The sequence below is a fragment of the Dysidea avara genome, chromosome 8, assembly GCF_963678975.1.
Source record: "Dysidea avara chromosome 8, odDysAvar1.4, whole genome shotgun sequence".
Taxonomy (NCBI): Eukaryota; Metazoa; Porifera; class Demospongiae; order Dictyoceratida; family Dysideidae; genus Dysidea; species Dysidea avara.
Window position 1 is genome coordinate 10,894,563 of NC_089279.1, and position 71,936 is coordinate 10,966,498.

At 38.0% G+C, this 71,936-nt stretch overlaps 5 protein-coding genes and 4 long non-coding RNA genes across 30 annotated transcripts in view; 5 read left to right on the forward strand and 4 right to left on the reverse strand.

Moving 5' to 3' along the window:
* Nucleotides 1-14,774: 14,774 nt before the first annotated feature.
* Nucleotides 14,775-18,693, forward strand: LOC136263245 (sodium/calcium exchanger 2-like). Its single transcript, XM_066057753.1, has 5 exons — nt 14,775-15,082; nt 17,339-17,672; nt 17,718-17,936; nt 18,116-18,253; nt 18,308-18,693. Exons 1-5 carry the CDS (start codon nt 14,846-14,848, stop codon nt 18,514-18,516), a joined length of 1,137 nt encoding a protein of 378 aa, XP_065913825.1. The 5' UTR covers nt 14,775-14,845; the 3' UTR covers nt 18,517-18,693.
* Nucleotides 18,694-24,218: 5,525 nt separating this feature from the next.
* On the forward strand, nt 24,219-29,899 carry LOC136263472 (uncharacterized). The gene is made up of 4 exons (XR_010704660.1): nt 24,219-24,339; nt 29,548-29,622; nt 29,686-29,732; nt 29,783-29,899. It is a non-coding gene; the product is annotated as an uncharacterized lncRNA (long non-coding RNA).
* LOC136263471 (uncharacterized) lies at nt 25,008-26,646 on the reverse strand. The gene is made up of 4 exons (XR_010704658.1): nt 26,454-26,646; nt 25,947-26,404; nt 25,290-25,658; nt 25,008-25,234 (listed from the first exon to the last, which is right to left on the reverse strand). It is a non-coding gene; the product is annotated as an uncharacterized lncRNA (long non-coding RNA).
* On the reverse strand, nt 27,117-35,857 carry LOC136263470 (uncharacterized). The gene is made up of 8 exons (XM_066057997.1): nt 35,486-35,857; nt 34,547-34,615; nt 34,435-34,494; nt 34,305-34,379; nt 34,199-34,255; nt 33,933-34,143; nt 29,811-33,875; nt 27,117-27,255 (listed from the first exon to the last, which is right to left on the reverse strand). Exons 1-7 carry the CDS (start codon nt 35,553-35,555, stop codon nt 31,331-31,333), a joined length of 3,087 nt encoding a protein of 1,028 aa, XP_065914069.1. The 5' UTR covers nt 35,556-35,857; the 3' UTR covers nt 27,117-27,255; nt 29,811-31,330.
* On the forward strand, nt 30,572-31,168 carry LOC136264766 (uncharacterized). The gene has a single exon (XM_066059536.1). It carries the CDS (start codon nt 30,572-30,574, stop codon nt 31,166-31,168), a length of 597 nt encoding a protein of 198 aa, XP_065915608.1.
* Nucleotides 35,858-37,751: 1,894 nt separating the features above from the next.
* Nucleotides 37,752-40,549, reverse strand: LOC136263831 (uncharacterized). Of its 10 annotated transcripts, none has more exons than XR_010704808.1 (10): nt 39,256-40,549; nt 39,066-39,109; nt 38,835-38,956; nt 38,725-38,785; nt 38,521-38,673; nt 38,330-38,481; nt 38,197-38,289; nt 38,058-38,145; nt 37,945-38,004; nt 37,752-37,894 (listed from the first exon to the last, which is right to left on the reverse strand). XR_010704808.1 is itself a non-coding variant. In XM_066058455.1 (5 exons), the coding sequence occupies exons 2-5, from the start codon at nt 38,937-38,939 to the stop codon at nt 38,399-38,401; spliced, it is 402 nt and encodes a 133-aa protein (XP_065914527.1). In that variant the 5' UTR covers nt 38,940-39,014; nt 39,066-40,543; the 3' UTR covers nt 38,296-38,398. The 10 variants fall into 10 exon arrangements, 2 of the variants coding, with proteins under 2 accessions (XP_065914527.1, XP_065914528.1); XR_010704806.1 differs by having other exon boundaries at nt 37,753-37,894; nt 38,835-39,014; nt 39,256-40,541; XR_010704807.1 differs by having other exon boundaries at nt 37,753-37,894; nt 38,352-38,481; nt 38,835-39,014; nt 39,066-40,542.
* A 1,418-nt stretch (nt 40,550-41,967) lies between these two features.
* LOC136263830 (uncharacterized) lies at nt 41,968-54,242 on the reverse strand. The gene is made up of 2 exons (XM_066058453.1): nt 54,125-54,242; nt 41,968-46,022 (listed from the first exon to the last, which is right to left on the reverse strand). Exon 2 carries the CDS (start codon nt 46,018-46,020, stop codon nt 42,184-42,186), a length of 3,837 nt encoding a protein of 1,278 aa, XP_065914525.1. The 5' UTR covers nt 46,021-46,022; nt 54,125-54,242; the 3' UTR covers nt 41,968-42,183.
* Nucleotides 54,243-65,502: 11,260 nt separating this feature from the next.
* Nucleotides 65,503-67,033, forward strand: LOC136262742 (uncharacterized). Of its 7 annotated transcripts, XR_010704298.1 has the most exons (6): nt 65,503-65,641; nt 65,898-65,962; nt 66,023-66,051; nt 66,102-66,234; nt 66,657-66,721; nt 66,781-67,033. It is a non-coding gene; the product is annotated as an uncharacterized lncRNA (long non-coding RNA). The 7 variants fall into 7 exon arrangements; XR_010704297.1 differs by having other exon boundaries at nt 65,503-65,962; XR_010704299.1 differs by having other exon boundaries at nt 65,503-65,962; nt 66,142-66,234.
* A 4,643-nt stretch (nt 67,034-71,676) lies between these two features.
* LOC136263602 (uncharacterized) overlaps nt 71,677-71,936 on the forward strand; it is a 2,632-nt gene continuing 2,372 nt past the window's right edge. For all 7 annotated transcript variants that reach the window (XR_010704721.1, XR_010704716.1, XR_010704720.1 and 4 more), the window contains exon 1: nt 71,677-71,936. This exon is cut by the window's right edge and continues 5 nt beyond it. This is a non-coding gene — a long non-coding RNA (uncharacterized lncRNA).

Sequence of the window (71,936 nt, forward strand, 5' to 3'; positions counted from 1 at the left end):
TTAATTCTTGAGTAAGGGAGCTGATAGCAGAGTCGATGATGGCGAGTGAGGGAGGTGCAAGGGATAAGAGATTGGTTGCAAGGCATATTTATCAAGTTATTAGATATCTTATACATCATTGTAGCAATGCTACCACTGTAAACAAGCTAAATTTGTCCTTCACAATCAAATTTAAAATAAAAATTGCTACAAAATAGACATGCTGTGCAATATCAGATTGGCTACAATTATCGGCTTGAAAATATTATCCAATATCGGTTATCGGTGAAATCTCATATCAGTGCAACACTACTTCTGTTTCTACCAGTCAAGGGATGAGCTACGATGACATGTTAATGATTGTAACATGCAGGTACAATGTATCTGACCTGTCATGGCACCCATCAGACTCATACATTTCTGACAAGTACAGTGTAAGCTATTTTTCCCTTCCTCATCCTAAACTGTCTCAAAATACTTGTGTTGCAGCTCTAGTACCAGTACGAGCACATTATTAATATAGTGCTGTCTGACATGAGGTACACCTTAGACTTGAGGTCATGAAGTACACCTAGCTTTGTTTAGGACCTACTTGACATGGTCACTATAATGAGGTGGTTTTATTAATGAGGTCATGAAGTATACCATAGTTATGTTTGGGACCTACTTGACATGGCCACTATAATGAGGTGGTCTTATTAATGAGGTCATGAAGTACACCTTAGCTTTGTTTAGGACCTACTTGACATGGTCACTATAATGAGGTGGTCTTATTAATGAGGTCATGAAGTACACCATAGTTATGTTTAGGACCTACTTGACATGGCCACTATAATGAGGTGGTCTTATTAATGAGGTCATGAAGTACACCTTAGCTTTGTTTAGGACCTACTTGACATGGTCACTATAATGAGGTGGTCTTATTAATGAGATCATGAAGTACACCTTAGCTTTGTTTAGGACCTACTTGACATGGTCACTATAATGAGGTGGTCTTATTAATGAGATCATGAAGTACACCTTAGCTTTGTTTAGGACCTACTTGACATGGTCACTATAATGAGGTGGTCTTATTAATGAGATCATGAAGTACACCTTAGCTTTGTTTAGGACCTACTTGACATGGTCACTATAATGAGGTGGTCTTATTAATGAGGTCATGAAGTACACCATAGTTATGTTTAGGACCTACTTGACATGGTCACTATAATGAGGTGGTCTTATTAATGAGGTCATGAACTACACCTTAGCTTTGTTTAGGACCTACTTGACATGGTCACTATAATGAGGTGGTCTTATTAATGAGGTCATGAAATACACCTTAGCTTTGTTTAGGACCTACTTGACATGCATATGGCCACTATAATGAGGTGGTCTTATTAATAAGGTCATGAAGTACACCTTAGCTTTGTTTAGGACCTACTTGACATGGTCACTATAATGAGGTGGTCTTATTACTGAGGTCATGAAATACATCTACACTATGTGTGAGATGTGTTTAACATGGCTGGGCCACGTATAGCGATTCATCAGTGAAGGGTTCAACTTCCCTAGGTTTACCTTCTAATCATTTAATTCTTGCTCATTCTTTCCATTCAATGTATCATCCATGGAGCTGCACATCTTAGCACCCACCCTGGCAAACCTTTACTATAATCCTCACTGCAACAAAGACAACTGATCCTCACGCTTTGACTAACCAACATTAACAATAATCAGTTCTACTCTATGTAATGAATACCACATTGGATGTCTGTCCTAGACTTCATGCTCCATGTATTGATCAGTCTAATAATTAAGTACATGCCCGCACACTGTATATACAACCTACTTTAAGATCTGCAAGCATTAACCAAACTGGTGCCAGCAATTGAAATGCTCTGTTGACAGTTAGCTTGGATACTACAAGCAGCCCTTGATGAGCTGTGGTACAGTTATCTACCATTGGCATCACTGCGGCGATTGAGGCAAATGGCACAAGACTACGACACAGCACACAAGTGCTCCATCTTACAATCAACTGCTAGCATCTCCCACCAGGCCTACACATGCTAGTAATGATCTCACCAATGTCACCATTGGCCTTCACAAGGGCCCCTGATACACAACACCACTGTAATGTGACTGGTACACTTCACAAGGTCACTGATATACAATCAAAATAGACAGTCCTTCTTATGAAGAAATAAATTATTCCAAATTTAATCTAAATGAAAAGTGGCTTATAAGGCCACATAAACTTTCTCATCCTCCTGTACTCAAAATAGCAGTACAGGAGGGCAGATTTTTATTGCATTATTACTAACTAGATAGTTTACTTAGCTAGCTAAAATGACTCAAAATGTAATTTTCTTAGACTTCTTTAGCAAGGTACCAACTATAAAAGGTGCTAATTGGCATTCCTTAGCCACCTGTGGTACAAAAATCCTTGATGAGGTAAGTAAAACAGCGATGTAGGTGGGGATGAGAAACTAATATGTGGCCTAATGAATCAATGTTTGAACATTCACTACCCTGACCACACAATCCGTTTGTGTGAGTGTGGCAGATGGGTGAGTCCGTGACATATCAGTTTACGTCTATCACTGGTTACAAAACTATACTAGAAGCTTGAAATTATAATCCTATTGGTATACGTACAACCTGCAGCTGTCATTAGGAATAATTCCTACCATATGAGTTATCAATCTCTGCACTTAGAATATTTGTTTTAAATTTTAAATACTGAACACCCGGATAAGTGCATAAAAGATTAGCTGGTTAAACTGTTCCAGTGATCATGCCTAAGTGTAATGATAAAGGTGTGCATATACAATGTTAATGTTATTATCTGCTTTACCAGTTAGGCACTGAATACATTGATAGAACACTAGTTGCCTACTTCCTTATTGTAGAATAGCTTACCGGTCATCAGCACCACGTGTGCCAACCTTCCACAGTACAACACATATGCTGGAACACAAGAAACGGTAAGCTTGAGCTTGAGGGTGAAGTGAACTCCTTTATGACTCAGTCCTGAATCCATTAGAATTGCCTTATCGATAAAAGTCCGCTCTCGCATTACCGGTGTTACAATCGTCACGTGATACTATTTTGTTTCCGGTATTACGTAATTTTGTGGTTGAGCAAGTCTGTACATAACTAGTCTCGTTTATAGCTCAGTGGCGTAGCTACCATTGAGGCAACCGAGGCAGCTGCCTCGGTAAAAAATGCTCAACTGAACAGGCTGAGCAGGCCTGAGTTTTGGCACCCTGAATTTTCTACTCAAACGTTACTAGACAGTATCACTGTACCACACACATGGCTGTAGCACTAAGGAGGGCCAGAATCCATGATGACACAGTCCGGAATTGGATGGAACACTTTTCAGCTACTTTAATTTGTAAAAAGATCGAGATACTCTAATAGAGCAGTCATCGTAATATACTCTAATAGAACATTCAGTACAGATTATAGTCACTGTTCTCATTGCACTGCTTGGTCTAAATTATTTACATTTATGTTAATCGGTTGATCACACAAATCATGTATTAGCAGTTACAATAAAAATAGCCTCCACATGCCATTTCAAAGCATATATTTCTAAAAATTTCCTTAAGAGAGCATGCCCCTAGACTCACTAGCTTGACATGATTAGCACATGCAGTTGAGCATCACATCAAAGAGATAATCTCTGATTTAAAATATGACATCAGATCAATTCTGAAAAAGTAGTGTGCATGACTATGACCTCCATTGCAGTTCACAATGACCTGATTTCACAATGATCTGATCACTCAATATTTCCAGAGTAGTCTAATTCAGTTTTTGTGTTGAGTGCAGTTACACTAGTCTATAATTGAAGCATGGCATGCATATACTGTAGCATTAACTAAGCTGGAACATTACTTATGACATGAAGAAAATGCTCAGAGTCTTCTGAAACAATTTCTTCCATCCAAACAGAGAGTCAATCTGCAAATGCTGCACCACTCAATCTTAAAAGTGTGTGTGAATCAGTTGAGTCAGAAGCTGACCCTCTCAATTGTTTCAATGTATAAACTTTGCCTCGGTAAAATTTTTTTCCTGGCTATGCCACTGTAGCTGGTCGGTACGTAGTAGTTAACAGTAGCAGCTGAACAGAAGATATGCATAGCTACAAAACAGCAGCAGTCAATATTCATTTGTTTGTGGCTGAAGACAATTAAGGATGCATGCTGAGCGGCTGTACGCCACTGTAGGAATTTTGTTGACTGGTTACCTTTTGTGATGTCAGGGCCTATAAAACTACGTAGCTATAAATGTAGAAATCACCAGTACCGTTGTATAGTCAGGTTCACTATGTCAAAAAGTACACTTTCGTTCAAAGTTTATGGGGATTAGTAAACCTATACATTTTGGAAAGCTTAGAGCATAAGGAATCTGAAAATCAATGTTTACATTTGCAAACAGTCCTGCAAGGTCAGCATTTTTAAATTTCAAAGTGACAGCTAATAAAATAACAAAATTTTATGTTTACTTTGACATAAAATTTAACAAATGAACTCAACAAATTCTCTAGTTCTCTAGTGACATTTTTACACCTCTACTCATTAGAGGAGAGACAGTTAATCATGAATAATTGAAAGTTTTTTACAAAGGAAATAGAAGAACACCTATTGTACTGCAATAATTCAGGAATAGTAAATAGTGTACGATTATTTGGGTATAACTGGTGCAAAGTAGCTATAACTAGTGCAAAGTATAATTTGACGTCTTCTAAAAAGGTTCAAACCTAAACAAAAACTGAAAATTTAGATACTTTAATAAAGCAGTCACTTATAAGCAGTTAACTTTTTTGAATTCATTTTTTTTGCTAATGTGCTTACATATGTTTATAATTGGAATTATCTCTCCCCTAAAAGGGAAGTTTCCTTTTCACATAAGCAATTGGCAACAGTGAATTTACTCTTATCACTAAGAGCAATTTTATGCACCAGATAGACATGCACCGACAAGTTAAAACTGATACACAATTATTGAAAATTATAGGATCTACTGTTACCTAACTGTTAATCCTATGAAAATTTGCTTTTCAGTGACAGAATGATTGCAAATCACGCATCTTTAAATAATCCAAATATTGCCATTGTTGATGAAGTGATTCTTATCCAGAAGATGACAAAAATAAAAAAGGACATTTGGCACAGTAATAAAATATCTAGCCAACATATTTTTAATGACAGGCTTACAAGTAACTGCACCATGCTAAAATGCTAGTGCTATTGTAACAATTTACCTTGCATAGAACTGTGTGGTACAGATGAATATTTAAACATACAAGTAGAAGGAAAAATGAAAATTTTGAAGTTGGATTAGGGATCAAAAAGTAGGTAATTGCTATATAAGAAGTTGTGAAAAAAGAGAGGTTGCCTATATATCTGCATATAGTGATATATGCTAGTGGACATTTAATCCCTACACTTCATTCAGTCTATAACCATGACTGAAGTAGGGATTAAATGTCCACTGCAACAACCTCTCTTTTTTCACTACTGTTAGTAGAAGGGCACCTGACAAAATAATATATGTCTGGTTGCATGCTCTAACTATCAATTATGAAACAAAAATTGAGGTAGCCGTTACACTTCATGTTCAGCTATATTTTTCCATTACACAGCATTGCAAACGAAGAAAAACATGAGAACTGTCTCAACTATCAATCATATTAATGCTATGGAAAATACTGGCGATAAGTTTACACAGCCGCAGTTAAGCTGTATCGCACTATATAGTGTGAATTGACACCTTGCATTGTCAGCAAAGAGAACTAGAACACAAAGACAAAGGCAAGCCCATGATGCATGCATTGTATGTCTGCAGTTGGCAAAATCAAGTCCATGTGTCAAGTTAACTTGGATGTCAGTCAGTCAGTCAGCGTAAAATTCTGTTAAGTATAAAAAAAATTAAAATGCTATGGAAAGAATTTGGGGTTAGTCTGAAGACATTTTTGAGCTTGGCTGTGCGTAATCAATGCTGCTAAGCTGTCATGAAGGGAAATTGAGACTGGTTTTAGTGTGATACATTGAACTGGAAAGCTCCTGCATGATTCCTAATATATAGTACTATCGCACTGTATAATGCATCAAAAATGACAACAGTAACAGTGCTGATGATTGTTAGGCTCATATCTTTGAATTAACTGTATTAGATATTAATACATATACGTATATGTACGTAGATACATGGCTGTGATGTTTTTATATGTAGCTATACTCTACATCTCAATGTTAATAATTCACTTTGTTTCATGCAATAACTATCTGCCAAATTAAGTATCTAAGCACTTTAGAGGCTATCAATGGATTCTATATGGGTGTGAGAACATAGAAATAGTGTTTGCTTCAAATAAGAGGCTGAGAAATTTGCACCTAATTAACAATTAACTAACATGTAGGTATCTGTATAAATGTAAGCATTGATTTTCACTGATCTCCATGCTCTCAGCTTTCTAATAATAATTATGCAGGCCCATAAATTTTGAGCAAAGTTATCTTTGACACCATTAACTGTGTCAATACATGCCACCAACTGGTGCAAAAATACTCTTGGATCTAATCAGGGTGAAATCATAGTTGCCAATTGCTAATTTTCAAAGTTACTTTTAAAGGAGAATGTTTTTGCAAATTACAATTTTTCTTTCAAACCTAGTATTACCTAATCTCCTGAAATTTATGCCTAACATAAGCACACTAGCTAGGATTTTCACAAAAGTGACTGCTAAATTAGAAATATGGACTCAAAGTTGACTGTTTTATTGGAATATGTGACTGCTCTATTAGAGCAACTCACCTGTTGTGCTGTTTTTAGGCTTGAACTGTTTCAGTGGAATCCAAACTTATACTTTGCACCAGTTATACATAGAACTCATCCATTTAATCTGGAATATTCCTCAATTCCTTTTGCTAAAAATATTCCTGAGTTATTGCAGCATAATGGATGCTCTTCTATTCTGTTTGTAAAAGTTTCTAATTTAACTATCACCTCTAATGATTAGGGATGCGAAAAATGTCACCAGAGAATCCAATGAGTTCATTAATGAAATTTTATGTTAAATTAAAATTGATATACCAGGAATTTTTACTTTATTAGCTACTGTTTTAAAATTTAAAATGCTGACCTTGCATAAATCTGTGCAAATGTAAACATTGATTTTCAGATTCTTCATGCTCTAAGCTTTCCAAAAATGTATAGGTTTGCTTATCCCCATAAAATTTGAACAAAAGTACATAGTGAACCTGACTAGTAGTAGTGCCTAGAAGGCTCTGTGAGCCTGTGAAAACCTGGTCACATGCATACGGCACACAATTTTTATTGTTCTAATTTCCAATATTATTTATTCTCCCCCTATCTGCCTTTTTGTTATTTGCAAAATACTCAACTTTTGAGCTTGTATACCATAATACAATAATAAATACATTATGCAACATTAAATCATTTTTATTGACAGTCCAGCAGGTTCATTTTAGGGAATCAGCATTGATCACTTGAGATGGGAGAGAGCTCCATGAATCAATTACTCTGTGCAAAAAAAAAAACTGACCTGGGTTGACAATTAGAGCATGGTTTGTAGTTGTGGCCTCTAGTGTATAGAGAAGAAAAGAAGTAAGATAAGGTAAGTGTGTATATTGAAACTTCAAGAAAGTTGCAGTAGTTGCAAATGAATTGAGAACGCATTGGTGGAATCATACGTGTGGCATGTGGCACATTTCTGAACTTATTCAATCTTTCTTTGATGAAGTAAGTAGTGTGGTAGTGTGACCCCCCTACACTGTGTTAGAATATTGCCACATTATTATGGCCAGCTGGTTCAGTATACAAGAAGAATTGAGGATCTTCTAATAAACCAAGAAGCTGGTTTCCCTTAAGGCAAGTTAGTTAGGTGGCTTAGCAAAAAAATGTGGACACAACTGACAAAAGCACCAATTTTTTTCTGTGAGTTCCTTACCACATTAGATTAAAATTTTTGATAGAATCCACCTCAGACATGCATGCTGGGTAGCCATCCAAGGCTCGGAAATATGCCTTTTTGCAATTTTGGTGTTTTAAATAGTAATTTGAAACTTTAGAATAACCTAGAGTATTTCAAGTGACATTAAATTATAAAGGATGTCATTAAATTATAAATTATGTCATTAAATTTAAATATTTATCAACACATGTCTATGTTATTGTGTTTTATTCACAGTTACTCTATTAGAGCAGTCGGGCAGTCCTGTAATACAAAGATAAGCACATCTCCACTCTGCGTTTTACATCCACTTGAACTACAATCACTTAAAGCATGCAATAATCCACCAGACCACCACCACAAGTATCCCTAGGCTGTGTTGTGCTGTGCTGTGTTGTGCTGTGTTGTGCAGTGCAGTGCATATGCACTCTCCTCAAGCATATACATATTTTGACAGATGGAATCTTTAGATTAGCTCGCTCTGAAGTGTACAATTTCCGGCCTAGGGGCCCAGATCTAGGAGTGTTTACCCCCTCAGAAATTTAACCATGTACTTGCTTATAGGAAAAGCAAGTAGACATCAATTGTTTACTTATGATACAACAAGCGTATCATAACAAAAATAAAAACAGCAAGGAAAAGAACTAAACTCTTCTGAAAACTAATCAGTGCTGCATGGTTAAAATTATATTTGCAGGACTGATTTATTGAATGTGGGAATTTGAAAGAATAATACTGCTAGAACAGTCATCTATAAAGTTCTGCTTCACAGTAATAAAATTACCATGACCACTGTGCTAGTTGGACTCTTCTTTGCATGTTTCAGCACAGCTATCTTACCCAATATTGTATGCATACAATTGTGCCAAACATGTCATAGTTGAAATTCTACACTTTTGATTAACTGATCGATGACATATTGCAATTCTGTGTTCTTTACAGGGGCGGATCCAGAGTTTGGAAAGAGGGGGGGCACCTTTCTGAAAAACAGTTGAAGACCAAAAAAACTTGCTGAAAACCAGTTGAAGACCAAAAAAAAAAAAAAAAAGGTCACGACAATAATAGCTAGTTTATCCTTACCACGTCTGTTATGTAAAATAAAATCCTATTTATAGCTTCATAGGTAAGCTACACTGCCTCATGAACATTGTGACTGCTTTATTAGAGTAATTGACTGCTCTATTAGAGTATCTCGATCTTGTATGCAATTTCTTGAAGGGGGGGGGGGGGGGGGGGGGGGCATTTGCCCCAAATGCCCCATCCTGGATCCGCCACTGCTTTACATCCTAACCTAGCATGTCAAAGCTAACTATGTGTGATCTTTGGTTGCTAAGTTTCACGGTAATGGTGAATGTAAACATGTAATACTAAAAGTTATTTTTCACTGCAACAATTTGATCTTAAAATTGCAATACTTCAGATTGCATCATATGTCTGAAACATCTTTAAAACTATAGCATTTGATATATACATACCTGCATGTCCAGTCAAGCTCTGGTAGGAAGACAATTATATTTACATGTACGTAGTTAGTCATTTATACTCTACCATTGCATAATGAAAGCTGTTTGGAAATTCATGAAAAAAATCCATGGTGACTGCATCCTTCAGTTATATTGTACTTAAACCACACTTTGCTCTCACAAACCCTGGTGAAATCCTATACATTATATCCACCACTACAAATATGCATTTTTATCATTAATTCAGCTTGAGACTTGAGTAAAGGAATTTTATCTTACATGATATACTGCTGGGTTAATGGTATGAAGAACCTTATTGTTGTGGTCATGCATGTGATTTTAGCATAGACACAAAATCATGCACGTGTAGCAATAACAAATATTTTCATACTAAATAACAAGAGCTGGTGTAGGGTAAGTTATCAAGCTATAGCTACTTCGCAAACAAGCATAAATGAATTCTGTATAAGATGTGACGTCTGAATGACTACAGTATTTGTTTATTTATTTATTAAGGCTTTACAGCACAAGTGCTGAAGGTCTGTAGGACACCTGGTCCTACAGCCTGTTTAAAGTTGTTACATAAAGTGTGTTTGAAAAGGTGGAGAAAGGAGAAAAAATCCATGACTGGACCTGGGCAGCCTAGAACCTGCAGCCATCCAATTAATGTTTGAACAGGCTGTAGGACCAAGTGTCCTACAGACCTTCAGCACTTGTGCTGTAAAGCCTTAATAAATAAATAAATAAAATAAAACGTATTATGTAAGAGATATTACATTTATATACCACAAACTAATTACTGCAAATATTACAGTGTATATTCATTTCCATAGTTAACAAGTATAGAAAAATTTCTCTATACAGTTTGTGGATCATACAAGCTGTATACGCTGTAAACTATAGGTGACCATTTGTGAAAGGTACCTTTTCCACACAGTTTAACTACCAGCAAACAAAATGATGTAACACTTGACTCCTTATATTAATTAACTTGCTCTTAGTAGCAGAATGCAGCCAGATACTGTAGTTATACCCATGGAAACTTTCAGGCTATTATATGCCATGATCAAAAAGTTATGAAGCTTCAAAATTCAAAAATGGGTCACATTTTGTGTGTGGAAAAGGTGCCTTTTCGCAGATCCAGTAATAGTCAGTATGAATGAAAAAATTACTTGTCAGCATTGAATAAAGCTTGTGAGAGTAATATTGCTGTTTATCAGCTCTTGGTTTAATCTTCAACCCTTCTCTTGCACGAAACAGAGCAAAACTAGTACTTATATGGCTTGCCGATTTTGAAAATTCTTTAACTACATAACTATAAATGCTTTTATGGAAAGGCCCTTTTTAGAATAAGATGGATCCTATCAAAAAATTTAAGTTAAGGTTGTACTACATATGCAGAGAAAGTTTGGTGCTTTTGTCACTTGTGTCCACTTTAGTTTTAAATTTGGCTTTAAGCAACCAAACTATATATTTCTTTTAGCATAAAAGCAGTCAATGAGTGGAACAGCTTTTTCAGATTTAATCACAAAGTGATTTAGTTTGCCGTACATTAGGGACTGCAATTAATCCCAATTCACGTGGTTTGTTTCTGTAATTGTATTGTAAAGTAGCCAATAAAATAACAGAATCACAGAAACCTTAGGTGCAACAAGAAAATGTCATAATGACAATAAAAGTCTTTTTGTGAAGCTATAAAAGATACCATGTTGAGAGGCTTTGATTCCCACAGATTAAATCATGATCAAGGACTCAGAAATTCATTTAAGTGGTTGTAAAACAAACTGTGAATAGCTATAATGCTATTGATCATTCAAACTAACTAGCAGCCATTAAAATGAAACCAAAAACCAAGAAAGTGATGAACACAAGTTGTACATTTATATTAACCACAAGACCATCTGCATCACCGCAACAATATTATGTGTTGAAATTACCATATATGGTATTCATTGTGTGGAAGTATATAGTCATTAACAGCAGGTGGCAAGTATAATTATACTTTTAGCATTGAGACCCACACAGCATGCATGAACACTGTACTGACCACAAGGTTACATGCTTAAGTTGCATTGCTACATGAGTGTCATCTTTGAATTGTAAGATGCATGAAACTTCACTGTAATATAGCTTATCCACATTTGGTAGTTGCTCCATGCATTGCCTTGATGCATACATGAAAAGATTCTGATCATGCAGGCAAAGCAAAATTGCATGTAATAACTGTTGGTCCAATGGCTCAACACAGTGAGTAAATGATTGATCTATTGTGTATGGGTGTGTGGCCATAAAATCCCGAGGTGAGTCGTTATCTAACAAATAACATATTAGGATTTTGTATATACCACTATACACAAATGAGACTGAGAAAGTTTCTGCTGTACACTTACTATTTTCAGCAGGTTAAGTGATGGTATACTTTTACCAGTGACTCTGCATAACTTCAACTGCATGCAAATTAATAGTATGCCGGATGACCGGCACCATCGCTCTATGTACTAAAGCAGAAATTGCCACTATATCCCTTGCAACCATAGACTTGTCCACTTCAGTTAGTGACAAGATCATGCACACAAAGGCTGGGGGCTTGCCTCTGAGAAAATTTTCATATTTTAGAAGCCCAAGGTGACTATTCTATTTAGTGGTTGACTGCTCTATCTTGCAAGTATTGTCCAAAAAGATGAGTCGGGGGAGGAGCATGGTCCCCATCTCCACCACCTATGCAGTTACCATATCCATATATCGTATATATGGTATATCACCATAACTGGATATTAGAGTATACAGAAGGCTCTAATATCTATGATATCACTAATTCATACTCACTATTTTAGTCACATGCAGTCACAACTAAGAGTATGTTGATATAGACTTGTGAACTGCGATTCCAGCCATCAAGCAAAGTATATATGTACTACACTTTCTATCGTAATGGAGACAAGACAAAACCACAGGAGACAAATTAGTTAACTGAATTTCAGCAGATATATTGATCTTTTAAGGGTCACCAGCCATGGATAGATGTTTAAAGAAAGCTTATGTTCATGTTGATTCAGGCGTTCTTCAAGGAAAAAGTCCAACATAGAGCTGCCCGGTGGGTTATGTCCAATTATGACAGATTTAGTAGTGTATCAAACATGTTAGAAACTTTAAACTATCCCACCCTTGAATCAAGACGTAAGATTAACAGACTGCAAACCTTTTATAAGGGAATCCACAACTTATCTGGCCTATCAATACCATCTTAACCACACAATGTTTAACTAGACACCACCACCCTAACTACTTTATCCATCCAGGCACTCGAACCAGCTACTATCAGCACCCTTCTTTCCAAGAACATGTTCTATAGATCTACCTCACTACCAGAATTTCAATTTTACATCGACAACAAAATACTGAATTGTACAAATCAACATCTTTATTTTGGAATCTTATTTCATTCACCCATGTCATTTTCTCCACATATTATAGCTAACAACATTTCAATTAATGCAATAAAGTCACTAAACTTTGTGAGGCATATGATCTATACGAACATAATGAATCTGTATAATCTGCTACTTACCTTAGTCTGGGTCTAGTTAGGCCTATATTATAGAGTATGCATGCATCCTCAGTTGGGACCCTCATCTATCAAAAGACATGACTGTTGAAAGAGTACAGGTCCAAGTACTATTCATGTAGTAGTAGATGGGTTATTAAATTATAACTGGGAAAGTATGTATCACTGAGCTGCATGGGCAACATTATCTTCTGGCGCAGACAGATTCAACTGATCAAGACTTAAGTCTTACTGCACTGACAACTTGATTATAGTTACACTGGATATACCTTCGTCACATTCATATATACAGTAAACTCAAAGAGGTCAATTCGACCTTCACGGATAATTAACTACAGAACTTTTGGTGAATATGGCCATCTAACACTATTTTCATGCGGATACTCAAAAGTGAGTTCAACCCAGGTTGAGCCAACCCACTTTCAACCCAGTTTCTGTTCACAAGCAATCATCAGATGATGGCATTCAATGAGTGATAATTGACTTCTAAGCACTTTATGCATTCACCAAAAACTGCAACTCGCTTTTACCCTGGTTGAACCCTACTGCTTTGTAGGGTTGAACTCGCTTATGCTGTTTTATGACTTCGAGGTGCAACCCAGGTTAAGAAGCTCATACGAACCCGTTAACCTGGGTTGAATGTGTGCTGGTTTAAAGTGGCCATATGAAAATGGTGTAAAGGTGGTTGTAACTGGGGTAGGCATTTGAACTAAATCAGTCAAAATAACTAGGAAAGATCAATATAACTGTTCGATTAGAATGTTGAATTAATGTGTTTTGGTAATTTCAGTGTGTATATTGTCAAGTCTACTATGATAAAGAATAGATGACCAGCTACATGGATAAATTTACATTGATACACTGGTTATTATAACATTTGTGGTTAATACTGTTACATCCCGCAAACAAAAGTGAACATGGAGAACATAGGTTATAATTTGAAACTCCAAGTATTAAGGTTCAGTATGTATCAATTATCATGAATATGTGTCATAGATAGATTAATGTATGTTACATACTGAAATGACTCATTAATTAATGTAAGGTTATTTCAAACACTTAGCTAGAGCCGGGTTGAAGGGGCTACGGGACATCTGGGTAATATGACTTTATCCTTACAAAGTTAAAATAAACAAGTACATCCTTGGGTCATTACTACCAAAAAAATCGGTCGTTTGAATTGCAAATTTAGGTCATTTGTACCCATTTGAATTTACAGTAATAGTGTATTACCACCACCATGACTGAGTCATTCACCTCACTTCTAATATCCATAACACTATACCCACTGCATGCTACTATGACTATACACTGAGCTATTTCCCAAAAACTGTTCAAGACTGATACTTCAGTATCATGCACAATCAAGGCCACCATGCACACTAGACTGTGTAGCTAAGTAATTTGTAATTGTTCAGTATTGAAAACCCTATAAGGCAAATCAGCTACATGAGCTGTCTGTCATGGACAAGGTTATAAATATATCTATGATATATACACAAATTCTGTTTTCGCCTTAGGTTTACCGCTATAGCGGATTATAACTACCTTTGTTATTGCTTCACACTTCAGTTTTTGTACTGTGTATAATATAGCAATGAGAAATGTAGACGTAGCTAGCAATACAACAATTCAAATTAAAGAAAGTCTTAATTCTCGGTCGCTCAAACTGTGGGCAGAGAAAGCTCTTCTGGCTGTTTCTTAAAATAACTATGACGTAATAGTTGACATCAGTGACCAAAAAGTCCCATAAGTGTTAGATATGAGCTATAACCGGAGCTATAACCGGAGTTATATACGTCAGTTGCAGCTTGTGAATCGCTTTGCGGGCACATGTCAGCAAGAGTTGCGGTGCCTTGATCTGCAAGCATGACAGGAGTGGTGTTGCTTTTCTGGTTATCTTGTGGAAATATCGTTGCAGTGTTGGGATGTTTTTGCGTTGAAGGATCATATGATTTGAATAACTTACAGTCTGCATGCCGTGATTACCGGTTTGCCCGTGACGTTTTCACAGCAAGAGTAGTTAGCCGTGATCTCGGTTCTTCATTCAGATCTAGATTTAACTACACGATTGAAGTAGTGTACGTATTCAAAGGGAAACGTCTGGTATGTCATTGAGTAGCTAGATACCACTTTGAAACAAATGGCATTGATAGTAATGATGCATTGATAGTTCAGTTGTTATGATAGGTCCAGCTAACAATGAATACCTAGCTATTGCTATAGAGCTTGCTCGCTAGATACATGACAACTGTACTATAGCTATAGTGTTAACAATATAGTATTTTTTAGCTAGCTATTAGTGTGTCCATCATGAGTGAGTGTGTGCATGTGCGTGTGTAATTATCAAGAAAGCTAAGATGAAAAGTGACCCAGGTGGAGTACATACAATACATAGTTAATTACAGTTAGCTACTACAGTGTGTGTGTGTGTGTGTGTGTGTGTGTGTGTGTGTGTGTGTGTGTGTGTGTGTGTGTGTGTGTGTGTGTGTGTGTGTGTGTGTGTGTGTGTGTGTGTGTGTGTGTGTGTGTGTGTGTGTGTGTGTGTGTGTGTGTGTGTGTGTGTGTGTGTGTGTGTGTGTGTGTGTGTGTGTGTGTGTGTGTGTGTGTGTGTGTGTGTGTGTGTGTGTGTGTGTGTGTGTGTGTGTGTGTGTGTGTGTGTGTGTGTGTGTGTGTGTGTGTGTGTGTGTGTGTGTGTGTGTGTGTGTGTGTGTGTGTGTGTGTGTGTGTGTGTGTGTGTGTGTGTGTGTGTGTGTGTGTGTGTGTGTGTGTGTGTGTGTGTGTGTGTGTGCCAGGTTTGATTCCCGATTGTGCCACTTTGGTGTTGTTGTTGTTTCCTTGAGCAAGAAACTTTACTCACATTGTTCCAGTCTACCCAGTTGTTAATGGGGACCTGGTGGCCTGGTGTCAACTGGGGAAGCAGCCCACCAAGCTGTAACGTCAATGGGTACCTGGTATTAACTGGGGAAGCAAATGCCCAACTGTCCTTGTCTTGCTTAGCGGTGTTTAGGTCATTGTGGAACTTCAGGTTCCGCGATCTCTTTCTGTGACAGTCCTCCTGCAGGTTACTAGCCCTACCCCAGGAGGATTTGTCTGCACAAGGCTCAAGTGCCTGAGTGGTGCACAGGCATCCCAGTGCTAGTTCACTGGGTCACAATAGCTGTGCTTTATATGGCTGCCGCAGGCTTTTTGTTTGCTTTGTGTGTGTGTGCGTATGTGTGTGTGGTGTCATAGTGTGTATATATGTGTCATTGTGTGTGTGTGTGTCACTGTGTGTATGTGTCATTGTGTTGTGTGTGTCACTATGTGTGAGAGTGTGTGTCTAGTCCCGCACCAGGAGGATTTGCTTGCGCTGACCTCTAGCACCTGAGTAACACACAGGTGTCCTAGTGCTGGTCCGGCACTAGGTAGTGTGCATGGCCTTGCATGGCAGCTGAAGGCTTTGCTTGTGCTTTGTGCGCATGCGTGCATGTCTCAGTATTACATGTAAGCATATGGAAGTGGCACCTTTCATGTGTTGTTATATAATGCTCCTATATACATTCACTGCATCAGCTTTATGTGTAATACACTGAAACCTCTCTAATCTGACACATCTGTAATCCAGAATACGTACCTCTACTGATAATCTGACATTGTTTTGTATACAAAAAAGTTAGCTTCTATGTTATACTACCTTAGTAATCCGACCTCCTTGCTAATCTAACACAATTTTCTTATCCCAATGAGTGTCGGATTATAGAGGTTTCACTATAAGCATTAGGATAATTGATCATCCAACATAATTATATCACTTGATGGTAAGATCAAAGTCAGTGATGTGCATGCATACATGGGGACAGTTACAGCATTCCCTTGGGTTAATCAATTTGGTATTTATTTTAGATCTCTACATTTTCTTACTTTCCACTGGCTTTTTAACCATCTAGTTAGGATTTTTTCTCTCTGTTTCCTTACCTTGTAGGCTACAGCTAACAGCTCTATGTTTATGTAGTGTCAGAACACAGAATGCTTTATAGTTTATTCACAAGTCCACCAAAGGTAATTTCTTGTCTAGGAAACATGACTCAAGGCGGTGCCTACATTTTCAAAAGATATTTCCTTTCATACATGCATATGCATGGCTTCAAAAAAAAACACCGAGAAAAAATCATTTAAGTACAATCAAATACTAGTGAAAAAATCTATATACATAGTTCTAATTGTGTAAAGTGATCAGCACAACTCAAGTACTGCTAAAAAGAGCATTCAAATAACATTTTTGATTTTGTATCAGTATAATATGTTTAATTATTATGGGTTTCAAATATTGCTTACTTATAACTCTGTAGCCAATGATACGGCTCTATTTCATTTTCACAGGTTGGTGATAGGATTACAGATCCTGGTCCAGATACACGGACATCATGTGGCAATCCTTCTCGTGTTCTAAACATCAATACTACCTATCTTGTTGGCATTGGAGGGCCATGTTCTAGACATGCAGAGTGGAGCCAATACAGCAGTATCCCTGTTAAAGTCATTCACGCAATAGATGATGGCTGTAGCAGTTGTCCTTACGCCAATGTACGCTTCCGTAAGACAATATACAGAATTGGTGAAGGTAGTGGAGAAGTATCAATTGAATTAACACTTAGTAGCTCATTATCAACCGATATTACTGTACAAATCAAAAGCAATGACATCACTGCAACTGGTGAGTAAACATCTTCCAATATTAACAACATATGTACATACACAGGAGGAGGTGTGGATTATGATTCTGGAACATATAATGTCACATTTTCAGCTGGATCTACTGTGGCAACTTTCACTATTCCTATAACAAATGATAATACAACAGAACAAGATGAAACTTTCAAACTGACAATATTAGAGGATTCACTTCCAACCTGTGCTTTTATTTTTCGTTTTGCATCTTCATCTAAGGTGACCATAGTGGATGATGATGATGATGAAGGTAAATCCTTTATTTGATATGCATACAGTATAATGTAGATGCATACTTAATAACATTGGTGCATTTAAAATACTTTTACAGTTAATATTCATACATGCAAACTTTTAGGATTTCATGTCATTATTATGAAATTACAGTGGGAATGATCCATATTAAATTTTGTGATACGTACTGTTTAGCTGCCACCATAAGCTTTGCTCTGTCAAGATACACTGTACAGGAAAATGCTGGAACATTACAACTTGTATTAGTACTTAGCAAGCCATTATCAACTACCTTCAGGGTAAGAATTCAAAGCCGTGACATTACTGCAACTGGTGGGTATAGATTAATAACATTAGTAAGGTATAATGTAATGTTTTTTTTTGCAGGCAATAATGTAGATTACAAATCAGGACCATATAAAGTTGTGCTACATCATGGAAATACCACAGCAGTACTTGATATCCCAATAGTTGATGACAGAGTGCCAGAGCGAAAGGAACGCTTTCGACTGGTTATCAGAAAGAATTCCCTTCCTAGCAGTGTCATGCTTGGTAACAATGCTAAAGCTACAGTTGCCATTGTTGATGATGACTAAAGCCAATCATTTCAATGTCTAGCTGCTCCCCCAATAGTGATTACGTAGTCTTTTGTTTATTTGCATACATTAGTGACATGCATGCATAATTGCAGAACATTATACCTTTCCTTGAAGATGTACATGTATTATTCAGAATCATTGTATCTCGTTTGTTAGGCATAGATGCTTATTAGATATGATGCATATTATAGAAAGTGATTTTACTTAGGTGAGAATTGTGTATAAATAATAGGTTGTAACTTGGTGACCACATGTGCTACACAACGGCGGATCCGGGATGGGACATTTGGGGCAAATGCCCCCCCCCCTTCAAGAAATTGCATACAAGATCGAGATACTCTAATAGAGCAGTCAATTACTCTAATAAAGCAGTCACAATGTTCATGAGGTAGTGCAGCTTACTTAAATAGGATTTTATTTTACATAACTTACGTGATATAATATATTTTTGTTGTGACCTTTTTTTTTTTGCTCTTCAACTTTTTCAGCAAGGTGCCCCCCCTTTCCAGACTCTGGATCCGCCCCTGCTACATAGCAAGAGCATAATACGTATGTAGCCTAATGTCACCACAGTACACATGAGCACATCAACTGTGAAAACATTATTATTTACATACAGTTAAACTCCTTTGCACATACACACAAATCTAATTCCACCAAATGGTTGCAGTAATTATGTACACAAATAAGAAGGGGAATATACAAAAATATAAACATGCTGCAAAAAAAAGTTCTCAGTTTACAAATAGCTATGTACAGTAGTACATCATCCTATATGTGTGTATATACTGTATGTCTCTGTGCAAAGCAAGGAAGTTACATTATTAAACTTTTGAAGCAAGCAATTGCAGCTGACACATATAGTACCAAAAGGCTGGGTGACAATAGACCAGCTGAAGAACCAGTTGAAGAACGCCTGTTGTTCAAAGTTTCAAGATGATTGGCAGGGTAGTCACTGCATGGTGTCCACTCATTGTAGTAAGAACAAGCTCCTCCAATACCAACAACATAAGCTGTGCCTACACTTAATATATGTCTCGGGTTTCCACATGTAGTCAGTAAATCAGGACCAAATTGTTCAGTGATCTGACCCACCTATAATAATGAAAACTCCATCTAATTTAACAACGCAAAGAAGTACAGAAAAACAAATTTCTAAGTATATGAACTATAGACACTGGTTAACTTCCTTACAGACTTGAATACATTTTTACAATAGTTGATATGCATATCCAGCTACATTGGTTATTATAAAAACCTTTAAGTTTTTAAGTATTGTAATTCCAAAGTTCTACAAATAGTTATAGTAGCACTATTTTGAACTTCATCGTACAATGTGCAAGGAATTTTTAAAAATCAGTACAAATTTAACACAAAAACAGTTTGTTTAGTAGGCATGACAACTAAATGTATTTTATTAACAAAATTCAATCATACGATTGTTACACACTGTTGGTTTTGCACTATATATATATTCATGGTCTTAATCTCCAACCACCAAAAGGCACTCCTATGATGGTTAATCTAAATGCAGAACAATTTTCAATTAATTCCTCATAGCGGTTTACCCTCTAGGTGCGACAGAGAGTTTGATTTTAATAATTGGTAATAACTCTTGATCAGATTTCCACCAAAATTGATACTGAGATTTGCCCCTTTAAGTGTGCCAAATTTTAGCTTGATTGAAGTACATATATATTTGAGTTTGCAGTGGATTTTACAAAGTATGCAAAATACGTAAGAAGAAAAGAAAAAAACAAAACTTTGGCCACTTGTAACTCAGGGCAATGTCCCAAATTTCGTTGTGGACACCCCTTCCTCTACAGCAAATTTGGTTAAGGGATCAAGAAGCTACATATGTCTCAAAATTACATTTTCTTCCTGTCAATATACTCATGGTGTGGTGTGCCAGCTTGTTGAGCTGCATAACACACTGCCATGTGTCTTGATAACCACCTTAACTCAAGCCTTCAAATTACAAGGAGAAACCTGGAGTAAACTGCAGTCAAAACTCTCTATAAGAACAGTTACCAATACGTTTTTTAAAGTGCATGGAAAAATGTTGGTGTTCAGGGTTTGAACCAGGTACCTTTTTACCTACCTCCTGAATAAACCCATCACCACTGAACCACTATTGTCAGCCATTCAGTTCACTTAATTTCTACCTTATAAATGAATAAAGTTCTAGTGTAAATCTATACTAGATTACAATCGTATAGCTAATGAAAAATCTATGTGTGTCGTACTATAAATTCTCAATAAAGTGTGCACTCTATTAGAGTGTTACAAAGTACGAACAGTCAAAGAACAAAGAAAAAATTCCATAATCATCATTGCAACTGCAAATAAGAAGAAACGTGAGCTTGATATCATCACCTTTGATATCAAATCTTTTTCATACTAGCCTATTTTTAAAGACCACCCCCTTTTCATAGCTGTGGATTAGATTAAATCTACTCAACGGTAACTATATAGAAATCTACTACCAATGAAAAATCAAAATTCTATGTGTGCCATATTAGAAGTCCTCAATAAAATGCGCGCTTTATTAGAGTATAGTCTCGCGTGGCCAGACCGCTTTTTTCTCTTTGTCATTGGGTAGGGAGAAAAAAGGGTCTGGAACAGTTCGAATCCCACAATCGTCTTGACACGTCACGAGGCTACGTCACAAGTAGCAACCCATGCGCTTAAACTCCATTGTAACAAGAATGCCACAGCACAACAATAAACAAAGACTTAGCTTACCTAAACAACTAACAATCGATTCAATCTATTATCGCCTCAAAGGCAGCTTTAGATGCTGATAGGTTTATAAATACGCGCAAGCGGCTACTATTTGAAAACGCATCACGTTTCTTTGGTTAACACCCCCGAATTAACCGGGGAGTGCCAAGACGAGTGTGGGATTCGAACTGTTCCAGACCCTTTTTTCTCCCTACCCAATGACAAAGAGAAAAAAGCGGTCTGGCCACGCGAGACTAATTAGAGTATTACAAAATAAAACAAATATGGTGTGTCATGTGGCCAAGAAAGCCGGCACACCACACCGTGAGTATATTGACAGGAAGAAAGAAAACAGCTTTTTCACACGTGCATAGCTCCATGGCCCCTACTCCAAAGCACACCACCTTTGCATTATAGCTGTCTGCCAGGTATGGTACGCCACACAACAAATTTGATTAAATTTGCAACGGCCATTTGCGAGATATGGGCATTCAAAGTTTCGTTTTAATTCCTTCTTTTTTCTTTCCTTCTTATGCCGTACAGGAGGCTACGGGGGTTTCAATTTCTTTTTGAACACTTTGCAAAAGTTACTATAAAATGCAAACGTGTACCTCGATTGCCTCAATCTTTAGCACAAATGAAGAGCATGTCACAGTGGATTCACTTAACAAGTTTGCTGTGAATATGAGGAAAATCCAAGGAGTTATGAGTGATTATTCACATAAAAAGGATCAAACTTCTGTCACAACTACAGGGTAAACCAAGTATAGGAATAACTTGAAAATTGGTCTGTAGATAGGCTAATCATCATAGCAGTGCATTTTGATAGCTAGTTTGAACAGTAATAGAGTTACAGCGACAAAGTTATAATACAAAAATCAAACAAAGGTAAAATCGTGGGATCGAGGTACTCTAATAGAGCAGTCACCACTGGGTAAAAAAAGTGTACAAAAAATGTCGGGAAAAACACCCCTTACTAGAGTTCAAACAAGGGACCTCTATACCTAACACCTGCATCCTTAACCACTGCTACCTTGGCTGATCACCTCACTTAATTTCTGCTTTATAAATGAAATTTCTAGTTGAAATCTGCTTATAATCAAATGTTTGTAATTTCATAGATCTACCAATAGAAGTACTAAATTGATCTATAACATTCTATGTATGTTCTATTAGAAGCATGTTCTATTAGAAGTCAAAAAAATGTGCACTCTATTAGAGTATTACAATAATATTATCAAAATTGAATTAAATCATGCAATGAAATACATTTATAAGTCTGTCTTCAATAATCATCATTGTGTCTGCATAGAAAAGAAGAAATACAAACCTCAAAGTCAGTCATAGGTTGGTTTTGGGGCCTTATAAAGCACAAAAAGAAGTGAAATCCACACAAAAACAGCCAAGCTGTGAAAAAATGGTGTGGCCTTAAAAATCCTGAGTGAAAAAAGTTGTGAAATCAAAGGTAGTGGCCAAGAAATGGCTGCAATGATGTTAATGCTAAAATTACTAATGGCTGTGTATATTGTTAAAATTTATTAGCATTAACATCATTGCAGCCATTTCTTGGCCGCCACCTTTGATTTTACAACTTTTTCACCCAGGGTTTTTAAGGCTGCACCATTTTTTCACAACTTGGCTGTTTTTGTGTGGATTAGAAAATATGCAATACAATACAGTTCTTCCATAACCATCCTTGCATCTACAAATAAGAAGGAATAATTATGGGTAAAATCAAGCCCTAAAGCCAACTTATGGCAAACTTTGGGTATAATTAAATACAAAAAGAAGTAAAATTCATGCAAAGCAACCAACCTGTAAAAGGGATGTAGCTTTAAACTAGGGGTGAAACAAATATTAAATTTTAGGTATTCGAATATTCTTCAAATTAACGAACGAATTAATGAATTATTCTTTAAGAATTTTCTGTATAATTAGGTGCTTGAAAGGGACAAAATCACTTTGATTACTACTAAAACTTTAAATGTTAAAAAAGAAAAGTCCTTTACATGTATTATTAAGATGAAAATTTATATCTTAAAATGACAGTTTTCAGTTGTCAAAATGTTTTCAAGGTTAAATGTGTACATTATCCAATTAACGAATATTTAACGAATAACGAATATTTCTTAATATTTCTTAACGAACGAATAACGAATATTCGTACTATTCGTTTCAGACTTACTTTAAACGCCAAAGTGAAAAATCATGAAACCAAAGGTGGCAGCCAAGAAATGACATAGATTGTTGAATTTCACCTTTTTTTCATTTCTATTGCATGAGGAAAGAGCACCTCGAGATGTATATTATTATACTGCAAGTCTGCAGCTTTTAAGTTATGCATGGGGATAGCTAGACCTTCTGTATTTGTACCACTTGGTAAACAAGATGAAATAATAATACATATACAAACAGTATTTTGATTCATTCATTTTTGTCATGTCTGCATGAATAGCCCCACTAGCTAGCAGAGAGGATACTATAAATGTATCTGATTCACTATCGTATCTTACATGCAGGTGTGGCAGAGAAGGGGAGAGGCAAGGGGGGCTGTAGCCCTTGTCAAAAATATTATGGAGGGGCTTAGCCTCCCCCAAAAATTATCCAATTGTGCTGTCAGATTGTAGTACACCACATAGCTAACTATACAAATGTTTAGTTACCTGCAATTCCACTGAATCAATTGAATCAAGATCAATATACCCTAATAGAGCAGTCACCTAAATACAACAATAACCAAATATAATGGTGACCACTAAAATCACTCACAGATTCAATTTGAGAGTAAATCTTTCCTGGAGGGAGGCTGGAATTCCCCCATACCCATTTTAGGTCCACTGGATACTGATATAAATGCTTCAAAATCGAGATACCCTAATAGAGCAGTCACCTTAGTACAACAGTCATACTACCGTAAGTTCTCTAAAAATTCGGCCCCTCTATTTATTCGGCACCCATATTGGACCTTATCCGCAATGACGTCAAAAATAAAAATGGACGCTATAGTAGGGGGACTTTGTACAGCGACTGATTGGAATAGATCCGCGTAGAGCCAGAAGTGTTTAAAGAATTGCGCCCAATCAACCTGTGAGATTTGTAAGTTGTAATCCGATGCAGAAGCACGTGCCATTTTGGTTGTTATGGCTGTGATGGTTGTTTTCTCGGCTGTGTTAGGTGCAATCTGTGAATTTGCGCAGTTTATAAATTGCGCTGCGCATTTTGTGAATTCATAAAATGCGCAACAATTTATAAATTGTTGCGCAATTTGTGAACTACCGTAAGAGCTGCGCATTTTATGAACTCTTTGGATTCTGGTCCATTCAGTGTACCGCCGTTACGTTCTTGGCTGATCAAGTGCGTATTATGGCTGCTTTCAGAGAGGTGTAATAAGCCCCACAGATTGGGAAGTTTACTGCTCTGCCCACAGATTGGTAGATGGCATGGATTGCAAATGATGCTACCAATAATTATCGTGTTTACGCCTGGTTATTAATGATTCTAATGGTCTAATGTGATCCAATTTTTTCATTTTCTTTTCTATAACTTTAATAAGCCCCTTGATAGCTATATGTTTACTACAAGGAACATGGGTCAAGATGGTTCCGCTTTCTCTGTATTGACTATCTCTCCCTCCAAGGTTCCTTTGCGTACTCTGCAGTTGGATTGGATAAGGTGCATTCTGTCTGATCAAGTTCCTGCATGGAGCACACATCCAACATCACGCCCCTGATGTACTAGCTAGAACACAATATTTATATTCAGTATAGATCTAATTGATTTTTTAATATTCAAATTCAGCTTGTGACAAAGTTACAATTTTAACTTGGAATTAGCTCCAATACAGCAGTTAGCTATACACAAACACAGGCCCATTCTTTGAACAGCATGGCCCTACAAAGTTAAAACTGTTTTCGTCCTGTGAGATTGTCACTTCATGCCTTCTTAAGCACAGCTGTCTGTGGTACCCCCATGAGCAACTATTGCACCTGACCTATACAGAGTTCACACACATAAATACAAGATTCGTTAATGTAACTAGAGCTTACCAAGGGAGTTGCATCATCATCCACCAAACCAATCATTCCACAGGAATGCCAATAGTCATTCAATGGTTCTAAATAAACAAAAAAATATATTTTCTCCACAGGATTATAATTATCACAAGGCATTGACTTCTATTGATGCACTATACTACGTATAAATGCATGTGAACACCATACTATTGACCTGGATGTCAAACCAATGCATGCACAGAAGTTTTGTCTACAATGTTTAACTTAACAATGTTTAACTTTTGCATACTGCAATTTCATTCTTTCAGCATTCTTTCGGTACTCTAAGTCTGCTGCCTCCCGAATTGCCTTATGGCGATCACAAGTAGTGAGGTGATCATATGATTTTTCACTGTGTTTTTGCTAACAGAATAATAACATATTGCTATAAACATAAGGGCATTGCTGAAATCACATAGACAGAACACCAAACACTACAGTTATAACAAAACCTCCATGCTTAAACAACTTGATAAAAGAAATATAGGCCGGACAAAGATTTTCACTGAAACTAAACATTTTCACTTCTTGATATGAAAAAACCTTGATCCCACAGAATGTATTTATACATGGCTTGTGTAGTTATAACTAGGAGGTTTCACTGGTCAAAAAAGCTATAGCAGTCTACACAAAATTGGTAATGATTTGTACCTCTGAGACTCCGACTCCATGTGATCAGGTGGTGATGACGTATCATCTGTAGGAGATGCTATAGGAGATACAATTTGATTTGACAATGGTTTGTCAGGTAACAGTGGTGGCACACTTTGACATGCTTGCTGTGGTGACATCCTTGAGCTAGTTAGTGGTGATGCACTTCTACTTGGTCGCTGTGGTGACATCTTTGAGCTTGATGGTGATGTACTTCTACTTGGTCGCTGTGGTGACATCCTTGAGCTAGATGGTGGTGATGCACTACTACTTGGTCGCTGTGGTGACATCCTTGAACTAGATGGGGGGTGATTAACTTCTACTTAGTCGCCGTGGTGACATTTTTAAGCTAGATGGTGGTGATGTACTTCTACTCAGTTGTTGTGGTGACATCCTTGAACTAGATGTTGGTGGAAACACAGTTGGTGGTAATTCATCAAATAGCAGTGACACATCATCTAGTTGAAAGCGCCACATGATTTTTTACATCATTATTGAACCACTAACCATCTTTGATAAGATCAGTTAAATCCTCTTCCATTATACAATGGTCAACTCCTTCGGGAAGTTCAGCAAATGGGGCTAACCTTGGTGGCTGGCCAAACACCACTTCATATCAGCTTTGTTTTAAAGTGCGACATACTTGAACATTTAAATTATCTGCAAGGGCACATTACATATTAGTTGGGCTCATACTAGTACTTACATTGAATACATGGCAGCCAGTCAGTCCAAGATACACAGTTGGAATCCTTGTGCTCACATTTAAATGCTTGCAACTGCTTTTCTACAAGATGGTTGCCCTTTTCAATTAAACCTTGTGACTGTGAATGGCGAGGTCTACCATTGATTATTGTCACTTCTCCTGGCCACGACTTCAATATCTCTCTAATAACTTCATTAACAAATTCCCTTCCATTATCTGACTGCAATATTTTGGAGAGCCCAAAATATGGGAAAACCTTGTGCACAAGCCCACTAGCTACTTCAATGGCACTCTTGTTTAACAGTGGCCATAGCACGTGAAACTTTGACCAGTGGTCCATGTAATGTGCAATGTAGCAATAAGAATCATCTGGCATGTGCCTCATATCTATCAAATCAATCTAAAATAAGCAAGAGTGAATAATCCTCTATGTAAATTATACTCTCTCTCACAACAAACCTGACAACGTGTTAAAAATCCTGATGAAATGATTGGCTTCAAAGGAGCAGTACAATTCTGTGGCTGCTTCAGCTGGCAAATATGGCATGTGCTACAAAAATATTGAGCTGCCTCCCTTGGCAAACCTTCATACATTCTTTGGACCTACAATAGTAACACAATTAGAAATTGTGATAATTGTGGGCAAGTTTGTTAAATACACATACTTAAGAATGCCAGGAAATATAATTAGACATACAAACAAAAGTGGGCAAAGTGTGAAATAGGTACTGCTATCAAACACTAAAGAAAATAAATGGCGCCTCTCAGAATGTTTTAGTTGAAAACCATACAAATATGAGATGAAAATGAGTTTTGAATAGTCTTAGTGTATCAAACATCAATCCTGTATTTTTTAAAATCGTCAAAACCCATTTTTTGTCTGCCTGACTGTCTGTCTGACTTGTCACAACGTCAGAGGCTAAACCAAAGCAAGCAGTACTTGGCCACCACAATGACAAACTCACGGATAAACCTTTCTGGTTCTGACAAGTGTCTGTTTTCTGTTATATTACATGATCATCTCCTTCATGCAAGGAAACCATAATAATAAGGTGTTAAATTTCTGTATAGACACTTTCCTTAGAAGAACAAGTCAAACAACTATTTGACATTTAAACTACTGACAGATACAATACATGTAGCTTCAATGATACAATGACATGACTGGACCACACTCTTAAACAATCAGAACACATACATGCCACACTTCAGAGCCACACAATTATGTCCTTTAATTGCAGTCAGCTGCTGTTGAAAACAAAACAATGGGAACTGCACTCCTATACCTTTAAGTATTATCAAGACACTCTAATAAAGCAGTCATAGCCAAATGTGTATAACATAGCTATGCCATAACAAGAACAGTTAACACACTAGTGCAATCAGAAACAAGTTGATGTTGTGCTACTTCTAAAAACCAAGCAACATGCAGCTAGCTAACTCATCTGGAATTAACCATTACTATTTTAACCAATTCGTTAATTATATCCCTGATAGATATATGCCAATATATTATGGTCAACATCCAAACCAAATTTTCAAACTCTTCTAAAGTTATGGCTGTGAATATAAGCACTTGTAGTCAGTATATTCACTGTTCAAATTGATTTCTTTGCTCAATTTTCTACTGTGTAGCACTATATTCCCAAAACTACTTCCACAATAGGCTAAAACATTAGTTGATCATCTCAGCAAAAGCCTGCATTGCACACACGTAATGATTTCTTTTATTATCTCAATATTATTTCCAACTCAGTACTCCAAGGAATGGGCTCACATGTTTAGTTACAACATTAAATTAAGCGTGGCTTTAATATAAACATAGGACCACCCCATCTTCACTATATTATGCAGTCTCAGTGACCATAAAACTTGGTGACACTGTAATAATATGACAGCATACACGATTCCCATACCTCTGCAAGCGTTTTCTTGTAGCCTACATGCCCATTTTCCGTTGAGTGCACACGTTCTAATATATCATAAAACTTTTCAGCTGTTGCCACTATGCGATGATGACCAAAGACAGTTTTGTCATTATCATTCTGTAATATAGTTTTGTGAAGAGAGGCACAAAAAACCATCATTTCTTACTCTATGCTTGGCTGGCAGACATAGGACATTTTCTAACTTCAACTCTGGATAGTTTAATAAAGCACTTCTTCGTTTTAATAACCCAGAATTTGAAGGACTTTGAAACATCGCTCAGCCTTTCAATTCCATTCAAAACGTCTATGATTTTCTTAGCCTTCTCCTCTGATACTGTCTTGCTTGTAGTGGTGTGGTCAAAATACTTCGTTCTGCAGAACTTTTCGAACAGCTCTCTGTGACCTTCTTTCGACATACTGACTAGCTAGCTAACTCGTTGAAGCTCACACCTCGCAAGCACTATAAGAACCACAAGGAGCTAGGTCTCGTGAACCACCAGGTGTGAAACGAAATTAGGTCTAAATCGCGTGAACTACCAGGTGTGAAACGATAGTAGGTCGTAAATTGCACACTCGATCGCACCGCACCGTGTCCTCATTCGAGCTGCGCAATTTATAAATTGTTGCGCATTTTATGAATTCACAAAATGCGCAGCGTAATTTATAAACTGCGCAAATTCACAGATTGCGCCTAACAGCTGAATTGTTTCGCGCCGAATCGGGAAAGGGGGTAATGACAAGTAAAACTGTGTGATCCTTTCCCAAGGAATGTTCTGTGCTCCTTGAATTACCCGTTAGCGTGTCTAAGGCTATTTTCACTGCTGTGTGTGTGTGTGTGTGTGCGTGCGTGCGTGCGTGTCATTGTGTGTGTGTGTGTGTGTGCGGAAGGGGGGAGGGGGTAACTCCGGCGCACACCGCCATATCCCAATGATTGATGGTGCTATGAATGACACTGTACTTAATATAGGTTTGCCAGAAGTAATGAGCAGTAGCATACTTCAAGCTGATCTGAGAGCAGATACAGATGATGGTCTAGAACACGGTATGCTAGATTTAACTGGTAGACTGAATGCCATTTAAACCCCTGCATTGTAATGGACCACAGACATGTGATCAAAGAGTTTCATTCACAGCTACGGATGGAACCAGCAGGTATTTATTTGTTTGGTGAAATTTAAAATGATTCATTATAATATGAATAGATGATGATCATGCATTAGCTAAACTTACCCAAGAGTTTACTAGAAGCAAGGAGATGTGGCATGGTGACTACTGTTGTGTTCCAGACTGTAGAAACTCTTCTGGCAGTAATAAGAAGCGAATCCAATTAGGGTTACGAAGAATTTAATATCATTCTTTTCCCAACATTCAATCCGCCAAAGGAAAGTTATGGATTAAATTGATTCGTCGCGATCCTGGTACCAATTTTGTTGTAAACAAGCACACCAAAATATGCTCTGCACACTTCAAGCCTGGAGATTTTACTTTGCTGGATGAATTGCTGGAGGGTGGAAGACGACGCCTAAAGCAATGTGCAGTTCCATCAATTTTCCCTTGGCATGACACAAAAGAGCGTAGGTCATTGATATCTGTGGAGCTGGAAATGGAAATTATAGAGACACCGGATTTAGAGTTATCATGTGACATTGACCCTGAATGTGATTCAACGCCTTCCAACTCAGATTTGCTGAAAGAGAATTGTGATTTAAAATTGAAACTAGTAGAACTGCAAAACCAACTCGATAAATCATTTTTCAGATTAGACAGCATTAAAGACGATGATAGCTTGATAAGACTCCACACCGGATTTTTCGACTATGGGACGCTATTGGCATTTTATGAAGAAATTCTTGAGCCTGATGCAAGTGTGATACGACAATGGGGCGGAAAAAGAAGCGGACTTGACTATGACGAATCAAAAGTTGGACCCTCGTTCAAACTACCACTGATTGAACAGTTTTTTTATGACACTGGTTAGAATCAGGCTAGGAATGCCTGAAATGGATGCTGCCAACAGATTTGGTATTTCGCAAGCATCAGTTTCAAGAATTACAAATACGTGGATAAACTTTATGTATCGCAGCTTTAAGTCAATTGAAACATTTCCTCCATGGCACATAGTGAAGAAATATATGCCTGAAAGCTTCAAGAAAGACTACCCTAACACACGGATCATAATAGATGCCACAGAATTTCGAATTGAGCGACCTTCTTTCTTGCTAACTCAAGCGTGCACCTTTTCACCATACAAAAACACAAATACCATCAAGGTTTTGATAGGAGTGACTCCAAGTGGTGCAATCTCCTTTGTGTCTGAGGCATATGAAGGATCTATTTCAGATCGTAAGCTGGTAGAAGTCAGTGGTTTGTTGGAAAAATTGGAACCAGGAGATGAAATCATGGCGGATAAGGGATTTACGATTCAGGATCTTTTAATTCCTTATGGTGTTCGCCTGAATATGCCTCCGTTCCTTTCAGCCAATAGTCAGATGGCGGCAAGTGATGTATTTTTGACGAAAAAAATTGCTCGCTTGAGAGTACACGTGGAAAGAGCAATAGGACGCGTTAAGGAGTTTCGGATCCTATGAGATGAAATCCCTACATCGGTGTGGGACTGTGCTAATCATTTGATTTATGTCTGCTGCATGCTTTGTAATTTTGGACCACCTTTGGTTTGTTAAAACATTGTTTTTAATGATTATTGACTGATTATTAACAGAAAATTTCATGAAATGCATACCATTAAATAACTATTTATCAATAAAAACTGTGGAGTCATAATGATTAATGCCGTTGTATATAATCAGTAGAGGAAATGGATCAAAGGATTTCCACTGTTCCAGTAATTCAGCAACATTCATAGGAATAAAAATTCCACCTCTCATCTTGGGAATAGGAGGTGGATGAAAAGGAAATCGTCGTGCAAATGTAAATGTATTTCTTGAGCCAGTAACCACAATTATTTCCCTGCTCAAGCCAATGGCAAGCAACCGTACCTCTAAATCACCTCCCCACTCTCCTTGATGTAAAATCCGCAGCTTCTTTTGTTCCCATTGTTGAGGTGTCATACCATCTTCTAAGCGTACACCAGGGTATTTTTCCATACAGATTAATGCCAGAGTTCTCAACTGGATAGCTATAGAAGTATCACCATGGCAATCTGGCTCAATCAAACCAGCCTGGTGTGCAATTGAATAATAAAGGCAATTGCCATCACCATTAACTGGGTGACAAACACACCCAAGCTGTTGAAACAAATCGATTGGCGGTTTGCTATCTGGCGAGATTGATAATACCTGGATATCTTCACAATGTTCAGATGCCTTATTTTCTTGGTGAGGAGTCAAGGGCTCTTCTTTAGCAGCACAAGTAAACACAGATGAAGCTGTTGCATGTGGTGAATTGAACGAAATAATAGTGCATGGAACTGCAGATGGCAAAAAAGTATCAAAATAAAACGTGCGAGCCTTGGAAATCATCATCTTACTGAATTCCTCATCATAACTGATCCTCTCCACTACAATGCCTTCATTTGGGGACCATACCACAAAATCACACCAAAGCATTTGGGTGACAAATAACTGTGTTTGTATCTGGTAAAAATACTGATGTTTTCTTCTCAATTGTAGCCTTCCATTATTCTCTTCTAAACAGAATGAAGGAACATCTACTGCAGCAACGGAAAAGGATTTGTTTGAACAAACAAAGGGACATTTCACCTCCAAACACCCAGTATCCTGCCCAACTTCAATGACAGAATCTGGGGTAGCAGCTAGCCAGGGAATTGCTGGATTCACAAAAAGTCCACACTTTTTAACATTCAGTACGACTCCCTTCTTCTCTTGGTGCTTGATGTAACACTGGATCGCAATTTCTTCATTTCTCTCTCCATACTTAATAGCTGGTGAGTTTATAGGCTTCGGAAACAGCTTATTTCTTAAGAACACTTTCACATCTGATTTCATTCGTCTGTTGCAAACACTCTTCATTATTGATGATGTAATTCTCAGTTTGCGCTCCTCATGCCAAAGGTCTGACTTTGATTGTTGACGAGTAGCCATTTCTAATTCTGCTGCTTCAGACGGCCCTATACAGATATGCTCTTCATAGAGCTGCCTGACAAGATGTAGAGGTGCAGGTATATCGTTTACTTCATGCTGACTAGCAATAGTCTCTGTGCTGCAGTAACAGTGATCATGGCCCACATTGTCAATCAGCCTTGACAAATCTTGCTTGAATTTAATCTGCTTCGATTCTGCCCTAGCCCTTCTTTCTTCCCGCATTTGCTGTGTTCTGTTTATTGATGGAGCAGGCTCGTCATCAAACAACTGGATAAAGCAAGATGTTCCATATCTAATTAACTTTGATTGAGTTGCGACCGCTTTCTTTTTACTTGCATCATTAGTTGCAGTGAGAATGGCACAGGTGGAAGCAGCTTTCTTTGATTGATCCAACTTCACTAGTCTATTCCATAAATTAGCTTTCCGCTCGGGTTGCAAGACTCTCCTGGATGTTGGTCGGCAATCCCAATTGTTCACTGAACAAAGCTTTGGTCTCTTTTCGACCCCATATACTTTCTTTGTCAGACGAACCAAATCAGTTGGTCGTGCATCTACTTTCATCCTCCTAGGCTGGATCCAGGCTTGAAGTTTCTCTGTGCAGCCCTTACGGTCTTCCTCATCCATTCCTAATCTGAAATACTCTTCAATGTAGTAAAGTGTTGCAGTCACATGATTGCAACACCCAGACAGTCCAGCTGGGCAAACGCAAAATGCTACTTTAACCTGAGCAGTAAGTGTTGATACCACAATGAACACATTGTACATCTTGTTCTTTTTCATCGAAGGTAAAACTGATGATCCTATACAAATAACATCAGGCTGAGTTGGCATAGCATGATACCTAATCTTCTGGACATGGCCGTCCACAAAAAAACGATAAGCTTTGTCCAGCGTGCGGGTATACACAATGGGATCTCCAACGTCAGAATCTACTGGTTTGTCACCTTCACAGTGTAGTAATGAACTGTTTCTTCTCTCTATGATGTTATCGACACGGTCAGCTTTCTGAACAAGTGCCTTACGTTCAACTAAAAACTGGTAGATCGTGCTAAATGTAACTTTTGGAATTTTGTGTATTTCTTTTGTCCACTGAGTGTCATTTGACTTTGGCATCGATTGCAGTAAAACAGTCTCAGTGTTACAAGGTATTTCCAGCAACTTTTTCTTAACATTGGAGCCACCATCAGGATCAATGATGTAGATATCCCAACCATATTTGATATAATCATATACTCTACAAATTAATGCACAAAGTATACTATGAACTACCTAGGAAGCAATATAAACATACCTTTGAATTAACTGTGGCTTGTTTCCACTGACTGGTGCATCCCGACAAACAAGCCACCTCTTTAGCTGGGTAACATTCAAATCCCTTGGGTCTATCCCGCCAAGTGATGCTCCAGGAATGTCATTCTCAGTAAGAATGACCATATCACAGTTTTCCTCTGCTTGCTCCTCATCATTGGTACACTGGGATACCGGGAAATCAGAAACAACATCTATGGTAAAGTATTACGCTGAATTCAACAGTTTAGCATTCAATACACATCTTACCACAATCAAGGTGTTCATCTGATTCTGTGAACAGTTCAGTCTTCACTTCAGGCATACCTATCAAATTCATATTTTAAGCATTCACACACATGAATTCACATCTTACTCTGATATATACTTTCATCTGTTTCTAATGATTGTTCAGTTTGAATTGTGCCACTGCTAACAAATCCTGGTAAACCTATACGAAGTCAAGAGTAACAGGCATACATCTCTTCGAATCATTGCTATCATACTATGATCCAAATTTCTGTCCATTTCTGCAGGTGGCTCAATGCGAAGTGTGTCGTAGTTTGCTGCAACAGATAACCTTTATGAGATTCATGCATCTCTACTACTTTTATTTACCACAATGTAGTGGATCTTCCTGGTAGTTGTCAGCCATCACCATCTCAGGCAGTTCATTGTCATTGTAATCTACATACCATACCACAACATTATAGCTTGCGACAAATATTTTAGTAGCGTAAGTGACCGATTATCGAACGGTACCTATTATCGAACATAAAAATCACGTAACGTATTCGGAAGTTTACAATTATATTCCGCATACTCGTAAGGTGCTTATATGGAGAATTCCAATAGTGTAGCCTATTCTTACTGAGTATTCCATCCTTTAGAGTTTATGTGTGGACATCACAACAGTCTTGATACTCATCACCACTGACGAAGAAATGAAGAAAAAGAACACAGAAATTGCCGTGAAAGAACTACAACTCGAGGGTGACTTTGGCGGCGGAATTGGCGGACTGTTCATCGTTTTTCTGAGTAAAAGATGTATCCACGAAGACTGTACAGAAGGGGTTGCTGTAAGCAAGGATGATAAGACTGTGTTATTGTTCATAATGTGCTGATTTTTTTACTGTACGCATTTAACACTAAACGATTCGCCGTTGTAACTCACAAGTGCATGCTTGTATCAAAACTATATTTCAGTTACAGTATCATGGTACTTCAGATAATACGTTGATATAATAATCAAGAGTGTGTAGGTTGCACTGAGGTCACCAGAGAAGAAAAGGTGTAAAACGTTCGATAATTGATTAACGGAAATTAATGGGCGTTCGATAATAGGTATCGGTGTTCGATAATTCATATTTTACGGAATGCAGAAATCCACTCATAACACGGACACTAATCGGATACTATTGCTCAAGCTTATGTGAGGTATTCTACGAGAAAGGCGCTACCTCCTGCTGAAATTTCCAGGTTGATACTACTTTCCTGGAGACATTTATGAAGTGAAGTATAAACCTTGTTCGATAATCGGTCACTTACGCTACATACCATCTTGTGCTTCTTTATCGCCTCGAACTGTCAGTGAGGTAGCACCTTTAAGTTTGCTTGGCTTTACCATCTTTAAACCTTCAATGGCAAAACAAGGATCATCTAAACCGTTTTACAAAACAGTCACTGCATTAGCTAACACTTGTGATATTACCTACAGTAGGCCGCACGGGAGTTACCCCCCACACAGAGCAGTGAAAATAGCCTTAGACACGCTAACGGGTAATTCAAGGAGCACAGAACATTCCTTGGGAAAGGATCACACAGTTTTACTTGTCATTACCCCCTTTCCCGATTCGGCGCGAAACAATTCAGCCGAGAAGACAACCATCACAGCCATAACAACCAAAATGGCACGTGCTTCTGCATCGGATTACAACTTACAAATCTCACAGGTTGATTGGGTGCAATTCTTTAAACACTTCTGGCTCTACGCGGATCTATTCCAATCAGTCGCTGTACAAAGTCCCCCTACTACTATGCGTCCATTTTTATTTTTGACGTCATTGCGGAAAAGGTCCATTTCCTCTAATAAAAAATTCGGCACGTTTCCTATTTTTGCGATGGATGCTGATAGTGACGAGAACGTCAGAGTTGTCTAGTCTTAATATCGACAATACAAATTATACTGTGACGAGTGGTCGATCAACTAAAATTAGTGGTGATTACCATCTAATTATAGGCCGAAATTCGGCGAGACGAAAATTCAGTATTGATTTAAAAATATGCCGAATTTTTAGAGAACTTAGGCCAATGAAACTTGATTAGCAGTTTCGCGTCATCGTCCGCATACTTTTGATACATGTACCCGCATAGGAATTCATTATTGAAATTTCAGATTGAAATACTCTAATAGAGCAGTCACTTTTACTCTAATGAAGCAATCAACTATACTCTAATGGAAAAATCATTTGTTATATGGATTAGTAATGTACTTTAGCTATTTAATGCAAGAGTAATCAATGTAGATCTCACTTTTTTTGGCAGAAATCTTCATGTTTGGGATGTGTGTTGTGCTTTTGGAAAATAATGAATAATGAACAATAACCGCCCGCCCTCATCAAATTTTCAAAAATCTGAGCGAGAAACTGGTAATCAAGTTTCATTGGCCTAATACGGTAATATTAATAGTATTCTGATAAATTGCTAAAATCACTCCCAGATTCAATCTGAGAGGGCCTAATTTTCAAAATTTCTCTTGAGGGGGGGTGAGGACATGTCCCCAGACTCCCCTAGATTGGCATGCTTTGTGCATGAAAGGCACGTCACCGCCTAGATAAGTCTAGCTACACCTCAAACCCCTAAATAAAGGTGTCGCTTCTGCCCCTGCTTACATGATATCTAGCAATTTGTTGAGTTCAACTATTAAAACATTTAAGGTCTATCAGCAACTGCATGGGGGTGAACGATATAAAACATCTTGAACCATTAAAACATTCAAGTTCTAAGTGGTTGGGGGCTATACCCCCAGAGCCCTACATCTATAACTCAGTAATGCTGTTGGAAACCTTCTTTGAAAAATCCTGGCTATGCCCCTGATTATGCTAATATTTAAACTAGCCAATTTGTCTTTTGTTGTGCATAATTAAAATTCAGTACATATTGCAATTCCATTAATTTACTTTTTTCATTGGGAGGGAACTGTAACTAGAACCACATAATGTTACATTAAAGTTCAAGCTGCAAACAATACTCAGAAATTTACAATTTATCTATGGTGTTTTCATACAGTATGAAAATTTTTTCTCAACCAAGCCTTAATTGAGCTTGTAATTCACCTTTGTACACACACAATAGCATATTCCCTTTCTACTCAAAAACGGAGCAGCTTTCCTAGGTTGCACAGGTGTTGCAATGATGACATGAAACTTGTAAGATACCATAAACTTCATCAGAAACCAGTGGTAAACTGGTTTCTGAAGTTCACCTGTATTTCAAATTGGCAAAAGTATATATGCCTCAGAGTATGCACACACACACCACACACGCACGCGCACACACTGTGAAAAAAGCTCAGAATAATAAGGTCTATAACAGTCTATTTATTATGTTAGTATTGGAATGAAATAGTACAGCATATATTAATAGATTAGGACTTTACTATAACAAGCTTATTGAATACATTTAAGACAGTCATATATTAGAGATTAAATCACTAGTATAGTGCAGTGTATTATCAGACTATACTAAGCCTATTTCAACCATATATTGGCTACTATACTACTGTACTTTTTTACTTTTCTATAATCTGTGGCTACCTTAATTAAATAATTTCTATAATTATATTTGTAATGAATTAAATTCTGTAAATATGTTAAAACCACAATAGGTACAGCTAGTAAATCAATGTCTCCTTGGCCGGCCATGACAGTATCAAATCAATTTCGTCATTTATCAGTCTTTATCCAACTGCAGCAGGTAGACAGTAAATACAATTCACAAATTCTATTACAAATTACCTGTATTATCATCACTATGTGACAATCTGTTAGTTGGCTTGGCAGAACTGTCCCACAGCTCTAATACAAAGATGGTAAATATAATGTGTATTCTGGACAATCGTTGGACTTACAGTTTGTAACAATAAGAATCTCATAAAACCAAGACCTTGTCTGGAAACCTAGTATTACCATGTAGAATGGTGGCTAGGTCCCACAACTCTATTAAAGATGGTAAATATAATGCGTATACTGAACAATCGTTGTACTTACAGTTTGTAACAATCTTTTAAAACTGAGGCCGAGTCTGGGACCGACAATCCATGTACAACTAAGACAAGTCTGATAAGACCAGGTCTCACAACCCTAAATGGAGGCAAACATCTGGATTACTTGGTGTACTTACAGGTGTTATCAGTGAGTCTAACCAGACATAAAATAGCCACTTAGTATGTGACTTTGTTGGGCTAACGTGTTACGTAAGCTCACAAGAAGCATCTGATACACTGATAACCAAGTCCAAGAATCTTGTAATCACTAAGTACAACTGAAACAAGACTAAATATAATATAATTTGCATACTCTCAGTGAACTTACTTTTGTTAGCAATACGAGCATGGTCAGTGAAATAAGGACAAACAAGATGGAACAGGTTCTTGAAAGCACTCAACTCATTTACAGTGCCAGACAAGGTAGCAGCCGTCAGCTGTTGATAAAAAGTATGAAGAAATGAGACCAGTTTCCACAAACCTAAACGAAGGTAAATATAAATTGTATACTAGACACTCTCAGTATACTTACTTACAGATGTTAGCAATAAGAAGAATTTCCTAGAACTGAGACCAAGTCTGTAATTCCTACCCTATTAAAAAGAAAATGAATAAAAACACAATCAGGCTTAATGCACTTACAGCTGTAAGTATAATTAGAAGATGACGTTGAACAACTCCGTGAAAAAAGAACAAAACTGTCCACATATGGTCGCTACCAGATTCTTTAAAGGAAGCAGCTGCCATTGAAGGAAACTAACACTGCAGATGTTGTACACTGACAGCCTGTAGAACTAAGAGGTTCGACAAGAAACTGTACCTCTGAAGAGATAATATACAAAATCATAAGAGGCAGACCATGCATACTCTTACCGTTGATGGCTGATGAACTGTATCCACTCGTAATCCGCCATAAGCTGAGATAACAGGATATAAAACATGTAAAACGTACACAGCAACACCAAAGTTGAATCATTTTTGGGCCATTGTCATACAATACACAATAAACAATTTAATACGGCTAAACCTATCGTACAAGCTATCATTTTAGTCTAATACTTACTCATCTAGAGCTGTTTTTGATTGCTGCCATCGTAGGAATTGTCCACTTGGCCGTGCCACTTCACCACTACAGCCAGCAGGGATGTACATAACTATCATCGTGGCTCATTGGACGATGGCGCCGATCGCGCACACTCTCCGCGAGATACACCGTCATATCACTCACTTTTACAATCTCTGATACAACAATAGCGACAAAGATGGCAACTTAATTGCATCTAATACGCATGCGCACACCACTGACCCCTTCAATTTTAAACAAGCATTACTACGAACTTTTGCAGGTGTGTTAACTGTGCAAGAAAATCTAGATTTGTATGACTCTTAGATTGAATAATTAATTTTTCTGGTATTATATGCTTTACTGCATGAAAATGTGTGCGTATGAAATTATCACAACAAACTGAAGCTAGTTAGCTAGCTATAGTGATTAACAGAAATGTAGCTACTTATTGTAAAATCATCATGACTTTGTTTGGTACAGTAAAAAAAAATCTTAAGTCACATGAGATGGTGATAATGAGATGGTGAAGCTAAAAATAATGAGATCTGATGGTGAAGCTAACGAAAAGTTATCACATTTAGTTAAGTAAACAAAGCCATACAAAGAATGTGTATTAAACTAAAGTATAATCTGTTTCCCATAATATAAGATGGGGTTTATACTAAAGTATAAGATAGTTAGTATACTGAGATTATTTGTATAGTTTAAGCCATTAGATATACCATCTTATATTCCTCTTTTTTCACAGTGACACACATGCACACACTCACACACACACTTGTAACATCTTAGGAATGTGTTTAACCACATCCTGTTTACCCCATATAAGGTTATTTGTTTCTATAAGTTGTGGATTTTTGAGTGCTATTAAAAGCATTCTTCGTTGCTGTTCTGTGTGTTGTACAGGCCCTGACCTACAGGCTGCTCAATGGAGTAGTAGCCTGGTCCCCTTTGGGGTTGACCAAGTCAGTCCTCCCAGGGTTTAGACTCTAAACTCTTTACAAATAATGTAGGAATCCATGGACTAAAATTAGCAAAAAAAGAAACAGTATGATATAACAGAGTTATGAGGAAAATCCCATATAACATAGTTCACTTTATTCATTGTAAAATAATTAAAAATTAAATGAAATTTCTTGCACGAAAATTTTGCAAAATATCGAGATGCCCTAATAGAGCAGCCATTCAAGTAAATCATATGACAATATCATGAAGGAAAAGCAAGGGGTGATATTTCTGTGGGCAGGAAATCCCGAACCTTTACTTTCCTACTATACAGTCATATGATATACTTAGTGTTCATACCTGATAACTTCCTTTAAATACTTGTAAAATTTCCACAGTATACTGGCAAATGTTACCAAAATCAACATTAGCTTCAACTGTCTTGCTCAAAATGACACAGTGGATGTTCACCTTTTACTGGGACGATATGATTTTAGCCAACCGTCATGCATCCTACAAGACAAGACCAGAATAGCATTTACGGGTAATTCAACCACAAACACTGTCATTTACTGCAATGGTTTTAATTTATTATTCATCAACACACAAAATGTTTTAATAAGCAATATTGAGATGGTGAATTGTGGAAATATTGTTAGCAGTATGATAAATCAAAGCTTTAGCAATGTTATTCCTCAGATATATTTTGGTACAGGATCTAGGTTCACAATAATGTTTATTTCAGCAGCTAATGTCACTATTTCCAATTTGTCTATGAAAAACAATTTAGGATACAGTATCATCACTTCAAATGCACTAGGAGTAGTGAGATTATCTCAGGTGCATTGTAAATGTACTTAAATATGGCAATACCACCCCTAATCACTGTGTCTAGTCTGTATGTCAAGGAAGATGTCCATGTGCTCATCATCAATATCCTTGCACAAACTTGTCAAATACGTACTTTTCTCATGGCCTGTAATTGAAGAAACAGTATCACAACTAGTGAAAGCATGACAAAAGAGCAAGTAGTTGGCTTGTATGGAAATGCATATGCTGGTGATCTTAATATTAGCTGAAATGTCATTGTATCCATAGATTTATAAACCCCAGGTGTGTTGTATCTACATAGAGTCTATGCTACATGAGATCAGAATTTGTTTTCTTGTTGTCAAATTCATGTGAGTAAGTAGTGTAGCTATAATTTTTTTGAGTAAAAAGTAGCTATAGCTAGCTAGCACTATAAATACAGCACATGTTATGCACACCCTTTGCAGGTGAGCTGCCACTGAATCAAAGTTTGGAAGAGTTACTAGACTAATCATTAGAGGACCACATTTGAAAGTTAAAGCTATTAGGCTAGTCTACATACATAGTGAAGTTACTGTGGTTACTGCATGGTCAAGGAAAAACTAGTCAGAAATTTTTCATAGTAGTGTGGCATGATGATGTATACCTAATTTTAGAATTAAGAGTAGTGTGACTGCTCTATTAGAATTGCTGACTGCTTTATTAGAGTATCTCAATCTTTAAAGGGTCATGTGCACTTAAGCGCCTGTAATATTAATAATAGTCCTCATAAGGTTTTCCATGCAGGCGGGTGACCAGAAACTAAGATTTGACTTGGTGTGGCCTAATAAAGTTACTGTAACAAATCGAATATTAAGTAATTTTATTACATTGTTGTGGAAACATACGTAATTATGGTCATAATTCAAAGAGTGGTAATTTACCCTAATACGTAGATTATTGATTACTATGTAGTCTATGACCACAACTTTATACAGTCACATTGTTGCAAGGTCTTGAAAATGTAAGTGCCACGCTGTAACTCAACCATAAAATTCAATTAAAGTATAAAAGAGATTATAAAATGTTGTCACTGTGCACTGCGTGATATAAATGACATACAATTTTCCATTTCAGTACAGGGACCTTTAAATCAAAAAATCACAAGCTACACATGTTAATAGTACACAATTAGTTATCATATTGAAGAAAAGATTCCCGCAACTGACTGAATTCTGTGTCTTGTTTGTCAATAACAGATAAACTGTTTTGGTTGTGGCTATTGTTTACAGATTCGGAAAGTTTGTGCATAAGAAAGAAGTTGCTCTTTACGCTCAATAGTTTGTAGAGAAGTTGTTTGCCAACTTTGGTGTGTTTAATTCTGTAATCATAGACGTGATAAATTACAATGAATGAAAACAACACAAAGGAGAAATATCCCAGAATGTTCACAACAATGTCCAGATCAGTACCACTTGGATATAATATTTGTGCAACAATACATAAAATTAAAAATATTCCCATGAACAAAAGATCCAATACATTTGACAACAGTGTTTTAAAAGGCAGTATGAAGGCTTGTATAAAAGCAAAAAATCCAACAACAAATATGTTAGACAACAATAATGCCTCATCACTTGAAAACAGTACTGCTTCTGTTACAGCCAGGTAAATTAAGAGGACTGACTTTATCCCTAACCAGAAGCGGCATTTATCCTTATATGGTGCAGCAAAACAGTCCACTAAGGGAAAGAAATAGTGGCTTAATTTTCGACTTCTCATTAGTCTGTTTGGAAATGTCAAACCAAATGCAAACGGTATAATATAGAGAATCAAAAACAAAAAAGCTATTAAAAAGAGTGCTATATGGCCACCTGTCAGATAAGTGACATTGGGGTCTAGGTGCCATGCAACAATCGATCCATGGGTAGCTGATGAAACGTTTACATATGCAAATACGCTGATTAGTGCATGCAAAACTTTTGCATATGCCAGTAAAAGAAGTGTGGCAAATACCTGGACAGTGTGTAGGTTAGTTTGAATAATGACTCGTTTGTGAGCAAAAATAATTACTATCATAAGCAACCATAAGTATGCCGGAAACACAAACTGGAGTCCTGTTTTAGCAAGTTGTGACATTCCATCATAAAAACATATTTCAAATCCCAAATCCAGATTAATTAATGAAATAAACACTCGCAAAAACGAAAACCTTGAAACTTGGGTGTTGAAAAACAGTCGTTCATTTATGCTCACAGCATTACAAAAGAATATTAATCCATTGATCATTCCCAATGTAACAGTAAATTTAAGAAGGAATAGTATCGCCACTAATACAACTCCCAGAATGGCATACAATATTATTGTGGCTAGCCAAGCATCATCACATTTCTTACATGTATCACTACCAAATACTCTACTAAAACCATCTTCACATCCACCACACACTCTTCCTGAATGATGGTTGGTACACAGTATATCTTCTTCAGTGAGGTCAAATGTTATCAGTTTATTATGACAGAAAGCAGGTAAACATATTCGGGCATATTCTAAACCATCCTTGGGTGCAGACAACCAAGCCTGATTAGAAACACGTATAATCTTTCCAGTCACAGTATCACAACTAATTCTTCCATCAGTCTTTTTGAAAAATGTGTCACAAACACACCCATAGCCATTTCCAATAATCAGCTGTTTCTCAAATCCTATAGGACATGCTATAATATTAAATTGTACATTAAGAAAATTAGGAGTTTGTCTGTCAAGGGAAAGTCTTATTATTCCGTTATCAGAAATATCAAGGTCAGTACCATATATCACAAATTCCACACTAGTACATGTTTTGTTTACCAGATAAAATGGTCGTTCATCCTGACCATCGCCAAGCAATAGTTCTTTGCCAAATATAACATTTTCATAGGCAGTGCTGTAAAGTGTTCTTGAATATCCCACTGACCCAACTATATCTAGTGTCACAAGTGAGAAATTAAATGGCCTTCCGGGAACAACAGTTTTATTTAATTTGATTATTTGCGGTTCTGTAGCACAAGCAGTGAAGTTGAACACTCCGCTGTCATCACACAGACATGGCAGATCAGCCAGGATGTAAGTATGATTGGCAGCACTGTCGGTTGGAATAAAAGTGAGTACACTACGATAGACAGCAGGTCTTGCATCATTCCTAATAGGTCTTCGTAATCCGCGAATGATTTGTACCACTGTACCAGTGTACCAGTAGCACAGATAAAACACATTAGAGTATATTGATTCCAGTAGGCCATAATTCCCAACAGTATTATTATAAAAACTAACGCTCACATTAAGATTTCCTAATTCGCTAAGGATAAATATTGGCTCAATAGCTCCAATGAATTGAATTGGGCATATGTCTTGAGTCTGGACATTTGTATTAGTAAACTCTATATTAATGGCCCCACCACTTATCTCAGCATGATTGTGAGAGAACTGTAGCTCAGCTCCAGTGTGAATGAAGACAACAGTGTTGAGAATATTTAGAGCTCCACCGTTAGTTGCTCTATTACATTTAAAAGACATTTTACCTTGTAGAGTCAGTTCAGAATTACGGCCAAAAAATACTGATGGATTATTGTTCCAAAACTTGCATTCTTTGCTACATGTCACTGTAACTTGGACAGTATACAGTACGAAAACTCCAGTGACAAAATCAGTGATGGTATACACATCATTGTTCATCACATTAACATCACTCAAAAATATTCTAATGGCACTGGTGATGATATATTCAACAGATGTACGAAATTGTCGCTCAATTGCAGTAAAGACTGCACCTGTGCTAGCTTGATTATCAATAAAATTACAGTCACATAACTTAACAGAGATAGTGAGATTGTTGGCTGCCAGTTTCTGAACATAGATGGCACCTCCTAATTTTACAAAATTACAGTGCACAATAGTTAGCATTTCTGACTCTGTGGGTTCTAGCAAACTGAAATTAGGAAGTCGTTTATCTCCTATCAAAACTAAGTATAACAATTTAATGCCACCATTCTGATCAGGGTAGTCAGTTGACACTACAGTTAAATTAAAATTGTTATTCTCAAATGTGCAATTTTCAAATCTAGTTCGACTCAGCACACTATACACTGTAGTTATGGCTACGCTGGCAGAATAGGATCCGGTGTTGTTAAAGAATGTTGTATCAGTTATAGATACATTAACTGCAAAGTCAGTTTGTGTAAAATAAAGTGTAATACATCCTGCTCCAATTAGTGGAATTGGATTACGAAAGTAGTCAATATTAATAGCATCAATGAAATCATTATAAAGTGTCAAGGGAACAATATTTGCATTGTTATTGAAGGAACTATTAGTCACTACTAAGGAATCATTGCCGTTATGTATGGAGCGGTATACAAACATGACCCCACTACCGGAACATGAAAAATCAGCTTTGTCACTATTGTAATCATATTCTATACAATTTTTATCATTATCAAATAACGTGTTCTCAATATGAATACCTAAAAGTTTCACCATTCCTACTGCATCAAAAGCAATAATGCCATACCCCAAAGTATTTCGCATTGTCACATCGCTAAAGATGACGCCAACTACATCAATCAGCATAAAGACAAACCTTGAACCTTGTCTCAAATAAACAAATGAATGTAATGAATTATTCACATAGTCCTCCATACCACCTCCACAGCCCACTAATGTAAGGTTACTCATCATAACATTTTCTGTAAACATGAAAACAACACTAAATCCATCACATTGTATTGTAGTATCATCAGGAGAGTTACCGGTAATCACTACACTGGTCTTGTTGGTTATGGTACACGGGTAATGATTAAACACATGATATCCAGGCAAGAGATGGATATTGATTGCATCACTATCAGCAGAACAGTTACACAGAAAGTCATCCACTTCACCAGTACAGTTTTCACCTTCTATGATGTCACCAGGTTTGACTGTGATACTACTAACAATCATGAACAAAGTAAAGGCTTGGACAAAGATCAGTAAGTGCACATTATCCATATCTATAATAATATATGTAAATGAAACACATGCGTATACTGTACACACAGGTTTAATTACTACAACATAAAATCTTTGATACATCTATCAACAGTGTTAAAAGTTTAACATCAATTTTTCAAGTATAAGGAAAAACTAAGAATTTTTAAGTTGAATTAGGGATCATAGAAAAATGTATGGAAACAAGGGAAGTCACCAATACCTGTAGTGGACATTTCATCCCTAATTCAGTCGTGGACCCACGCGTACCGCATCAAAAGAAAACCAGAGGTAATGTTTTTGACTGAATGCGCACCCAAACTATCAATTATTGACTCAAAAATGAAGTGGCTATTACGCTTCGCTTTCAGCTATGTCCAGTCCATTACACAACATTACAAATGAAGGCACCTCTGCAATCAATCCAGTCATTAGGGAAATATAGATGATTCCCATTTAAGAAGCCATCGCGCTACCATGAATCAACACCTTGGGCTATCAGTAAAAAGGAAATGAAACACAAAGAAGGACAAAGGTAAGTCCATGATGCATGCATGTACATACTGTAATCTGTCAAAAGGCACCTGTTGGGATGAAGCAACATCAAATGGTGAAAAAATCAAACCCATAGTCTTAGCCAATCATTATCAAGTTACACTTGTCTTAAGGCATCAGGCAGGCAGGCAGTTAGTCACTCGGTAGAAAAATTCCATTATTTTAAAAAAAAAAACTTGCAGCAACTCATTTAGGGCCATAATGAAGGCACTTTATACCTAACCAATACTGCCAAGGTGTCAGGATAGTATTGTGAAGTTGGTTTTGGGTAATACTTTGAGCCAGAAAACCCAAACCTCCATGATCCCCTAATATACAGTACTACCGTTTTGTGTGGTACATAGCATTAAAGGTGCATATAGTCCTCATTATTTCACTACCGTATATTGGGTACGCTATCACACAGAAGTGGACACCCCCATCAGTGCTTTATTAAGGGTATATTATGCAGTAAAGTGTAAGTGGAAGGGAGAATTTTAAGGAATACAGCCATGGATTTTAGTAATCCAGTTGGGAGGGGGTGGTACAAGGGGTTTACCAGTGTGTGAAGCATAGTCAGCAGGTGCAGAATGCTTCATGAGATAAAAATAATGCATAACACAGCATAATATGTCAGCATGCACACATGTCACAAAAGGTGAGCAATCTGTAAAAGAGTCGCTCTTCAATGGCTATACATGGAAACAGCAGCAAACCAGTGGCCAAAATAAACTTTCTGCCATGACAGTAGGGTAGCGTCACAGTGATCTAATTTGGTTCTATTAAGGTGTGTGGAGTGTTTCCTATCCAGGAAAGTAGACTGTAACTGGGTGACACATCAATATAATGTGCTGTATGTTTTAACCCATATCCATACACATATGAATTGTACACCCATATGTGGACAGAATGCCTACATGCATTCAGGGCTGCCCATAAGTACTATACCACATCTTTCATCATCAAACATCCCTTTATTGCCAATTCTGGCCTTGCTAGTTATAGCTACATCCCATTACTAGGATATCATTGTTAGTACATGAGACCGAGGTAAAGGCAACAAGCCAACATCAAGTGTAATAACAGTGATACCATCCGAGCATACAGAATATAAATCCTAGTCAGCAGGAGTTTACAGATACCCCGTAGAGTCTGGCTGTTAAGCACATGCATATATTAAGCGCATATTACCTGTTAAGCGCATACCCGTTTCTCGTACTTAATCATGGTTGATAAGCAAATGTAGATGAACACGAAGGCGTTAAGGTCCAACATGAGATGAAGCTAGACAAGAGAAGAAATGTTAGAGGTTTGCAAATAGTGTATAGCACAAAATTTCACAAAGTACTAAGCCAAAATAAGTGCCTTTACTGTACGCACCAAGCAAAGTGGTCTTCTGTAGTATGCTCCACACGAAGGATTCAGTGCACAAAAACTGGACTCAAACATCGGTACATGTAATGACTGCAATTCACACCAACCCAAGAGAGTGAATCACAATTAACAAGGTTTATTAATTAGGTGCATGCGCTAGGCTTGCGTCAATTATGCTGGAATAATTTTTGGCATAATTTTTTTGGCATAATAGGGAATGAATATATAATGCTGGCATAATGGAGCATAATTAGGAGCATAATAGGCAAATTTCTGCCTCCATAAGCATAACTTCTGCTATAACAGTCACAAAGTCAAGGTTAACCTGTTATGGATGGTGAAATGATTCCTGACAATGAGTAAAAATATACACTACAGTCTTGCTCGACAGAATGAGTGCTTTTCATTGTGGGTTTGAGTTTTATAGGACACATGCAGTCATGTTCCAACTAGTACCAAGGCATGGCAAAGCAGTTTAGCTGAGCTTCAGCCATTGAATTTGGTATTATAAAGCATGTCTCATCATCTGATTTTGAATAAAATGTGGTATGATGATAATGGTTATTGGAAGCTCGACTAATTGAAAGACAAAACAATAGAAATTCTGATGATACTGTTGAGTCAGTATAGCTAGTGAATGTCTGGGCATTGAAAATAGTGAAGTCTGTGCAGGTCTTCAGTGAGACTGGGGTTAATATCAAACCAGAAATAAATATTTTTAAATGATCAAGATTCTCTAACAAAACAGTCAAACATTCTAATAGAACAGTCATCGCATGCAACAGACAGAACGAGAATCATTTAATTGTTTATCCGAAGCTAATATGTTCTTGACATGGTGCTGCATACATAGCAGTTGCTGTCCTTTTGAATACCAATTGCTACAATATCTAATCAGAAACCATGCATAATATTTTTTATACACAATTATTTGCACTAATTCTGGAGCACATCCCAATTGTTATTTGTATGTTGCAGTTGAAGTGACACTTTTCCATTTTCATTCTATCATATAAAGCACTTCTCTAAATACACAAAATAAAAGCATAATGCATTTCTGAGAAGCATAAAAACAAGCATAATAGGCAGAAAATTAGGGAAATTCCAAAAAGGACAATAGGCAAATTTTGGGGCAAAATATACTCAAGCCTAGCATGCGCTTATTTTTTCATGAACTTTTATTAGGCATATGCACCTAACAACCAGACTCTATGGTATTTGGCTAAATTCCTGTTGCAATTTTTGTTGATGTGCACAAACATTACATTACCAGCTGAATTGTGTAGGTAATTAACTTCATAACTACTAGAGAGACATTTTATGCACACTATGGGTGACTTTATAAAGTAGCAGTGTTCAGATATTATTCGCTTTTATGGAGGGGTGTCACGTGGCATACAAGGCCTAAGAAAGACTGGTGGCGCATTACTTCCAAGCACCTTGATAGAACGATGGAGCCAGAAGTCGACTGTACACAGCACACTGATGAGACTAAAGCTGGCTGGACTGGCAAGTTATAATAACCAGAACTGGAAGCTGGAATGAATTGGGATGGAATGATCAAACTTTCGAGCTCACTGTCAAGCTCCCAGTACCACGTGTAAGTCACGCAGGTACATTGATATGGTTATTGTACTATATGTGTATATCAAGATTGAGGCCTATAATTATAGACACCTGCTGTTTCTGAAGATTAAATTCCTTTAATAGAGCAGTCAGCAAATATAAATATTCCTAATTAAACAGTCACTAACTACAACAGCATGATCCTCATGTACACTAACCGAGGCACTGTACAGAATTTGATTTGTTGCACTGAAACTTTTTTCAGGCTTTGCTCAGGCTTTTGATAGAGAACTAATCTACAGTCTCAATGAAAGGCAACAAGCCACAGGCCAACAGACAAAGGAGTGATGAAGCCAACCCAAACAGTCAACAGATATAGTCCACTTATAGTCAATACCAGGTTGTCAAGTGACGTATCATAGTACATGCATTCATCCCCTTTTCACACTTACACGCACACAGTAATCAACCTCAAACGCCTTTAAATCTCTGCTTCTTGATGCACACAACAAAAACCCACAAGGTGTGCATTATTTATTGTATCAGGTACCAGTTTCATGTGATTCTTAGATTGAAATATGGACCATGTAGTATAAAGTACTGAGCAGGAAAGAACCAGAAATGACACAAGATACTTCGTAATTCTTTTATACCTGACAATTCTATAAGACAGCCAAGCAGTAGATTAGATGTACATGATATGGTGGCATGTTCAGAGACAGGATGGTAAACAATGGCTACAGTGCATTAAGGTTGTAGACAGAATTGAATTGCATTGAAAAGTTAGTTCAAAGATACACCAATAACTATAGGGTGCAAGAATTTTACGCAGCAAGTTCTCAGTTGATGGGATATGTTAGTGCACGTCATTCATGAGACCAGCCAGAAAGTATAAGGCTTGCCATTGTAGGGTTAGCTAGTTTAATTAAATACTGTTATAATATTTCCTTTGATGTCTGAGGTCACTTAATCCAATAGAAACCTGTGGCAGTGTTATTGTGGTTACCACAAAACATAAGCAAATTACCTAAGTACATGCCAGAGCTTTTGACACCAGTCCTCCAGTGGTACCACAACTGCTGAAGCTGAATAGACTAATAATCTGCTGGCCATAGCCCATTACAACCGATTTCCGATTGTGGTAAAAAAGGCTAATTATCGGCTTCTACCAATTACCGATCTGATAATCCGTACAACTCTAATTGCAGATAAGGTCCATTATTAGCATACTTTCTGGGCAAGACAGGTGTCATTGATCTAGGCATTGATTAACCAATATCACTGACACAATAAACTCAATGGGTAAATCTCCATTAGGGCTGGGGGATAGTATGAACATATCTGAATATCCTGCTATCATGTATCGCCTATCGTTTGAAAAATTACTATCAGACAGTAACTGAAATGTAAAAATATGCAAATATTCATGCAAAACACTTGTAAAAATAATATTTGTGAACAAAACTCAGTCTAAAAAGGCTATTTAGTCTCTTAGTCAAAACATGACCTCCTTGCATATCTCTGTGAAGGTAATAAGTAGATTTTCACTATCATTATACTATCATCTATCGTGAACAGTGCCTTACTATCATTTGGACATTGAAAAATTCACTATCGCCCAGCCCTAATCTCCATGCTGGCATCCATGGTTTTCCACCTATTAGCTTATTTTCTGGACAAGATAGACATCATTGGTGTTAATCTCGGTATAGTAGCTACTGTCACGGTATGGGACTGACACCGTAAATTTGATAAGTGAATTTTGATATCAGCAGCCACAATTTACTTTCTTCACATGCTTCATTCAGAAATTTCTCTTAAGTACATAGAATGAGCTGACATTAGGTTACATTCTATTTAGAGCTTTGGGCTCAGCTACCCACAATTATGTTTGTGGGTAGCCTTGCCCACACTGTCCTCAGGTTTTAGCCAGAAACCCTGTTGGCTTGTTCTAACCAATACATAATATACCCACATGTAGAACTTCTAGCCACACAATACAGTGTAAATATATTGATCAACAATTGAACACAGGGAAAACATTATAATATAATGTACCTATGAAAGTTGTGTCCCACCCATCCCCCATGTGGGCTAGTCTGGCGTGGCCACCCCTTCGATTAGAGATGAAGGGTCTGTTCTGTCTAGCATCACATACTTGTACAGATGGAATGCGGTATTATATCATGATAATCACACAAATTAAATTCATATTCCTTTGTTTTCATTGTTATCGATAATGTTTTACCTAGTCAAGAAGTCGGCAGACAAACGCCTTCTATTGTGTCCTCAGCTTTCAGAAGAGATATCTCCACGTCACCATCACAATGCATGAGAAAAGTTCGTACGAGTCATGCGTTAATTCGCAACTAAGCGATCTGATTGGTTGCACCTGATTCTCGTGATCTGGCACAAGTAAGACCAGACCTTCATCTCTAATCGAAGGGGCAGCTGCACCAGACTACATGCGGGCAGGGACGAGAGTTGACCAAATTAAGTATAAACCCCACCCCTATACCCCCTTTTTTTGTCTGTATTTTAAATTTTCTATAATTCAGTGATAGTTTATGGTAATGATAGAAAATAACATTTACAATACAGCATTTCAAATAAGTAAAAGTCTTAATGCTCAAACTGTGGGTAGAGGGGCAAAGTCTGTGTCAATGGAATCATTGCCACTACAGATGTAGCATTGCCATGTTGAGCATCAATAGCAACCTTCTAAATTCCCGTACTCTGGGGCAATCCTTTTACCACTATCTCAATATTTTGTTACAAGAATTGCCTACCCCCCCCCCCCACACATACACACACAGAGTCTCGTATAGCCTGACCACTGCCTTTTCTTTTGCATGTGAGCGGGAAAAGTATGCGGGGCAAAACTTTGATAGGTGCATAATAGTGTTGCGGCTACATCACGGTAATGAAAGAATCTCACTCAATCTGGATTGTCCAACTTGACAGCCCTGTCTATACGACACGCGGCTTGAACATAGTCTCGCGCTTCCGCTTTTTTTTTCGGAGTGTCTATATCCACCGGTATACCGGTGTCAATAAGAACCACCCACTAGCTATTGACACCGGTGTGTATGCCCCAAGCATTCGACTTTAGGGCACGCGTCTAGTAGTTCCCCGAGCATTCGACTTTAGGGGAAGCATCTAGAAGTTGCCCCGAACATTCGACTTTAGGGGATGCGAAAAGTAGTGTTAAAATTAGGTTAGGGTCGGGTTCAGCTTTGGTTACTTATTCTTTAATAATATATTACACCCTTGTGGTTTGCTACTATAGTTGTATTTATAATGTAGAAAACAAAACAAGGTTGTAGCTGGCGGAGGTGGCTCAGTGGTAGGCCCCATGACCCAAGTACGGAGGGTGTGGGGTCGGGGATCCGCTTTAACCCAGCTTTTTTTTCGTTTTACAGTACCTTTTTTGTCTAAGTTTTTTTTTTTTTAGTTCACCGGTGGCAATAGCCATTCGGTGGCTGTTAGGCCCCTATTTGGTGATTATTAGTTTCTCATCCACCGCCCGCATCCTTCTTAAGCTACCGCATGGTAAGCCATTATTTACTCTGCGCATGCTCAGAAGAACACGTGATACCAAACTGTTATAATTTTTGTTGATGAACGCTACAATGCGCTATATATCACCAGGAGAACTGTTGTTTTCCTTAGCAAATTGCTGCAGTGCCAGTTGCAATCGTGCTCTATCAACTTCATCAAAGCAGGCTTTCAGTTGACTGTCGAAAAACAGTTGGCGATCACGAAAAGTAGTGAAGGAAATGTTTGTAGTAAGAAAAAAAGACAATTTGGACAAGGTCTGTACATCAGTGTGTTAATATTTATAAAATAATGGTATAATGGTAATACCCTCCCGCCCGCATCATAATAATTAGAAAGGCTGGATGAGAAACTAATGCACCTATCAATGTTATCCCCCACCTCCCCCCTCCCGGGCGTAGTGGGGGAAATGGTGGGGATTTGACTTTTTGAAAAATCAAATTCCCCACCCACTGGGGAACAACTAGTGGTCAAATCTCCATGTAGTATCGCTGGAATAAACTTTAGGAAACAGATCAATTCTTATAGCTCGCAAGCTAAAGCAAACGCCTAAAATTTCGAACGGTCAAATGCCCCACTAGTTGGGCAAAATTTCTGATCAAATCGGCAAAAATCCCCCACTAATCCCTTAGTAAGCCCGGGAGGGGGTAGTGGGGCTTAACATTGATAGGTGCATAATAATCACCGAATAGGGGCCTTAGTGCCACCTGCGTACCGGTGTACATAGGACTGGCCTTTTTTTTGTGTGAGCGTCGGGAAAAAAAAGCGTCTGATACACCTACATTAAGAATTCTGTGTAACGTTCCACTGCAGTTAGGGTGAGTGCTGATTGGCGAAGCCTTAAACTTCATAAACCGTTACGCGCGCCCTTCAGCGATCAGGCTGTAGCTTTTAGGTCTAAGAAATTTAGGGCTTCGCCGATCAGCAGCAATCAACATTCACCCTGACTGCAGTGGAACGTTACACAGAATTCGGTGTACCAGACCCTACTTTCCCACCCCCACACAAAAGAAAAGTAGTGGTCTGGCCACGCGAGACTAGCTTGAACACTGTACAGCACAAAACGACAAAATGCTGGTACTTAAGAGTTTACCTCGTTCTCCAGTTATCACTAAGCAGGAATGCTTACACGCTATCCAAACAAAGTTGGCGAACTTATACTAACTCAGTTCTGGTGACCACAAATCACGTGCTCCAGGCAGGATCACATGATAACGGTATATGTATAGTGTACTGTAGTGTGTGTACTAGTGTACCGTACTATATAGTGTACTGTGGTGTGTGTACTACTGTACCGTACTATAGTGTACTGTGTACCGTACTATATAGTGTACTGTGGTGTGTGTACTAGTGTACCATGCTATAGTGTACTGTGGTGTGTGTACTAGTGTGCTGTGCTATAGTGTACTGTGGTGTGTGTACTAGTGTACCGTGCTATAGTGTACTGTGGTGTGTGTACTATTGTTTGTATTGTGCCATTAAGAAAACCCGTTTTCTTCATCACTTTCTAATAGTCTTGTATGACCATACTGCTTTGCTTTTGAGTGATAGTTAGCAGAAACTCTCTGCTGGCCAGATAGTCCGAGTAGACCAGCCTGTAATTGTACAAGCAATGGAGGGACTATCACAGTGAATGACAAGTTCTAGGCCAGGAGACCGTTCGACCGGTGTACCAGTGGCGGAGGGACCATTACAGTGACTGTATTATGTTTTAGGCCAGCTAGTCCAACTAGACCAATTTATCAGTGATGGAGGGACCACCATTCACAGTCACCAGTAAGTTCTGTATTGTTGTTGAAACATAATACGTTATTGCAATGTAGGCTAGCTAGACCAGTCTGTAATTATATAAAAACATTCCATATGTGTTTCAGATTCTGATGTTGTTGTCATGAGAACAGCCTAAGCTGATGAGCGTACTAGAGAAGTGATGCTACGTTGTTATGTCCAAGAACTTGTATCTGGGAGGAATGAGAGTACTTATAGTAAGTGTATTGTGTGCTGGTACACCAAGCATGTGTGTGTGTGTGCTGTGTGTACACGCGTGTGTGTGCTGTGTGTACACGCGTGCGTGTGCATAGTGTAGTGTGCGTGTGTGTGTGTGTGTGTGTGTGCATAGTGTAGTGTGTGTGTGTGTGTGCATAGTGTAGTGTGTGTGCATAGTGTAGTGTGTGTGTGTGTGTGCATGCATGAGCACGCACGCACATGTAGTGTGTGTGTGTTCACCTGTATTCTATAGATAGTGACATCATTAACATATATATTTAGTCTAATGGAAAGCTTATGATGGGCTTTATTTTATTGATATGTTAGCCATTGTACATGTTAGAATCCCATTAGTGTGGCTTCTGTGTGAACTGAGCCTTGTAGTTAACATTGTACTAACATAATATGCACAGTGTGAAGAGGCAATCTTGTCTTCAGTTATTTTCCCAAATAATGCACACTGGCATCATGAACTGCGATAGTGGGTTCATAATGGGTAAGAAGATGTGTGTTATATAGGCTGAAGATATGACACCAACACAAAATCCTTCCAAGAAGGATGTGGGGGTAGTCCTATAATTGCGGTACAGCAGACATCAGCTACTACCAAATCAGAGGGATTATCCATCAATAACTTACTGTCTGCAGAATAGGTAGCATAATTTCATGGGTAAGTGAACACTAAAATTTAGTGAATTGCTGAGGACTACACAATCCATGACATGACATATATGGACAACTTACTTAAAAATTTTCAATGATCACATACAGCAGTGGGGCACTTATTGACTTGTAACCAGATTTACCAGCCAAGTTCGGTTGTCCATCGATCAGTTAGGGTTTGGGTTAGACTATATAATTACGTTTGAGTGTAGTTGGCATTTTTGAAGTGTTGTCAAAAAGCCCCCCCCCCCCCCCCCCCCCTCCCCACACACACACACACACACACACACACTCCACGTACTTATATGATCACGCAAATTGTTAACTTTGTGCATATATCGGTTGATCTGAAAACTGGATAGTAGAGCCGACTAATACCCATGTTCGTCATACCTACCATGGCACCAGCTGAGGAGTCCTGCCATGTAAAATATAAGGGACGGTAAGCCTCATACTTTTGTGTGAGGCTTCCTGGTTGTATGTACGTATTTATAGTCATGCAGTTGTAAATATTGTGTTTGTAAAAATTGTATTTTCTAATTATATATGCAAATTTTGTGGCATTAATTTGACTTCGGGCCTGCACTAATCCATCTTTCTTGTCTTTCAGTAAGCAACAACAGCAGTGCAAAATCATACATGTGAGCATGAAAATAAGGTGCATCACTGAAATATATTACAATAACCAATCATAAAAATTTTATCAAGTCAGTACTCACCATGACTCAAGTGAAGTCTCTTGTATGGCTCTGCATCATGAGGCCAAGCTATATCAACGTGATTCATGAAAAGTGGATAAACAGTAGATACTGTATCACCTGACCATGCAGTCAAAATCAATAATCTTTACAGAGTGATAATTTGGCAGTACAAGGATATTGCCGTGCCGAAAGCCACCATGGCAAAATCCTTTTCATGCATTAATATTGTTAAAACCCTTTAGCGCCCATGGGCGGTCTAAAAGGCCCTTAAAACAGCATGTTTAAACAAACTCCTGTATGTTCTGCATACTGGAATCCTTGATGAAAGATGAATCGATTACTTGGCAAGCAGCACATGTACGGACCTGAAAATCAGTGTAAGATCATACATCAAGTGTTTGCATGCCATGTTTATACACGTTGTGTGATTGGGCCTACTAGAGCACAAGCATATGCACATATTCTTGTGTTGTGTCACTATGCTTATGTAGGTTGGATAGGGTTGTGTATTACAAGTACAAAGTTGTTCCCTGAAAGCATACCCTATACATGCTGGAGCAACTCTGTATTTGTGGTGAACAAACCTGATTTGTTCCAGTATACTTTGGTGATGGGCTGGCTCCGGTGTTGTTTGGGGTTTTCCTTGGTTCGTTCCTCTGTGAGATGCTTAAGGGGTTCACGTTCATCTTCTAGGTCTCCGATAGTCCCCCCTGCTGTTGCTGAGGGGAGGCTTGCTCCACCCTTATCCCTAGGCTTGTAGGTTTGTTTAGGCTTTTATCTGTAGTGTTTAGGTTTAAACATTTTGTAGTTTTTTCTTTAGAGACGTGGAGGTGGAAGGGAGTGCCATTAGGGCCGGTATAAAAAAAAAAAAAAGTAACACTCACCATCTGGCTACACCACAAAGTTTATTACAGGCCCCCACTTGCTTTCCTTTGTCAGCTACAGTGCGTTGAACGCCATTAAGTAGAAAAACTTTAGGCTGCACATTGCCAAGTTTGGTGGCCACAAGGTTATGATAAAAAAAGAAAAAAGAATGTATTACAGACATATGGGAATGCACATTTAAGGCAACATAGCACAGCAGTGAAAAGACTGCTGCTATTAGGCAACGTCAAAAGTTATCAACCATCTATTATTACATGACTTAGCATCAGAAAATCAGGAAAATATTGGTGTTATCACCTGGCAATTTCAGTATTTTATAATATTGCATTTTTAGTACAAATGTATGAGAAAATGCAATATTATAAAATACTGAAATTGCCAGGTGATAACACCAATATTTTCCTGATTTTCTGATGCTAAGTCATGTAGTAATAGATGGTTGATAACTTTTGACGTTACCTAACAGCAACAGTCTTTTCACTGCTGCACAATGTTGCCTTAAATTTGCATTCCCATATGTCTGTAATACATTCTTTCTTTTTTATCAAAACCCAAAGTACAGACAAAGTTGGTAATGATTCCATTACAAACCGCAGCAGCTGGAAAAGCACCTCCCTGAAGTTGTTGTGGTGTAGGCTGTGGGTTCAAATCCCACCAGTGGCACATTTTTTTTTTCGTTTATGTACCTTTTTGGTGTACACTTTTTTCTGATCAACTTTTATGAATAGAAAGCTCTAGCATCCTGGTATTGCTTCACGGATTATGGACTGCTGGAAGAGTATATGGTAGCACATTAGATGAGCATTTATAGCACAGGCATGCATGAGCAGGTACATATGCATCTTTGGTTATCTGTGATCTGCATGTGTCAGAGAAAGCCGGTGCAACAGACAAGTGTGTCAGACTTTGTGCTTATAGCTATACATATACAGGATAGATATAATTATAGTTCTTTCAACGTTGTTTCAGCTGAATGAGTATTTGCTGATATTTCTACTTTTAAGTCACTAATTAAATATACTATACTAGGGAAATAAAGTCCTACGCATAGGAGAGAAATCAGTTCTTTGTGTATACCATATTATATAGGGATGTTGTATTGCGGCACGATAGTCATTGTTCAGTATTAAATAAATTGAAAAACATACTGTACTATATCCACTTCATACTTAGTTGTTTTATGTCACTGTAAGTTTAGTATATACACTGAAATATAACAGTAGGGCAATGAAGTCAGTCCTGCACGTACATTTTTCCTCAGTGTTTTGTACTTGCAATCAATAATGTGCTAATACGAGCTGAGGTGGCATGTAAGTGTATATAGGGAGCATTACAGGAGTGTAGATATTGTTACATTTAGCTACATGCTATATAGCTGGAAATACATGCAGGCACATGCTGTGTAGCACATTCAGTTATTATCAGATGTGCCCAGATTGAGTTTATAGCTTACAGGTAAGAAATACATGTGTTTTCAATGCACAATACTGAGAAATTGTACATAGCACACTGTTTAGCTTTTTACACGACAAAAAAAAAAACTAACTATAGGACAATACAGTACTGCACATTGGGCATGCTTTGTTCCTTTTCAAAACACCTACATTTTCTATATTGGAGTTTATCTTGCCATATCCAGTATAGGGAGTGTATGCATTGCATTAGGACATATACTGCATCTGTTGTACCGGTCTATAATGTCGTCATCGTTCAGTGCAGTAACTTTGGTGGCATGTACTGTGCAGGGTTTCTATAGCCTGCGCAATAGTCAATGTTTTAGTCTAATACATTAATTTGATTGAGTACTGTTATCACAACACTGTAACTAGAGCAATAAGCTCCTGTATGTAGGGCAGGTACCTAAAATAATAGCACATGTAGGGTTTAATATAATTATTCTGAGTGGCACATAGACCAACACTGGGCAGATATTCTAGACTCTTGATAGTACACATGTGTGCCTTTTTCTTTTTAAGTAAAATCACTCAGTACTTATGTTGTCTCACATGCACCTTAAGTAAGGTCACGAGACATCACATGCTCCTCACCGAAAGATCACTTATTCCTCAATGTGTACTCACAACTACCTGTAAGATCACTTGGTACTCATAAATACACATAGTCAGCAGCTTGTCACCACACACATAATTTGGTTCAAAGATAATCTAATGATCGACATATCACAGATGTGCCAAAACTGTACAGACCTGCATTATGGTGATTGCACAAACTGCTGACTGTGTCTCAATTCAATTGGTTGTTGCTATGTTACCATAACTGTATTACCATATACAGAAATAATCTAATGATAGGCATATTACAGACATGTCAAAACTGAAAAATGTGCCATAAAATAATAGCCCAAATATGAGTTTACCATCAACATCAATACCCAACTGTCCTAAGCTATTTTGAAGATATTGTATAGCTTTCAGTTCTATGATCTCTTGAGACCTGGACAGTACACCTATGGTTACTAGATGCTCGGCCTTGCTTGGCCTTAGATACTCTTCTTTTTGCAGGTATACAGTACATATTGAAGTGCATTTTTATAAGCAAAGTTAGACTTATACTGGCCATGGCCAGTTGACATATATAATAAGATGAGAGACTAAAACACTTGTGTCTACATTACAGTAGCTCTCCCATACACTATATGCAGCTGTCATGGACAGGTACCTGTTGGAGCTTGACTGCTCTCCGCAATATTAACCAATGATGACATATAGTACAGGGTCTGCAAGGTCCATTGTTAAGAGGTATACACTTTCAGTGTATCACATGATCCATCATAATATCATCAGCCCACCAGGAGCCGAACAGCTGTGCTGTGAGGGTGTGGCACCGGGTGAAGGCCAAACTTAATAGACAAGATGTGCTGCTGGACAACAAGATTTGGATGTAACACCATCAAAGTATTAGCATTAAACTGCTTTGGTAACACTTTAACAATGTAACAGTCAATCCTTGAAACATACAGCATCAGCTAACATTGTATGGCACATAGGCAGTGGAGACAGGGTCCCCATACTTTTTGGCCAATGCTTGTACCTCTAGTAGATCAGTCATTTAAATAGAACGGTCACCATTATGATTGCAAGATACTCAGTGAAATAGTATAAAATAAAGTTATAAAATTTAAACCCCCCCCCCCCCCCCCCCCAGACCTCTAGAATGACAAATAATGGCTTGTGGCCTCCTGGTGTGTCATTTGTTGTTGCGTGTGTGCACATGTCATGTGCGTGTGTAGTGTGTCTGCAGTGTTAAATATAATCCACCCCAAAAACACCTTCGCTGTAAAAAAGGCGCGCCCAAGAAACTACAAGTGCCTGGAACCCAATGTAATAAAACAAAAAGAAAACAGCTCAGCTGAAGTGAAAAGTAACTGGTAACTTAAAGAGCTGATATCTAAAGCGGCCAAGAATACAATTACTAAAGTTTAATCCATGCAAGAACACCTTGGCTATAAAACAGGTGTGTACATGAAAGTAACTGGCAACTGAAATGGCTGATATCTGAAGCGGCCAAGAATGAATGGTCATATACAACTAATTCAAAAAGTTAACACTGAACCTTTATAATTCGGCTGTGTTCTATATTCACTCTTGCTGCATCGTAAAGTAATTTCTTTTAACTCTAATTGGCTGGTAATTTGGCCGCCTTTTTTAATAGTCAGTATAATAGAGCAAAAAAAGGCGGCCAAATTACCAGCCAATTAGAGTTAAAAGAAATTACTTTACGATGCAGCAAGAGTGAATATAGAACACAGCCGAATTATAAAGGTTCAGTGTTAAATTTTTGAATTAGTTGTATATGACCATTCATTCTTGGCCGCTTCAGATATCAGCCATTTCAGTTGCCAGTTACTTTCATGTACACACCTGTTTTATAGCCAAGGTGTTCTCGCATGGATTAAACTTTAGTAATTGTATTCTTGGCCGCTTCAGATATCAGCTCTTTAAGTTACCAGTTACTTTTAACTTCAGCTGAGCTGTTTTCTTTTTGTTTTATTACATTGGGTTCCAGGTACTTGTAGTTTCTTGGGCGCACCTTTTTTACAGCGAAGGTGTTTTTGGGGTGGATATCACTCATTTTTGTCAGTGATAGACTCTACATTAGGTTTAAAAGGTAATTTTTTTGGAAATGAGCAATTAACATTAATGCAGAATATTATCTTGGAGAGTCAGTAAAATCCATACATAATAATGATTGTTTCATAACACCGTAAATTCGGAAGTATGAATTTACGGTGTAGTATGACTGTTCTATTAGAGTAAATCTATCCTTACTGCCTGCGTGTGATGAATATATCTCATATCTGTGCATGTTAAATACTTCAGACACCTAATTAAACTTGCAAGTGACTAATTAGTTTACAGTTGCTACACAGCTATAAATACATTTGTAATTGTTATCACCATAATCATTTATCATGTTATAACCATTTTTTATTATTTTGGTCACAACTTCAGGATTAGAGCAGCAGAGAAAGGAATAGAGGACTCAAATCATCAAGACTTGTATATGGGAGATGGAACAGTATTGCGATGGACAATGCCGGTACTAACCCCTCAAGGGTGTTGCAGTACAGTATAGATGCAAGACCAGCGCCTCGATCGTCACCTTTTGACTGTGGTCACAACTTCAGGATTGGAGCAGCAGAGAAAGGAATGGAGGACTCAATCATCAAGACTCGGGGAGATGGAATAGTATTGCCAAGGATAATGCCAGCACTAACCCCTCAAGGTTGCCACAGTGCAGTATCGATACAACCACTCCAACCAGTGCATAAGACCAGTGCCTCGATCATCACCTTTTGACTGAAATTTTTATACTTGATGAAGCAATTAAAACAAAAAAGTTGTAGTACTTATACTTTCCTGAGGGAGCATGCCCCCAGAGTCCCAGACTCCCTTGCCTGTTCAGCAGAATAATAGGATTGAGCCTTACTACCACTTTCACCTTTATTCTTGGCCCGGATGTACATATCGGCAACATAATACAGTAGCTGTAGATAATGCCCCTAGGCAGAGCTTTTGGGGGTGGGAATTTTTCCCTACTATCACACTATCACAGTAGTTCTTCTCGCAGTTCTTTGCCTGGCCATCATCAACTGCTGTCAAAACATTAGTGTCGTCCCCCAGACCCTTCCTCAAGCATACTTACCACACAAAAATAACTTAGTTTAGCAGTGCACAAACAATTATTGACAGCATATGTACACTTACCGCATTGTTGAACCATGTATACCACCAGAATCCACCGGATTGACAACTAACACGTGATCTATTTAGGGGAAATCTCGTGGAAAGTCCCTAATTACCTTAAGCGGACACTCGTGATACGTGGCTTTAAATTGAATGGTTTAAGAATGTAACTAGATGGTGAGGCGTACTTTAATTGGCTCGACTTTACTGAGAAACTCGAGCCCCTCGTGAGAAACTACATCGCTTGAGCAACGCTTGAAAAAGTAAGAGTCAAGAATACTGAGGGACTCTATGATATATGCCGGTCTTGAATGCTAACGAAACGAGGAGTGAAGTTTGTGCAACGTGTCACATCGCCACACACTGATTCACCGTGTTTGTGCGATAGGGTTTTTGGACCTGTCCACCAGATGTTGAAAGGAAATTCATTCCACCACATGTTGAAAGGAAATTTATTCCAACTTGTGAAGTTATTGGTATACTCATTGTTGGGGTCCATGGGGACATCGATGATCATTTACCACTCAGCTGTAAGTAATGTCATAACAGAAGGAAAGGAACCATTTCCATACCCCTATGGCATCCTGATTTTCCTGGTCAATTTATGCACCTATCAATGTATTGCCCCACTACCCCCCCCCCCCCCCTCGGGCATATATGGGGCTATAGTGGGGATTTGACACAGCCGAATGTCAAATGCCCCATAGGGCAAACCTATCGTGTCAAATCCCCACCGTTGGCCCCAGTTGCAACGCGGGATTAACTCGGGATTTGACATAGCGAAGGAAGTTACAACAAAAAATATTTGGGCACTTACTGAACGATCGTCAAATGCCCCATAGTGGGGCAGCAGTTTCCTGTCAATTCCCCCTGTAAAGCCCCACTTACGCCCGAGGGGGGGGTGGTGGGGCAATACATTGATAGGTGCATTATGTACACTCAACCACAGATCGAAATGTAGAACTTTGGTTGCAGGTGGAAAATAAACACCTTTTTACTCAGTTACAAGAGATTCACCCAGCTGGGATAAAATGTTGACGTGAATGTCATTAGTACTAACTTGTTCATCAGGTATTGGACAATTCCAAGTGTCCAGATTATGCAGTTGTCCTCTTGTTCAAGTTTACACATTTAGGCAAGTTCCACAACATCCTATAATCTATTACTATATCAGTGTGAAATAATGCTTATATAATATTTTTCATATTCCAGGCTTTATTATTATTATTATTATTATTTGTTAATTGGTACAAGGAAGACAAAGTCTTATAAAAACCAATCTCAATACATCTAAATAAAATCAAACCGGCGGTCATATAAAAATACATCTACTTTAGTCTTAAAGATCAGTACATTAGGTGCAGATACAATTTCGTGGGGTAAGGTGTTCCAATCATTGACGATTCTCTGTGAAAAACTATGACCTCTAATAGCAGTGTTAAAGCGATTTTTGTAAAGTTTGAGTCCATTTGATCGGGTGGGGTTGGTATTAACAGTAAAAAAATAGTCTTTGTCCACAGATACTAAATTGTTCAGGATTTTGTAAGTCATAATCAGATCCATTCTGGTTCGACGGTAAAGTAAGCTGGGTAGATTAAGTTCTTGGAGTCTTTCAGAGTATGTCAAATTATAGAAGGAGGGTATAAGTTTTGTGGCTCTTCTTTGAACTGCTTCTAATTTACGAATGTTTTTCATAAGATGAGGGTTCCAGACAGTTGACGCATAGTCCAAAATTGGGCGAACAAGAGTAACGTATAATAATCTTATTGTGTTGGCATCTCTGGAGGCAAAGGTACGTTTAATAATTCCCAATACCCTGTTAGCTTTCATTACAATTTGATTAACATGAGATGTAAACTTCAAATCTTTATCAAATACTACACCCAGATCTTTTTCCTCCACAACCATGGAGATCATATTTGCTTCATTTTCGGATGAGAAATAATACTCTGTGTTTGATGAATGTCCAATTGTGCTGTAGTGACATTTAGGAAGGTTAAGGAAGGATAGCCATGTGTCACACCATTGCAAAGTGGCATCAATGTCTTCTTGCAGAATGGAGGAATCTTCAGATGAGCAGATGGGGCGATAAAGTTTTGTGTCGTCAGCAAAGATACCCAAATAGCTCTGTATACAGTCAGGTAGGTCGTTGACATATATAATAAATAAGATGGGACCAAGCACACTACCCTGCGGGACACCACTAGTGACAGTAGACCACTCAGAGAGTGCTCCACGAACAACTACTCGTTGCTTCCTGTTTGATAAAAAAGCTTTAATCCAATGAAGTATCGAGCCATTAACACCATATGCTTCTAACTTAGTCAGCAAACGTCTGTGGGGAACCTTATCAAAAGCTTTTTGGAAATCTAGGTACACAACATCAACACTAGTTCCATCATCGATACACCTAGTCCAGTGTTCCATAACAGTCAATAGCTGCGTCTCACAAGATCTCCTGCTACGAAACCCATGTTGCTCATTGCAAAAAAAGTCATTTGCTTGGAAGTAAGACATTATCCTATTTTTAATAATTGACTCAAGCATTCTGCAAAATATTGAAGTAAGGCTGATTGGGCGATAATTGCTAGGAAGATTTGTATCACCTTTCTTATGAATGGCAGTGACTGTTGCTAGTTTCCAGCATGAAGGCAAAGAGGACTCCTGTAACGATTTATTAAATAGGAGTTAGAGGGGTAAAATAAGTCCATCTTTGATTTCTTTCAACACACGTGGGTGACAGTTGTCTGGGCCACAAGATTTATTTGGCTTAAGCCGGTTGAGTTCAGTTAATATATCACAGTGTGTGATGGTAATATTGCCTAAGTGGTGGCCCATAGATTTATCTGGTAAAGATGGCAGATCTGCTTCTGGCTCAATAGTAAATACACTAGAGAAAAAATCATTTAAACATTGAGCTGTTTCACAATCAGAACAGGTGAATGATCCATCCCCTTTCCTTAAGGACATGATATCACAGCGCACTTTTGCATTCTCTCTAACATATTTCCAGAACACAGTTTAGGTGTATTGTATTTAACACCTGTTTGTTGGTTTTTGCAGGCCATCTGGTCATACTGGTTTATCCACTAGCAGTTGAATGTGATCATGGTACATATGTAAGTTGAGACCATGCAAGAACAAAGATACAGGTGTCATGAATTTCAGGTCAGTTAACGTTCAGAGGAATTGTATTATTGCAATTGTTCTTTTTGTAGTTATCAATTATCAGTGACCAGTTTGTGATAGCCTACTTTTGTTTGACCAATGACCTAATGTTCTGGTTTACATGCTTACCCAACAGTTATGTTACTCACTTAACCTGCATATGGGATATATATATTTTTTAGTTCATTTTGATTATCCATCCTTTATTGGTACAGCCTGGCATATTGATTTTTTGCACATTCTCTTTTTAATTCAGTGCCTGCTGGATTGCTTCGTCAGATATCGAAACAGGTGTCTTTGGTGTTGCGACCGATGTTCCAGGTCAGTTTGCATGTGTGTTTAATTTAAGGTTGACTTCAGTGCCTGCTTATTCTTTTACAGGTCTCGGTATCGAGTGTCATGAATTTCAGGTCAGTTGACGTACAGAAGAATTGTATTATTGCAATTGTTGTTTTTGTAGTTATCAATTATCACTGTATACTAGTGATGTGAATTTGCAGGTCAGTCTACTCAGATGTATCAGGCATAGTGTTGATGGGTTCAAACAAATATCCAGTGTAGACTGTAGTGGCATCAAGGGTGTTAATTTCTAGGTCAGTTTACATGTTGTGATGTTAGTGATTTTTTCCTAGTACCCAGATGTTAAGTGTATTGTATTTAATGCCTAGCTACCTGTTATGTTTTTAAATTATGGTATATCAGTGTAGACGGTACAACAGTAAGCCTTCTGTGTTGTAGTAACTATTTGTTTCATAATTATGCTGTTGTCCTGGAATGGCACAATTTTTGGGCAACCAGTGTGAAGTCCAGTGGTACAAACATTGTATTATGACCAAGTTGTGATAGCGTACTTTTGTTTGACTAATGTCCTAATGTTCAGGTTTGACATGCTTACCCAACAGTTATGTTATTCATTCACTTAGCCTGGGATATAATTTTTGTTCATTTTGATTATCCATGCTATTATTGATACAGCCCAGCATATTGATTTTTTATACATTCTCTTTTAATTCAGTGCCTGCTGGATTGTGTCATCAGATATCGAAACAAGTGTTTTTGGTGTTGCGACCAATGTTCCAGGTCAGATGCATGAGTGTTTAATTTAAGGTTAACTTCAGTGCCTGCTTATTCTTTTACAGGTCTCAGTATCGTCATGCTGACATACAAGAAATCATCACTATCGTTGGAACTATTTTTAGTCAAGTCTTGATGTGATGTTGATTAACGTTGTTATACATTGTTGTATGTTTACCATATGGCAAGAAATTTTCATGGCCATCATGAAATTTGAATATTGTGTAAGTTGTGTGGAACAACCCCAACTCATACATGGTCACTGGCAAACCACGAACCACATTCGAGCCACAACACCACCAACCACATTCGAGCAATCCATTACAAAATTTAGTTGCACCATTTGTGTGTGCATAATACTTAATGAAAGCCACAGCACAAGCTACATGGTAAACACTACATAGAGGTGGTAACCCTTAAAGGCTTGTAACCTTTTGTATTCAGGCCTTTGTGGTTAATCTATTAAAAATTACATGTAAATAGAGAATTGAAGAGTATGCTTAAAGCACCTTCGCTAGTGATTTTGTTCTTCACACCATAAGACAACTGGCGATTTATAAACGCTCGATTGGGGTGTGGCACTAAATGGAATTTAAAAGATTTCTGCTTAAAACGCCATCCCTAGGGAACTTACAGTTCAGCACGTTGTCACAACTTGTTTATCAGGCATTAGAGTTTGTGTCCACGTCGTGCCTTTAAAAGTTATTGTAGGGATTAGAGGTTTGATTGAAGAAAATACACGTATAGGCAAACCAGGATTGGATAATGTCAGTGCTAGATGGACTATACAAACACGACTATGTTGACTGGTATAACGTGACAGTAGTTGTAACAAGGTAGAGAAATAAAGTGAAATACGCCTATTTTTTATTTTACGATGGTTACTTTTTTTATTTTAGCGAGGTCGCAAGAAAACTATGATGATGACTCCTAAAGATTTTTTTAGCACATAACGCAACACAAATCTATTGAGAGATGTTGCGTAATCTAGGACTAATATTGCGAAACCGGCCCTACACGTAAATAACTCACAGTAGTGGCCGCGCGTGTTTTAATTGGGCGTGCGCTTTGTAGTTTCTTGGCCGCGCGACTCACTACCGTGAGTCTTGATTTTCATTAGTGCCCACCACTGCTACATATGTGACTGGATGTGAAGTAGGGGTCTTCCATGCACAAAAACTCAATATCTACTTTCCAGAGAAGTCCTGTTACTTTATCAATGCACCACTGATACCTTACGTCAGATTCATGCTGACTGCTTTGTGGAGCTGCACATACCATGATAGTAACAATTAACAGGACACAACACTCACAATTATGGGTCTGAGCCAGTTGAAGTACAGGCTACAGTACATAGGTGTAGATCTAGAGTTACTGTAGTAGCAGTTGTCATCACGGTGATAGTGCCATGCAATTCATCTGCATTACAGTCAATACCTGTGACAAGATCAGATGACCTCACAAGATAGTACACAAGTGACCGTTCCCTTATAAACAGTATACATATTTAGCAACAGCAGCAAAAAAGGAGCCAGAATCTAACCAACTGTTACCACAATAAATGTATCATAGGAGTATAAAATTTTAATGGACTAAATCCATGCCCAGGTATCAATAATGTGGGACCCTACTTGATATGGTCACAATAATGATGCAGTTCTCATGAAGTACATCTTGGGACCTATTTCATGAATGTACTTGACACAGATATTTTGAGGGGGCTATGACTGTAATTGTCATAATGGGGATGGCACAGAAATGATAATCTAGATCATGTACCTCTGCATCATCATCTGTTATACCTGACTAACTCCCTCATCCTAACAATATATCACAATAGCTTGAAATTTAAAACGTCAATATTATAGTTACAATTTTTCCCCCGCAAAGCTTCCAGTTGTTGTCGTAGCTGGACTTGTCATCTAGTTCCTGTAATGAGGTCGTATAAACTCATGTGATGTCACAAGACAACAGAGCACATAGTGTGTGATGACCACTGTTAGATGCACCTCTCCCTCCTCATGTGGCAATTGTACATTCCCTTTGCACAATTTAAGGTGTACGTACATACATACCAGGGGCGGATCCAGAGTTTGGAAAGAGGGGGGGCACCCTGCTGAAAAACAGTTGAAGACCAAAAAAAAAAAAAAAAAAGGTCACAACAATAATAGCTAGTGATCCTTTACCAACTATATCACGTCTGTTATGTAAAATCCTAAGCTACACTGCCTCATGAACATTGTGACTGCTTTATTAGAGTAACTGACTGCTCTATTAGAGTATCTCAATCTTGTATGCAATTTCTTGAAGGGGGGGGGGGGGGGCATTTGCCCCAAATGCCCCATCCTGGATCCGCCATTGCATACTGTAGCTCATCTTGAACTTAACAACTTCTTTCACAGCAACCTCAAAGTCATACTAGTCACTAAGTGCTACAAATCATTACAAACACAGTTATAAGGACATGAAGTCATTATGCTCTATATCATACGTAGAAGGTTCGGACCAATACCTTAGCTATGCGCATTTGCAAAAAATGCCACAACGATCCAGTGAAATTGTACTCCCTCCTCACAAACAGAAATGTCCACCTACTTGCAGGTGATACCATAGTCTCGCGCGCCCTACCCATGGGTCGAGTGGTATAGTACACCATGGTGCTGTACACCATAATACAGTACGCTATGGTATAGGACACCTGGGTACAGTACCCATTTTGTATAGATCTGTTACACAACAATCTAATATCGATACAGCAAGCAAAAAACCTACGTCACTGCTGCCATGAAATTCTGTATCATGTTTCTGTTAACATCGCTCCTTACATTCTATATAAGGCCACACCAAGTCAAACCTTAGTTTCTGGTCACCCGCCCGCATGGTAAACCTGAAACCCTAGTTTATGAGGACTATTATTAATATTACAGGTGCTTAAGTGCACGTGACCCAGCGAGACACTTATTTTTTACTGCAAAAGATCTATATACTCTAATAGAGTATTCAGGGATTCCAATAGAGCAGTCACACTACTCTTAACTCTAATATTAGGTATATATTAGGTATATATGCCACACTAATAAAATGTTTCTAACTATAGCTAGTTTTGTCCTTGATTATATAGCTGTTCAGATTATAACTGTTACTAATGCTTCTGTAACCAAAGTAATTTCAGTAGCATTAACTACTAGTCCATGCAGATGGGCCATAGCTTTAACTTAATAATTCAAATGTAGTCCTCTAATGATTAGTCTAATTCCTTATCACTGAACACTACAGGGGTATGGAAGCCGGCAACATTCAGCGAGGGGTCACCAACTCACGAAAAAGTGGTACGGATTTCAAAATCTTGAACAAATTTCTCAAGATTTTACGGGTTTTAAAAGATTTCACAAAATCGAACGAGAGCTGCAAAATCTGATTTTAAATTACAGGTTGGTGTAGAGTGATAAGTTCTGAAATCACCAAAAAGTAGTGAGAGAAAGAAACAGAAGTTCAGCAGGCATGTAAGAGAGCAAAGCCTCACGAAATTGAGAGGAATTGTGAAGCCATATAAAACCAGGAGTAAAGCCTTGGCGTAACTATTAAATGAAACCTTACAAAACCAGGAGCAACTCGCAGCTGAAGTCCTATAAACCAGGAAAAGGCCAATCATTCTGGGGAAATCCCGTGCGAAACCCCTCAAAACCAGGAGCAACTGTCAAAGCTCTATCTGGTGTGAAACCCCACAAAACCAGGAGCATCTCAGTGTATGCTTAAGTTGCTTTTGTAGTTGGTGTGTTGCTAAGTTTATGAAGTTTTGCTAAGTTTATGTTGCTAAGTTTGCAGTTTGCTAAGTAAATCCATTCTTACTTTTGTGCAGGAGCAGTTTGCATGAATTCCCCAGGTTTTGTTTGGCTTCTTTCCCACAGCTCCTGGTTTTGTTTGGCTTCCACAACTCGCTCAATATAAATCGGCTTCTTTCCCACAACTCCTGGTTTTGTTTGGCTTCCACAACTCGCTTAATGCAAATCTGAAACGGAGAGGAACATCGGATTTCATTCTCAATTTGATTCTCTCCTGGTTTTGTATGGCTTCTTTCCCACAGCTCCTGGTTTTGTTTGGCTTCCACAGTTCGCTTAATACAAATCCAAAACGGAGCGGAACATCGGATTTCATTCTCAATTCGATTCTCTCCTGGTTTGTATGGCTTCTTTCTCACAGCTCCTGGTTTTGTTTGGCTTCCACAACTTGCTTGATACAAATCCGAGGCGGAGCGGAACATCGGATTTCATTCTTACGTTTGCGCAGGAGCAATCTGCATAGATTCTCCTGGTTTTGTGTGGCTTCTTTCCCACAGCTCCTGGTTTTGTTTGGCTTCCACAACTCGCTTAATACAAGCACAGATACTATACTTACAAAACCTGTGATACAAGTTCGAAACGGAGCGGAACATCGGATTTTATCGATATACTTTTGGACAGTTTGCATGGATTCTCTCCTGGTTTACGTGGCTTCTTTCCCACAACTCCTGGTTTTATTTGGCTTCCACAACTTGCTTAATAATATAAATCCGAAACGGAGCGGAACATCGGATTTCATTCTCTCCTGGTTTGTGCGGCTTTTTTCCCACAGCTCCTGGTTTTGTGCGGCTTCCACAACTTGATTATACAAATCCGAAGCGGAGCGGAACATCGGATTTCATTCTTACTTTTGTGCAGGAGCAGTTGAGTGTAAGCTACGGTACCAGAACGAGTATAGAATCAGAATCACGATAACAACATAAGATTTCGTATTTCAGGCAGGATTTTACTGGAGGTGTACGAGATTTCGAAGATTTCGACATTGTACCCGTATAACTGCTTTAGACTCTTTCACATTACACTCAGATTACTTACCTCATCCACGGCTGTTTCTGTTGTAGGCTCTGCAAAAGCAATAATACTAGCGCCATGGCAACTATGCGTCCTCACATCGTGCTCGTTAAATCACTGCACGTGAACAACGCATAGCGATTGGACAAAGCCGATTTTGAGCATATGTCATATTGTGCTTAAAGGCGTGGAGTATATTACAAAACAAGGTGGAGTATATGAGATTTATTACCCACCCAAAACAGCCTAAATAGAGTCTAAATGGATTTAGTTACATCAGACTGTCATACTCTATCTACTTGACCACAACATAATTTTTACAAGGTGTAATTCTTTGATCTGGCAACTTAAGACTTGTCAACATTGGCAGC

Excerpts from the sequence above, each read along its gene's own strand:
- LOC136263245 (XM_066057753.1), top strand. The coding sequence starts at position 14,846 with ATGACAGGAGTGGTGTTGCTTTTCTGGTTATCTTGTGGAAATATCGTT. Across the intron at positions 15,083-17,338 it reads TATTCAAAGGGAAACGTCTG|GTTGGTGATAGGATTACAGA; the intron begins GTATGTCATTGA and ends TCATTTTCACAG. Across the intron at positions 18,254-18,307 it reads CCGTGACATTACTGCAACTG|GCAATAATGTAGATTACAAA; the intron begins GTGGGTATAGAT and ends TTTTTTTTGCAG.
- LOC136264766 (XM_066059536.1), top strand. The coding sequence starts at position 30,572 with ATGCCTGAAATGGATGCTGCCAACAGATTTGGTATTTCGCAAGCATCA.
- LOC136263470 (XM_066057997.1), bottom strand. The coding sequence starts at position 35,555 with ATGGTAAAGCCAAGCAAACTTAAAGGTGCTACCTCACTGACAGTTCGA. Across the intron at positions 34,616-35,485 it reads CGATAAAGAAGCACAAGATG|ATTACAATGACAATGAACTG; the intron begins GTATGTAGCGTA and ends TATGGTATGTAG. Across the intron at positions 33,876-33,932 it reads AAGCCACAGTTAATTCAAAG|AGTATATGATTATATCAAAT; the intron begins GTATGTTTATAT and ends ATTAATTTGTAG.
- LOC136263831 (XM_066058455.1), bottom strand. The coding sequence starts at position 38,939 with ATGGCAGCTGCTTCCTTTAAAGAATCTGGTAGCGACCATATGTGGACA. Across the intron at positions 38,786-38,834 it reads TTCTAATTATACTTACAGCT|GGTAGGAATTACAGACTTGG; the intron begins GTAAGTGCATTA and ends TCTTTTTAATAG. Across the intron at positions 38,482-38,520 it reads TGCTCGTATTGCTAACAAAA|TCTTGTTTCAGTTGTACTTA; the intron begins GTAAGTTCACTG and ends TATTATATTTAG.
- LOC136263830 (XM_066058453.1), bottom strand. The coding sequence starts at position 46,020 with ATGGATAATGTGCACTTACTGATCTTTGTCCAAGCCTTTACTTTGTTC.